We start from the raw sequence: 72,089 nt of genomic DNA, 5'->3' as shown, positions 1-72,089 counted from the left end.
TATTTATCAAAATATCACATACCCTATGTCATGCTTCAATTTTTCCTCTCTAACCTGCCAATACAATGCGTCTATATCTCCAAAAGTGGCAACATTATGTAATCAACGAATCGACCCGAAAGGGGCTATGGCATGAGAGCTTCAATTAAAAAAGGCTAGACAACCAAAAGGGGCAATGTGAAAACTAAAACGTCACAATGCAAAGCCTTAACAACGTCAAAATAGAGATTCAAAATAAAGCGTTTCAAGAAGAGTCCAATTATGTTATAAGTAGTAAATTATTTACCATGTAGAGGGCTAATAACATATTTTTGCTCTATATTAATTTATGAATTATATGACTACATATTTTAAAATATTAAAAAGCATATCATATACATAATTTATGATAAAAGAAAAGGCAAAAAAGAAAGATAGTGGAAGGACAGAAGCTCACCCTTGCCCCCTCTTTGGACAAGAAGATGAAGAATTATAGTAAAATTTATTACGGTTATAATCAATATTTTTAAAATTGTACTAGTTATTCAATCAGTAAATATACTAATATTACTTATTGGTTAAATTATAGTAAAATTGATAATATTAAACAATTTTATTTCATGTAATATATTAACTAAATTATAAATTAACCTTAAAATGTATTTTTAAGTCTTACATTTTTTAGATTTAAATTTTAGTCTCTCAAAATGTTTCTTTTGCTTATTTGGCAAAATAAAATATTGACACATACCACAAAAATGTAACATTGCAACATATCTTAGTTAGCCACTTCATCACTTAGGACAATGTGATATTTAAAAAGATAAAGGACTAAAACAATAAAAATTAAGAGATTAAAATAAAAAATAAATAAAAACCAAAAAACATATTTAAACCTTATAAAGTAATAGAGTTAATATTTATATTTATATTAATATAATTTGATGTCATATTATAATAATATGATATTCATAACTTTACCAATATATTTATTATATGAATTTCTTTAAATATTTGATATGTACATAAATAGTTTTGTTATGATAAACTATTTTTTCTTCTGAAAAGTTACTTTTAATTATTTTCAATATATACTCAAGTGTATTAAGCAACATGGAGGCATGGTCCCCGATTCTCGCCACATGCTATTTTCGTTCTGTGTTCCTGTTTCCCACCTCGCTGCAGTAACCTGCAAGAATTCCCAAACATTAATAAAAAATCTGAAAATTTAAAAGAAAAATAGAAACAATATAAAAAAATAAAATAAAAATATACCCTATATTAAAAACTATAAGTAATAAGTCTATTACATCAAATTCACGTAAATACATAAAAATAGTTCAAACTAAAATATAATAACAAACTAAACACATCAAATCAAATTATAGGTATTTTTGTATTTTTAATATATGTATAATTGAGCAAAGATCCCACAGAGCAAGGTGTGATCCCCACACCTCAATCCCCGATCCTACAGGAAATTTTTGCCCAAGAAATTGGCCTCAAATGGGGCAATCCCAACAAGGATCCCATTTTCAAAGTGAAAATTGCTATCACTGTTGTATGCTTATAGTGGGAGTTGTAAGTTTGATTCTTGAGATGACTAAATTGGTATTTTAAGCAACAATACAGGACCAATAATGAGTCACCAATTCAGTGCTAATTCAGTGGGTTTAGAAACAAATTATTGAACCACCAATTATATAAACTCAACCCAACCTGCCATGGGCTTAATTCATGATTGGGAGCATCAGTTTGCTATCACTTACAACAATGATTATTATAATTCCAATCATATTATCTGTTTGGTTGAAATAGTAAATAGTTAGTTTAGTCTAAGGAGTTTTGAACACCATTAGAAATAAACAATCAAGAAAATGAATTTCAATTGAGATGTGAGCACCCACACACACAAGGAAATATAACCTTTTCACAATTTTTCCTGCTACCAAAAAACCCTATCTGCACAGTTATTTTCACAACTTTTCATTGTTGCCTTTCCTGTACCTTAGCCGCAGCCGATTACAGGATCATCTACAAAAGCAGTAGTAGAGGATGAACAAATATTCCAGGGGATTAAAAGTGAATTTTGTTTAATATACATCTGAAAACCATACCAATTTTTCATTTTTAATCATTATACCTTTCAAGACAATTTCTTTATAAGCAAAGAATATACACATTAATTCAAAAAATGTGCACAATCAAGCATTTCATGTTAAGAGGAGTAAAAGCATCAAAAAGCTTATTTCAACTATGTTAAATTTACAAAATAAACAAACTACCTTTTTTACCACACACCTAACAATTTCCATTTAGGAAGGTCCAGTAGAAAAACTTTGCCCCTGAGATCACCAAGGTTAAATTGAAAATATAAATAACTTAGTCTCCCTCGGGAAAAAAATTTTAAAAAAATGACCAAATTTGCATTTTATGTAAGAGAACTGAGTGAAAGATAGCTTTCAATTCTAAGATATATTCATCCTAACAGAATAACATTTAATTGTGGATTCTCCGTGTAAGGTTAGTAGAATCAGGACATAATAGGCAAATGCAAATTGCTTATAAGTAAATAAGAGCTTCCATAAATTTTACATTAATCCAAAATAGAGTTTTGTTCTTGACCAACTCTTAAAAAGCCATTCCCTATCTTCATTTGTTGAGGCATTGAAAATATCAAGTTCTTCATGCCATCCCCAGTAAAACATGGTGCCTATCAGCGTGCATCATCACAGTATGTAGCACACTGACAACAACTGGTTAAATAGTCATTCATACCTATATATATGTTAACAAACAATGCATTTCTTACCCTTAACTATCTTCTGCATCTACAAGAGTACATGCTACAGCTTAACTACAAAGTTTGAACACTTGAAAATCTAACTACATATAGGCAAGTTCAGTCACGATGTGGGGCTGTAGCGAAGGTGCTGCTCATAGAAATTGATCAGCTGCAACATGTAAAAAAACATTAGCTTCAGATAAAAGAGAAAATAGAAAAATTTTAACAACGAAATGCTCAACATTAATATTTCTATTGAGAGGGGGCAAACCAGTATCGGATTGTAAGCCTTGAGATACTTGTTGTCAACCATCACTTCTGTTCCATCAGACCTACGAAGTTAACAAGATAAACTTTATGTGAAGAAGCATGTTGATTTAGATTGAAATCATTTAAATATGTAAATATATTCTCACATAACCATTGATTTTCCTCCTCTCCAATTTACTTTCAGGATATAAAAAATAGATGGCAGGATCAAACTTGATAAATATTGCGGACTTAATATATGGAAACATACGAATCTTGCTTTCTGTCATATAACTTCTTTTCTGGACATTCTACCTCCATTTTGAGTCAATTCAAGAATCATGGGTCCAAAGCAAAAAATATTAGACCAACAAGTTTTGTTACTTTAAATATAAATGATATGTAAATATACCCATATTAAAATGAAAATACTTTTCTTGATCAACATATTTTCTTCCTGTAATCTAGATTCTCTCAGTCTGTCACTCTCTAAATTGAGAGATAACAATATACGCAAAGAAAAATGCAAGACTAGCTCAAAAGCAGGCCATCATCATAGAGCCGCAAATTTGACATTATCATTAAAAGGCATATATAACCTGCACACATTGCAAAATAAGAGTACAATAAGATTAACCAATAACATTAGATTCAAGGTTGTCAAAATCAAGTTTCAAGGTTGGAACAGATAGGGGATGTTAGATCATAACACAACTGTAAGAGTCAACTAAAATTCAGGATTATTTTGGAACACACATGTATACAACAACCACCAAGCCTTATCCTACTAAGTAGGGTCAGCTACATGGATCACACAATGCCATTGAATTCAGTCAAAAATCAAATTTTCAGAAATTTGGAAATTTTCAAAAATCTGACATAAATATATACATGGAAAATGGCATAAATAAGAAAAACAGCCCTTAAATCACAACAAACATTTAATAAATGAGAAGAAAGGAGATAAGTCATGTAAGTTTTGACAAAAAAAAAAGGAGAAATGCATAAAACTAAAGCATAGAAGAAAATAACAGCAACCCAACCACCCAAAGCAACAGAGAACTGGAGAAGAAAGGATAAGAAAAAACAGATGCAGTCACAGCAACCCAGACACAAACAAGCAATGGAATTGTGCACACCAGAGGCCTAGAGTGTCAACTTGAGGGGAATAGAGGCAGAGAGTTGAATGTTGATATCAGGGTGGGTCTAGCAGGTTAGGGTTCACAAAACATTAAAAATGGGCTTTTCTAAATGAAACAGGCTGGGCGACCCGACCCGACCCGTGGAAAATAGTCTTAATACATTTTTGGTCCTAAGATGTGCCACTCTGGAGCGGCAATTCCCTTGACTCCGATCAGATTTGCGAGTCATAGTGGAGGGCAACTCACTGGAGAGGCCACAACACATTGAATTGTACACTCAAAGTTGAAGCGCAAATTTGACAACAATTATTAGATTAATAACAAAACCAATGAACTTCACATAATTTAGTAAAAGGACCAATTTTCAATAAATTTCATAAATTGTTTTAGGAATTAGGATACTTCAAAGATTTTACATTTACCAAGCAAATGATTTTAATTCATCAATTAAAAAGGAAACATTTTAACAGCAAAAAGATTGATGGACATGGATATTACACACGAGAAAGTTGCGGCACATGAGGAGACATAGAAGACAAAATCAGTAATAAATGTATGAGAGGAAATTACAGTAACACCTATTAGGAAAAAAATATGACAGAATCTTGCCTAAAATGACTGTCATTTATAGATAAGATCACATGTACACAGGAAGAAAAGTGATCAAATCAAATGGAGCATAGCCAACAGACAAAGGTAGAGAAAGAAAGATCCAAAAAAATCTAATGAAAAACTGTTCAAAGAAGAGACCTTATTCTAAATGGCCTTTCCAAAAAGCTTGGATTTTGACAAAAAGGAAAGGCATAATTTGATCCATCAATGTGGCCAACCCATGTGACAAAAGGCCATTGTCTATGAAGCCCATATACGTAAACACAAGGATACAGGACATTTCTAAAAATCAAGATAAGACATGGCCTACATATATTAATAGAAATTTAATATATTTATACACATACAAACACATGAATTCACAATATTTGCAATGAGACATTACTAATTTCTCATTAATATATAAACATATCAATAGTCAATAGTTGATTATCACAATTTACAAAAAAGCACTTACGATCATAACAATGAAACATACATCTTTCCCTCAACCATTCTACTGTGAACATATCACAAAAGATGTGTCAAAATATCACAAAAGAATCATCATCTTATTCAAAAGAAGTTTTGGCTCTATAATTTCCAATTCCTACAATTCACTTCTTAACACTAACAATGTCAGCCTCATCCCATCCATCCACAACATTGGATGTGGTCTATTGGTTTAGAACAGAATGATGGGGATCTACAATTGAAGTCTTACGTTTGAAAAGAATATTATGTAAGTGTACCCCACAAAAAGGAGTTATATAATATAATAATATATTTGAAAGTTTTAAATATATAAGGACTTGACCATATCGTATCCTACTGTATCTCATGGTTTATTTAAAAAAAAAAACATTTGGATACCTTCTAGATACCTATTCGACTGTACCGCACGTGTCTCAATATGAGAAACGTGTCTAATATTGATACTTTGCCATTTTTGAAGGGCTTTATAGGCTATTGTTGTTATTAGAAAACTAGGCCTAATTCACTGAGGTTTTCCTAAGTTTTATAAGAAGTATTATGATCATATTCTTAACTGGGACATCTTAACATCTGTCATTATAGGCTAATTTTAATAAGACAAAGCTGTAAATATTAACATGAATTTCTTGCAATCCAAAGTATTTCCTTTTATTATTGCTAATTAATAGCAAATATACAACTTCAAATTACATTTAAATATATAATCAAGTTTCAATAAAGTGATGAATACCAAAGAACAAAATTGAGTCTTTACTGATAACACCTTATCATCCTCCTCATTTTAAAACTCATTACTTTTTTGTCTATTAAAATTTCTTTGCCAACAAGCTATTGGCTAAGTTGATGCTATTTGATGTTTATGTGCTAGATGGGGGAGTTTGAATCAATGTTACATGGTTCATGGTACGTGGTACATAGTAAAGGTACATGGTAAGCGACTTTTCTATGTATGTGGAACGGGAGAATATACTAAATTGGTTTGCTTTTTCAAAACAAATTTCGCTTGACATTTGATCATCAAGCATTAACATTAAAAAGCCTTTGGCTAAGTTGTTGCTATCTGATGTTTGTGCACTAGTTGGGGGAGTTAGAATCAATGTTAAACCCTAAACAAATTTCGCTTGACATTTGATCATCAAGCATTAACATTAAAAAGCCTTTGGCTAAGTTGTTGCTATCTGATGTTTGTGCGCTAGTTGGGGGAGTTAGAATCAATGTTAAACCCTAAACAAATTTCGCTTGACATTTGATCATCAAGCATTAACATTAAAAAGCCTTTGGCTAAGTTGTTGCTATCTGATGTTTGTGCGCTAGTTGGGGGAGTTAGAATCAATGTTATACAGTTCATGGTACAACTTGGTACATAGTACATGTACGCGGTATGGGACTTTCCTAAACTTGTGGAATGGGAGAATATACTAATTTGGTTTGCTTTTTTGAAACAAAATTCGCTTAACATTGGATCATCAAGCATTACCATTAAAAAGCCTTGGCTAAGTTGTTGCTATCTGATGTTTGTGCGCTAGTTGGGGAAGTTAGAATCAATTTTAGACGGTTCATGGTACAACTTGGTACATAGTACATGTACGCGATATGGGACTTTCCTAAACATGTGGAATGGGAGAATATACTAATTTGGTTTGCTTTTATGGAACAAAATTCACTTTACATTGGATCATCAAGCATTAACATCAAAAAGCCTTTGGCTAAGTTGTTGCTATCTGATGTTTGTGCGCTAGCTGGGGGAGTTTGAATCAATGTTATATGGTCCGTGGTACAACTTGGTACATAGTACATGTAAGCGGTATGGGACTTTCCTAAACGTGGAATGGGAGAATATACTAGTTTGGTTTGCTTTTATGGAACAAAATTCACTTTACATTGGATCATCAAGCATTAACATCAACAAGCCTTTGGCTATGTTGTTGCTATCTAATGTTTGTGCTAGTCAAGGGAGTATGAATCAATGTTACATGGTTGGTGGTACAACATGGTACATAGTACAGATACAGATACATGGTATGCGACTTTTCTATGTACGTGGAACAGAAGAATATACTAAATTGGCTTGCTTTTTCGAAACAAAATTCACTAAACATTGGATCATCAAGCATTAACATCGACAAGCCTTTGGCTAAGTTGTTGCTATCTGATGTTTGTGCACTAGTTGGGGGGGTTTGAATCAATGGTACATGGTTCGTGGTTCAACTTGGTACTTAGTATAGGTGCGCGGTATCAGACTTCTGTAAGTATGTGGAACTGGATAATATACTAATTTGGTTTGCTTTTTTGGAACAAAATCCACTTAACATTGAATCGTCAAGCAATAACATCATGGGGGAGTTTGAATCAATGTTACATGAGTCATGGTATAACTTGGTACATAGCACAGGCAGAGGTATGCCGTAAGGGGCTTTTCTAAGTATGTGGAACGGGAGAATATACTAATTTGGTTTGCTTCTATGGAACAAAATTTGCTCAACATTGGATAGTCAAGCATTAACATCATCGATGGACCCATGAATGTTTATGTTGTGGTGGAAACACACATACAAATTGTGGAATACATATGTAGACATAAAACATGTAATATAATATAAAGGAAACAATTAATTGTGGAGGGAAATCCCCCCAACAACCTTATGAATAGGCCTGTCCCCGCTGCTGAACATCTACGGTAACCTAATTATGGAATGCTCTACAAACATTTTGGGTTGCAAGCAACTTATATTTAGGAACGTTCCAAAATGTTGTATGCAGGGGGCATTACAAATCCATGTAACACCGGCTTGAATCTCCCTAACGGCACTTCTCTCTCCCAATGGAAACCTAGTAGGACGCAAGTAGGTCATGGAGGGAAGTTGAGCCTCCTCTGCAGCAATAAGGGTCAAGTACCAGAAAACAACAGGCTCATTTGATTGCATTTCATTTTTTTAGTTTCCAAAATCTGTTTCGTAAGACAATTTTAGAAATCACTTTTTCTAAAACAAACAACCAAACCTTATCCCACTAAGTCAGATTGGCTACACGGATCACACAATATCGTTTGACACTTAGTCAAGCCATTCAATGTGTTACTTCCATCGTTGTTAATCTCGGATAACAGTAAATAGCGAATGACCCCTAAAACGCTATAATAGAATAGCGTATTGCGGGATAATTGCTATTTAAAAATTTATAATATGCATGTATAATATGTTATATACACATAATTTTAGTATAGATGCTCAAAAAATTCTCAAAATTTATTACATAATCATCATTCTAAGTAAAAGTGTAAAACAATACAGTATGGGTGTTATATTAAACAAAATAATGTTTTCACATGATAAAGTTGAAGCAAGAGTGACAGAGGAGACGCCGAAAAATTTGATTTATCGGCTGAACAGACAAACAGAGGAGACGCCAGGCAGAAGACGCCAGAAAAACCAATTCCTCCAATGAATAGAAAAATAGAGGTTGTTGGAGAGAAGGCACCGAAAAAGCTGATTCCTCGGGCAAAATGGAGTAGATGAGCCTCCAAAGGAGCTGATTTCTCTAGCAAAATGGAATGGGTGCACCAATGAGAAGGGAAGAAACAGCTAAGCAGAGGCTCAGAATTTTTGGGGACAGAGGAGAGAGTGGGGAAGATGAAATCAACATATATTTTTTATAAAGGGTAAATGACCTTTCTAGCCTTAAAAATAATCCAAACAGTTTTATAAAAAATAGAATAGGGTTTCTTTCTTTCCCCCAAATTGCGCAATCGCAATGAGAACATCTCCCTATTCTGGCCATGGACACCCACAACTGCCACAACATGGTGGCAGTGGCGGCCGACGGCCATGCCAGCACGATAGCACTGCTGTAGCGTACTATTAACAATTATGGATACTTCTGAGTAACAACATAACCTTTGTACAACATCGTCATGAGTACTCCCCATGTAAGCTTCAACAAGTTTTACACTGGTTGCCAAAGGCCTAACACAACCCTCCTTTACCCAGACTTGGGACATGCTATCTAAATAATTTGTAGAAAAAAAACTTCCCTTTCAACTACCACACACCATTACCCCACTACATTCCTAAAAATACTGTTGTATTTTGAAAACATCCCAAACTAGTTTTTCTTTTCAATTTTTAAAAAAAGAAATTTGAAATTGGTTTTACTTTTTAAATCACCAAACAAAAACAAACTTTATCAAACAAACATTTTCCTTTTTTTTTAAATTAAAAACATTTTAAAAACAGATGTCAAACAAGCCCAAAATTTCTTCTTTCATCCAGCTCCCAAACAAAAACAGAGTGAAAACATCACAGTAGCCAGTACTAGCAGCAGTTTAGTGCTGATGGTTGGAAACAAGCCACAGCATTACTAAAAAGAAAACAATAATCCCATATTCAAATGAATTCCCTTTCGTAAATCAGCTAGAATTTTAATTTTTTTTTTGTCAAGCCACAAAATTTGAAGGTAATAGTGTTTTAATTTAGTATAGAAAAGGTAGTTTTCATCATTTTCTATAGAACTTTAAAAACAAGAAACAAAATGAAAGTAAGGTAAACACTTTTGAAATTAAAAGTGAAAATAGAAAATATTTTCTCCAACCAAACCACTCCTTATTGTCACAATCATAGTTATCAATAATTTAAGCCTCTAACTCAATTCCTTAAAGTAACAAAACATTAAGGACTATATAAAACTAGAACTGAATAAGTAGAGATTTAGACAAAATAAAAGAACAAAATGGCCAGAATTAAAACCAATAAAACACAGAAAAAGATAAGGAAAAAAAAAAAGAGGTGGACAGACTGAACAGGTAGAGGAGAACAACTTGTGGTGGGACAGTAGTAAAACAAAGGGAAAAACAGATAACTTGACAGAAAATGAAGAACAAGGATCAAAGAACAGAGATTTGCCAGAAACTGGCCGGAAAACACCAGCAGCTCACAGGAAAGCCACCAGAGAGCAGAGGCTTGGTGGATCGCACAATACTAAAGGGTCAGAGAAAAGAGGGTCGGCAAAAATGAGAAGAGGAATGATTGGGTTCTTAAAAACCATTTAAAGCCTTTTTCTATTTCAACCCATAAACTCCAAAATACCACACCATACATTATTCTGCAAAGTTAAAAATTTAGGAAATCTTTGGGTTTCCGAAAAATCTCACGGTAGCAGCCAAGATGCATGCAAAAAGCCGCAATTTCCACCATGATGGCAACATGACAAGCTTGAAATAGCAGCCAACCAATGCAATATGACACCACTATAGCAGCACTATTGCATGCTATTCACAATCTAGATTACAATTACATTAATTTTCCCCTTTACTTTTACCAAGAATTCAGCCCTGCTTACTTTATTAACCCACAAAAAAAAAAAAAAAAACTTCAATCACTTAATGAATTTCAAGTTACATTAACACCTTTTCTATATTAGTCATTTAAAGTGCATTTTATCAATCAAAATATAAAATAGAAGTAAAGGATGTTGCAAATATCTATGACTGTCCTCATTTGTGAACGAGGAGCTGGATATTTGTCTCTTCAACTTATAATAAAAGGGGCAGGTACAAGTATAAAAATTGATCTCATGAACCAGAAGCTCAGTATTAATGAGTGTATATATGAAACCAAAGCAACCACTATGTCTCAGATAAAAATAATACCTTAAAAATAGAGTCAAGAATCAATTCATCTTAGCAAGCATATTATGAAACTAATGCAGTTGTAAAAGTTTGATAAAAGACAACAACGAAACTTATTGTCATAAATTGCGGAGTAACTACCTCATAGCCACAAAGGTCACCAAAACATCCTGCGTACCACTGGATACTGAAGCTGAATAGCCTACTGGCCTTATAATCTTCACAATGTTGCTGGCAGGCCTAGCATGATCTGTCTTGTAACGACTATTATTACCTCCATTGTCAGCAATCCCTGTTCCTGCTGGCTCAGCTGTTCCAACAGGCATGCCAATTGGTCTTTGTGCATTAACAGGCTCCTCACCAGTATATGAATCTTTTTTAAACCTCTTCACAGAACCAGATTTTCTCCTTTTGGCTCCCCTGCAACGGCCACTTTGAGGTGGTTCCTCAGAAACCCCCTTCGATTGACCATCCACTTGACGAATATTGCCTGATGAAATCCTAGCTTCTTGAAACTGTATGGCAAGCTTGTCCGTATCATACCCATTGGTAGTTGTAGCCCGAAGTTCACTAAGCTTAGGATCATAATCATTTTCCTCATTCCTTTCAACATTTTGCTCTGAAGCATTTGCAGACCTATTATCATTAGCATGCTTGGCTTGTCCAAGATTGCCGGCATCACCATTAGTTTCCACCTCATCAGCAAAAATCACAGTCTGAGGAAAGGCAGGAATATCAGAAATACTAAGATCATTAAGAGGAGCAGGCTGAGTATGATTCTCAGCTGTACTAGTCGAAAAACGTCTTAGGCTGTAGGGAGTAGTAGAACGCTCCAGCCGCTTCTTGGGTTGAGTATGATGCACCACATGCTTGCGTCTGCGCCTACGATGCTTTCCCGATCTCAAGCTTCAAAACCACAAAAAAATAAAAAACAATACCCATAAACAAAAGTTACACAATTGTGACATCCAAATCCACCTATGCTTCTGATAATAGCAGTCTTCTACCTATGCTTATAAGCAACCTATTAGCAATCACAGCAAAACAGAACATCCATACAAAAAAAATCATCGGAAAGTTGTGCCTTTGACATCCTTATTCATTTCATTGAAGAAAAAGGGAATACCTCTCCTCGAAGGCTTCAACAACATCAGGAACAGACTCTAGATTTTCAGGGGGCTCCCAAGTGTTGGCTGTCTCAGGCCACCCACGCCTTCATCAACAAACAAATAATCATACAAATAAGCAAAAATATATCAAAAATTTCACATTATCACCTTATCCCCTTCAGTTCCATCACAATCCTGTTGAAAAAAAAAAGAACAGAACACAAAGGAGGAAAAGGGGCACTCACCATTTGATAAAGTACTGCAGCTGACCCTATACATGCAACATTTGAAATCCACATTGTCATAAACCAAAACCATAAGAAAACAAAAACAAAAAGAAATATATATAGTCAGGCCAAAAAACAAATTAGACAAAAAAGAAAATCAAATGAAAAAAAAAACCCCATTACAGATTTTAAAAATACAAAAAAAAAGGAGAGAAAAACCAGAACCCCGTGTTAAAAGAAGAAGAAAAAAAGGAAACTTTTTCACCTTTCGGACTCTCTTACGACGAATAGCTTCAACTTCATAGAATCCATCACCAAGAATAAGACCTTGTCCACCCTCTTGAGGCACAGCAGCAGGAGCATCACCATCGCCGCCACCATTTTCCTCTTCTCCATCCTCTTCCTCTTCTTCCTCTTCATCTTCCTCTTCTTCACCTTCTTCTCCCTCATCCGCACCCTCTCCTTCAGAATCCTCTGCATGGGGTTCCTCAGCTCCCTCTTTCGGCAACTGGGTACCCTCGTTTTCCTCAAAGTTCACAACTTGGGAACCCCCACCTTCACCACCCAAACCCACAGCATCAGAAGAAACAGAAGCATCGTTCGGAGTCTCCGAGGTTGCCTTTCTCTTCCCTCCACCCTTCATTGCCTTGCCAAAAAAACAAAATCGAAAGGAACAATCTTAGACTGTGTTCCTTTTTTCTATGTAAAAAGGAACAACCTTGGACTCTTTTTTTTTTTTTTTGTTCTGACACAGAAGAAGAGGGAGAGGAAGAAAAAACCAAAAGTTGTGTCCACTGAAGAGTGAGTTGTGAATCTATGCAGAAGAAGAAGCTAAATCCATCACTTTGGTTTTTTTATTTAACTCTAATTTCCTCTTTCGCCCCTTTCCTTTTTCATATCCTTCTTTTATTTCCAATATTTTCCCTTTTTATTCTTTTTTATTATTTTGCTTTTTTGGGATTTTAAGGGTTTTGCTTTCCCTCCTATCCCCGCCATTTCTCGCTGCCCGATGTTTCGCTGGGTTTTGCCTTTTTTTTATTATTATTTATTATTATTTTTCAATTCACCACTAATCAATGTCCTCAAGGTTACCACAGTTTCAAAAATTAATAAATAATAAAATATTAAAAATATTGAAATGAATTAAATGTTGTAAAATTATACATATTATAAAATGTTTCAATAAATTTTTTTTAATAAATACATAAATTAATTTTTGAAAGGGACAATGTCTATCATTAATTTTTAAATTTTTTGTTTTGAAAAGTTTGACTTTCAAATTTATTACTTCATTCACATTTTGGTTATTTTTTGAAATTAATTAATCATAAAAAGTGTTGATGAGTATAATTAGTTTTTAAATATGCTATTTTTTGTCATATTTTGTTCTCACTTTATTTATTTAAAAAATATTTAACATGTTTTGTGATTAAATTATATAAAATAAAATTTCATGTGTTATTTTTAAATAAAGACAACACATTTTTTAACATATTTTTAACACATTCTATTAATTAAAATTTATTAAAAATTATAAATATTGTATAAGTCTCATTTTTTTCATTTTTATTGTAGTAATTTTATTTTTCATATTTACATAACTTTTAATAAAATTCAAGTAATAATTATTAATAAGTTAAAGGATGTGTATTAGTTCCCCAGGAAATTTAAATGAGGTGAGTTTTTCATAAATTATTTGAATTAAATGTTTAGTTAATTTTATTTATTGAATTAAACAAATAAACTCAAATTCAAAGTTACAATTAATTACTCAGTTCAAATTTTACAACTTAATACTAACCACTTGTAAATAGTTCATATATACATGCATATTTACATAACTGTAATGTTATTTATTATATTTACTTAAATTTTTACTTTTTATTGTTACCGTTGTGTGTGTTGTTTATCTAATTTTAGTTTTTAGCAGTTGTATTTTAAATAAATAATGATAAACTTTTTAAAAGAAATATATTATTTTATAGAAATATCTTTTCTTAAAACCTTTAGTTATTTTTATGTAAACAAAATTATATTTTAATTCACTTTTTAACATAAAAATACTCATTGAATATTAAATTATTTAAAAGTTATTCAAAATTTGTAAAAATAATAACTTATAAATGAGCTAATGACTCAAATTTAAATTACAAAAATTTTAATCAAATTAAATATAAGCTTTACATTTATTGTGTTTAAATAAATAAGTCAAATTTAATTTTTTTTCATAAATACAACTTACTCTTTAAGTATTTGACTTGGACTCTGTTTATTTATATCCCTTCTTTTAAAATTTAAATTATATATTTATTCAAATTTTATATTTTTGATGCCCCAACATTTACCCATTTTCCTTTTTTATATTATCCATGTACTAACTTACATAGTCATATTAAATATAATAATTTTTAACACAAAATTTTCATAGTTATTTATCATTTTAAATATTAATTATTTTTTTAATAATACATTTATTTATTAAGAATAGCTTTTTTAAATAACTATTATAACAGCTTCATATTAATCTGGGAGCAGTTATTATCAACTTTTTCCTGTAACAAGTTTAACATTTTTAATAAGTATATTTTAATAAAATTATTTTATTCTATCATAATAATTAAAAATAACAATAATTTTTAATATACATATATATATATATAGAGAGAGAGAGAGAATATGAGAAAATATAATGTTATACACTCTTTTAATATTGTCTTAGTAATTTTTGCATTGTTCTGTAAATACAGTATTAAATAAGTAAAGTAAATATAATTAATGCTAAAAGTAAAAGAAAATGAGTTGGTGAGTTGGATTGAGACACTTAACCGCTTGCATTGTTCTTTAAAATGTGGGTTTATTTTAAAAAGATTCAAAAAGTTTTTAAAATAAATATCACATAACTTTTCAACCATTCTAGAAATTTTATATTTTATGTTTTTATATTTTAAAATTTTTGAGAAATAAAATAATTTATAAAAGGCAATGAAAAGGATTTAGTTTTTACCTTTTTATAATTATTTAATTAGATAACAATAATTATAATGGTAAAAGTATGACCAAATGCGGGCCCCATACTAATAATAGTATACAAAAGACAATAAAAATAGATGGTTGTGCGAATACTTTTTCTTTCTGTAAAAAATATGTTTAATTGTATTTGTATTTTAATTTGTGTTTAATTTTAATATTAACAATTTTAATTATTTATACTTAGTTTATTTATTTTTTAATTGTTTAAATTAATTTTTTTTATTCTTAAATTTCATTCAATAATTAAAAAAAGTATAATAAAGACGTGACATATTATTAATTTATATAATTTATTAAATAATAGATATATAAAATATTTAAATAAACATATTAAAAATGAGTTTTTTTTGTATTTTTATATACATAAATGATATATTACATATTATTTCTATTTTTATTAATTATTAAATGAATTATTGTATTAAATATTTATTTTAAATAATTAAATATAAATAATTAAAACTAGAGAACTAAAATTGCATAAGTTAAAGCATGTGAATTAAATGCATATTTAAGCCATAAAACTAACTCACATTGATGTGTTAAATATACAATTTATTGTTGTTTTGATATTATAATAAATTTTGTAAAAACAATATTTAAATAAATTAATAAAAATATTATTTGGAAGAAAAACTATATAAAATATTTCGTAATTATTATATGGATAGAAATAAGAAAAATATTAAGTAATTTTTCAATCTTTGCCCTTGTCTTTGTTATTTCTATTAAATTTAATAATTTATCGATATTGGAAAAAAAAGACTAATACAAATAGAAAATAATAATTTAATTGAATTTTTTGAATTATAAATAAATAATATCTTAATTGATTATAATATATATACATGAATTTTAAAAAAAAGGTAGCAGAAATTATATTTTCTTTTAAGAGTATATATGTACTTAAGAATGTAACATTTTATGTAACGATTAAATTATGTTAAATTAAGAAATTAATTTCTTAACTTTTTTTTTAATTTCTGTGTTTTAACTTACAAAAGTATTTTAAATAAATTATTTTTATAAAAATATTAATTTTATTACAAAAATATTTAATTATCTTCTTTCTTCTCATGAACTTTAACAAAAATACAAATTTTTTGGTTGCTTCCTCTTTCTCCTCTTACTCATAAGTTTTCTTATTTCTTTTCCCTTTTTTTTTTTCAGTTTTTACCCTTTATCCATGCTTCTTTCTTTCTTCAAACTAAGAAAAGACTCTTTTTTTCTCTTCCACTTTTTTTTTTCTTCCTCTTACCCCTTAGTCTCACTTTCACAATTCATTCTCCACCCTTTTGAACTTCAACAAATATTTTTTTTTTTTCTCAATAACAATGCCTATTTTGATTTATAAGCTTTACTATGTAAAGGTGTATACATATAGAAAAAGGAAAATAGAATAGACCGTTTATTCATGTAATTATATGGTAAATAGTTAAATTTAATAAAATTAAACCTATGTCATTGTCTAAGCACTAACATTTATTAAATAAGGTTTTTAAATGATAAATCTAAAGGGACTTCATCCACACCTTTTAAGCTAAAAAAATGTTTCATTAGATTTTTGTTGGAAAATAAAAAAGAGAAAGGTAAAAGTGATAAGTATTTTTGTGGTTTAAATAAGAGGAGGAATATGGATATGAGATAAAAAGAGAAAGAAAAATAATAAAAAAGAAGAAGAAAAAAATTGAGAAAGTCTATATGAGAAGAGAGAAATAGGGTGTGGAGACATAGAGAGTAAGACGAGAGAAAAACAAAAGAGACAATAAAAATAATTGTCAAAATATATTATATTTTTGTTAAGTTAAAAAAAAAAATGAACAATTTTTTTTAATAGAATGAAACTTTTTTTAGTAATTTATCTGAACTATTTTTGTGTACTAAACAAAGAAGAAGAAGAACAAATCAAAATAAAATCAAGAAAATAAAGAAAAAATATACTATTTTAGCTGCTAAATTAATCTGAATTTGCTTTTGTATTTATTTGTAAATTGCTAATTATGCAAACTTTTAAACTTCAGCTACTATATTATTTTTTTCTATATCACTTTTAGTTTGTATATTTTAATTTATATATAATTTTAGTAATTTTAATTTTAACTATGTATATTTAGTCTCCTTAATTTTTAATTATTCTAATTAAGTCATTCACTAAAATTTCATATAATGTATATATATATATATATATATATATATAAATTTTCTATTAAAAATATATTAAATAAAAATAAAAAACATTTTTATTACATTTTATTTAAATATTTTATATATGTTTATTTATTAACTTATACAAATCAATGCTATATTACGCTTTTACCATAATTTTATTAATTATTGAATAAAATTTTAAAATGAAGAACTTAATTTGAATAATTGAAAAAACTCAAAAGACTAAACATAATTAAGTAAAAATAGTGAGATTAAAATTACACATAAATCAAAATATAAAGGCAAAAGAATAAATACAATTAAGATTTTTTTGTTATCTAATTGTAAGAATGAGAGACCTTCATCCATCAAGTAGATTTTTGACATGGTAAAATTTACAACTCAATACTCTGTGATTCATGGTCAAGCTGTCATTTATGACACCATTGAATTGTTAAGAGTCAATTAATTTGTTTTTTTTCCTGATAATTTAATTTGGAAAAATTACAATTTTAATTCTTTAAGTTTTTGGTTCCAGGTTATTTATTTAATTAATTTTTTTAATTTAATTAGATATTTTAAATTAATTTATCATGTTTGACGTGTTTTCATTTTTTAAAAATTTAAATAAGGTCTTAACATTTTTTCAACTTTATTGCCTTATATATTAAAATATAAAACAGAAGTAAATAATGTTACAAATATTTGTCATTGGTCTCATTTATTAACAAGAAGCCTGGTGAACTTTGTTTTTTCAAAATATCCCTTTTCTTTTTTTCTTTTTTTCAACAATCGTATTCTATAAATTTCATCATTCTCGTAATTGTTATATAAATAATCAAGAAACCAATAATCCTAGTTTTTTTTGGAATAAGAGCTTATTTATATTTTTTAAAATTAAAAAACAGAAAAACTTACTTGTTAATATAATTTTTAAAAACTATTTTTAAAAATTAATTTTTATTTTCAGTTTTTAAAACTTAAAAGCAAAAATACTATTTAAATATTTTTGTTTTAATTTTTTTCTTTCTAAAATTAACAAAAATTTAAATAAAAATAATTTTAAAAACTAAACTATCAATTTATTTTATTTTATTTTCTTAAAAACAGTTTTATAAAATTATTTTAAAATTTATTTTTTAAAAATTAAAAATCAAAACTAAATCAACCAATTCCTAATATTTTGGTTTCAAATACTCATTTTTATTGCCCGTTGACAGGTATACTTACCATTACACCAACGTTGCAATTAAACGAGGAAACCTTCAGATTGGTTTTCCAAGAAATATTATTTCATAAACGACGTCGTATTTCGTTTGCACTGTACCACTCTCCATGTCCAAACATGGGGCGGAAACACGGCGTCGTTTTGCTCAGCGAACCAGTCGCCGAAGAAGCCCCCCAACAGCCCCGAACTCGAATCGGAGAAGAAGAAGAAGAAAGACAAGCATCAAAACGAAACTAGCCCCAAACGAAAGCTCGACCAACTCGACCTTCAAAACGGCACCGAATCGAAGAAGAAGCACCACGAGTCGAAGGAGAGCGCCGATAAAACCAACGGCAAAAACAACACTAACGGCACTAGCCGTGACGGAACGCTGACGGATGGTTCCGTGGTGGTCACTGGTAAGAATGTCGGCAACGCGAAATACGCGGCGGTGAAAACATTTGCGGATTCGGGCCTAACGGAGAACGTGCTGGAGTGCTGCAAGGGTTTCGAGAAGCCTTCGCCGATTCAGTCCCGAGCATGGCCTTTCTTGTTGGACGGTCGTGATTTGATTGGAATCGCAGCCACTGGTTCAGGGAAGACGTTGGCTTTCGGCATACCGGCAATTATGCATGTTCTAAGAAAGCGTAAGAGTAAAGGTTCCAAGGCTCGGAATCCTCTTTGCCTCGTGTTCTCTCCCACCAGAGAGCTTGCACAACAAATATCAGATGTCATGTGTGATGCTGGTAGTTCTTGTGGCGTGGAATCGATCTGTTTGTATGGTGGAACCTCCAAAGGGCCACAAATCTCCTAACTAGAATCTGGTATTGATATTGTCATTGGAACCCCTGGTCGTATCCAGGATCTGATTGAAATGGGTGTCTGCTGCCTTAATTATGTATCTTTTGTGGTACTTGATGAAGCAGATCGGATGCTTGACATGGGTTTTGAACAAGTAGTTCGCTCTATACTGGGTCAGACATGTTCTTTACGTCAAATGGTTATGTTTAGTGCTACATGGCCTTTACCAGTTCATCACTTGGCACAGGAGTTTATGGACCCTAATTCTGTAAAAGTTGTTCTGGGTTCAGAAGATTTGATGTCATGCAGATAGTTGAGGTCTTGGATGACCGTTCACGTGATAAACGCCTGGTTGCTTTACTGGAAAAGTACCACAAATCTCAAAGGAATCGAGTATTGGTTTTTGTTTTATACAAATGGGAAACCACACGAGTTGAAAATATGCTTCAAGAAGGGGGTTGGAATGTTGTGTCAATACATGGGGCCAAAGCCCAGCATGATCGAACAAAAGCACTGTCATTATTCAAAAAGGGGAGCTGTCCTTTGATGATTGCTACTTATGTTGCTGCCCGGGGATTGGACATTCCAGGTGTTGAAGTAGTGATCAACTACAGTTTTCCTCTGACTACAGAAGATTATGTTCATAGAATTGGGCGCGCTGGACGAGCTGGTAAGAAAGGTGTTGCCCATACATTCTTCACGCAGCAGAATAAGGGGCTTGCTGGGGAGCTGGTGAATGTTTTAAGAGAAGCAGGGCAAATTGTGCCAGATGCCCTCTTGAAGTTTGGCACGCATGTAAAGAAAAAGGAGTCCAAGCTTTATGGGGCTCATTTCAAGGAAATTCCTGTTGATGCTCCGAAGTCTCAAAAAATTACATTTGACAACTCTGATGATGAAGACTAAATGCTGGTGACTAATGTTTATTTTTGGTCGGAGGAATATGTGAATTCGATCATTTTTTACTCCTTAGTTTAGTTATTTATTTCTTTAAAAGATAGTAAGGAATTATTATAAGTAGATTAGTGAGTCTGTTCTTGTTGTAGCACTTACTGATATGTGCTTGCATGCATTTGTTCTTTTCTTCACTTTATGAGATGATAATTTTGAATTCACACATGTATTTTTGCCATCTGGGATTGTCTTTTAATTTTCAAAGTTTGACATTTTATATTTTTAATTAAAACTAAATCTATCGTATTTTAACAACAAATAATAGCAAAATGACTATTTTCTTACATGCTAAAATTTTGACGGGTTGAAAGACACAAAATTTAGGAACTAAGTTACACTTGACCCAAATTTTAGGGTGTTAATTTGCATTTTTTTTCTTATTGTTATTAAATTTTTTTGTTATAACATTTTTTCTTATTTAAATTGAACTATGTTATTCTTTGTCATAATAAAGTAGTTTTACCTTAATAGATTTTTAAAATCATGTTTGTTGTGAGTCAATTTTATATTATATTAAGTCTTTATCTCAGCGAACATGATTTAATTGATTCTTTTAACCTATTAAATCAAATTGGAATACGTAATATCATAATAATAGTATAAATAGATTTTTCTTTTACTTTGTTTTGATATGGCTTAAAATTCCCATAAATTAAAGTGGAATTATTCAATTTGTTTCCATTTTTATATTTAAAATTCAATTCTATCCGTTTGTTTTATTGCAGATAAAACAACTATGTTGCTTTTGAGATTACTAAAATTTACAAAAAATTCAAAATAATGTATCGTCATTAAAAGAGAGATGGTAAGAACCAAAATCACTTTGAATTAATGTTGTTTTCATGATTGGCAAACGCTAATGAAGAGATTAGTGTATAATCTTAATAAGATAAAAAGTATGTTTAACCTCATATGCATTAGTTGGATGCAATTCCAGGTGATCCTAGTCTGTGTCCTTTCACTGAAAATGATGCGCAGAGAACAGTACAATCACGAAAATGAGAAATGTTGAAGTAACACTAATAACATGGTACCAATGACTAATCACAAGTTACACAGTCGTGGTGTAAATACCAAAACGCGACTTAATAATTTAAGAAATTCATTAAAAGTACAAATCTTTATTTCTATACTTACAGATAAATCAAATGACAAACAGAGGAGTTAAGCTTAGCTGAGTGTAGAGCTTTTAACTCATGCAGCTTTCCCCCACATTCACAGGCATACAATATTACATTGTAATTTCAGTGGAAAAAAAATGTTACGCACTGTTTTTGCTTTCTTCTCATTTTACACTTTCTTAGCTTCTATATACTACTGTTGTTTTTACAGCAGGTCGCTAGACAAGTGGAACAAACCAATAATCAAATGAGACCATAACTTTTTTCTTCAACTGATTTTGTATTTTATTTTCTTCCATACAAAAGCTGAAGCTTGGACATGGTAGTCTGAGGTCAAGCTCTCCCTTTCCTTTTGTCATCCAATGCCTGTGTCCCCAAAAACAATGTCCAAAATGTTTAGGTAGATAAACTGATAGTATGGACCACAAAAAGAAAAAAAAGAAAAAACAGAGAGAAACTGATATCAAACCATTTTACAGAATTTATTTAAAATGCTTTCATATGACAAATGAAAAGGGAAACAAAAACAAAGGGAAAAAAAAGAAGACAACTGGACTTGTAACTCATTATTGTTGCTTAAAAAGTAGTATAAGAATACTTCCATTACAGAAAATTGATAAAGGCAGGCAGAGAGAATGCTTCAATCCAGTCATAAAATTGATATTTAAATGATTAGATAAAGGTTGCGCAGTTATACATGAAATAGCACAGGAAGTTATTTTTGCTCCTATCATGAGCACCAAATATTACTATTTTTTTGCATGATCTTATAGCATCTTACCCTATCTCCAACTCTGAAGAATATAATAATACTAAAAAAACAACCAAGCCTTATCTCATTAAGTGGAATTAGCTAAATGGATTGGTTGACCCCATTGAAGGGACAACGACACCAACACAGGTTCCAGAAAGCTACGATGAGAAAAGTATATTAAGAAGTAACCTGACTAAGAGATGTAGAGGAAGATGAAAGAAAACACTTGGGGAAAACATTAGAAAAGACCATGCTCTAAATTATTCAACTCAAATATGATTTTTGAGAATTAGTCAATTGAATAATAGAAGGCTTGGTTGTTGTATTTATTGAAATTCAAAGTTTCTTGTAGTGCCAATATTTTGGGTAAAATATTTATATATGGAATGACTAGTTTCTGCAATTGACCGAAATTTGGATTCACATTTTGGATGTCAATTTTGTTAAATCTTTACAACTACAATCTACGATTCTAGGATTACAATTACTTGTCATTGTCACCGATGCCTAAGAAATTGCTAGAAATAGAAAGAATACTGTTGATATGTAAATATAATAATTAGACCAGTAAAATAGAATAATTACAGCATGATATCATGATTACTTTTATTAAGGTAATAATCTGTAATTAATGTAGATTTCCTTGTACACATATAAATTCAGACCCTTGGGTCATATGCAATACACAGAAAATAAAAACACATTCAAGTATTAGATTCTATATGCACCAAGCTAGGGCATACAAGTCATATGCATCAAGCTTGTTACAAATATATTCTACTCAGGACCCCCTTAAGGATTTTGTAAACAAATCTGCCAATTGATCATCCAGCGCCTCAAATAGCACTTGTCCCTACATTTTCAGACCAAGGATCTCGGTCCTCTCAAATATTTCCTTGGCATTGAAGTTGCCCAATCCAGCCATGAGATTTCTCTTAATCAGCGCAAATACGCCCTTGATATTTTTATTGAAATTGGCATGCTTGACTGTCGTCTGACTGATTCCCCTATGGAGCCCAATATCAAGCTCCTTCCAGGTCAGGGGGAGCCTTTGAAAGACCCAGAAAGGTATCGATGCTTGGTTGGTAAACTCAACTATCTCACCATCACTAGACCAGACATCACTTTTGCCGTAAGTGTAGTCAGCCAGTTCTTAAATGCTCCCTGTACCAACCATTGGGATGCTGTTGTTCGCATTCTCAGATACATCAAACTTGCACTAGGCAAAGGGCTACTTTATCAGAATAAGGGAAACTCTACTATTGTTGGCTACTTTGATGCGGATTGGGCTGGATCACTATCAGATAGATGGTCTACTTCGAGATACTGTATCTTTACTGGGGGGGGGGGAACTTAATCTCATGGAAAAGCAAGAAGCAACACATTGTTGCTAGATCCAGTGCTATGGCTGTGACCACATTTGAACTTACTTGGCTAAAACAATCCTCCTACAACTTAAAGTAGGAGAGGTCGATAAAATGAAGTTAATTTGTGACAATCAGGCTACACTACACATAGCCTCTAATCTGGTTTTTCATGAACGAATCAAGCACATAGAAATTGATTGCCATTTTATTAAAGAAAAGATTCTCATAGGGGAAATCGAGACAAGCTTTGTTTGGTCCAATGATTAGCTGACAGATTTGTTTACAAAATCCTTAAAGGGGCCTCGAGTGGAATATATTTGTAACAAGTTTTGTGCATATGATTTGTATGCCCCAATTTGAGGAGGAGTGTTGATATGTAAATCTAGTAATTAGGCCAGTAAAATAGCGTAATTATAGCATGATATCAGGATTACCTTTATTAAGCTAATAATCTATAATTAATGTATATTCCCTTGTACATGTATAAATTCAGACCCTTGGGTCAAATGCAATACAAAGAAAATAAAAACACATTCAAGTATAAGATTCTATAAATACCTTGCTCTGGAAGATTCGCATAGTTAATACAAGTGTGTCTCGCATTCTACAGAAAGGGTAATGAACATAGTTAATCATTGTAAAATAGAGTGAAATTCAGATTTATAATTGTTGTCTAAAATTGAAATCAAATTGTATGAGCAAGAAATTCAATGTTGCAATCATTGAAGGATGAAAGTAAATTAAATTTGGAACAAATGATATTCAATGTAAAGGAACTATCAACTTAAATGAGAAGCAAGAAAGAAGGAAAGAGAACCATGAGTTTATTTGCACTACAAAATAACCGTAATTTTTAAACAACATTTCAATAGTAATAACTAACGGTTTAGCTAATGACTTGGTCCACTTGGTGCTAAATGCAATTGAGGCATCAAAAAAGGCATTTTTGGTGCAATGGATATTTTCCGAATATCATATGCTCACAATAAAAATCTTTGTTTGGTACTCAGTAAAAAGTATACAATAATTAGGATGCATTCAACATGAAAGTGAAACACAGCCAATGTTATTACCTGACACTGTATGTGCTTAGAGGATGAGAAGATCCATTCGAGCATGTTAACACAAATTGTGTTGAGAGACCACATGGAACCTTAATCTTAATCTGTCAAAAATACATAAAAGGAAACTTTTTAAACAAGAAAAACAACTTGCTGAATGTTATTACATGTCAATTCACAAACAGATTTAATGACATATTTATGCAAATATTTTTGCGAGTGTTTTACACTCAAGCTACTTTGATCCATCCAATAACCTTATGACCAGAAAGCTTTTGTTTTACAGAAATAAAAAGAATCCTTCTGTCCAATTACAACAGAGAACGATAACTTCTAGTCCCTAAGCAAAGGTGAGGAGGTTAGTGTTCAATTGTGCACCTCTACATAATGAAGAGTTTGAGGGGAAGGAAATGGTTCAAGAGAGAGAATCCTTCAATGGGTAAGATTATAAATATGCACATGTAGATAAAAAAATCTTAAAATCTACTCCATTGACTTTTCAATCAATGGTTTCACACTTTATCTTCTACACTTCCAATTTTAGATGAGCCAAATCATGAAAACACTAAATCCCATACTTTGCAATTGGGTCCTAATATTCCACCATACTTTGTAGCCACAACCATGTAGGTTAGCTATGCATTAGCCCTTTGGCTAGTTCCAATCAAGGCCAACACTACAATGTCAGAGACACCACCATGCTGCTTGTTTGCAATCGAGAGACATGGTTAAAGGTTTTGATACCAATTAATAAGAACTGTTGAGAATAATTGTAAATAAATAGAGAATATCTATTTATTACTATTTAATTTAATGTTATTTGTGATCAATATATGACAATATTTTGTAATTATTACTTAGTCAACATAAATAAAATTCTTTGCTGTGTATCATAGACACAGATTTCATCCAATGTCTCTCAATTTCTTCTCCTTGAACACAGTATCCATAGCCTGGCGAGAGACAAACCTCAATCTGTGTTTTACTTGATGGACCTAATGCATACTGGTGAATTTTTTTTTCTGAAACCATGTCTCATCCTTGGTTTTTGAAGTTTCCTCCTCTCTTTTCTTCACCCCCCCCCCTTTTTTTCTATGGTCAGTACAGCTACTGTTCCAGATTTGCCTTCATCATCGGGCCTCCGTCATTACCAGTGACCATATCATTGGCTTCATCTCACTTCAATTGGTCAATCCCCGTTGTCATCAGAGCCACCATGTACACTCACGTGCCACTTCCCTTAGACACACTTCTCTCATGTGCTGATGCTTTTGGCAGCGTGGTGGCATGTTTGATGACTGTTTGCACCAGCATTTGGTTCGTCATACTTGTCTCTCCCCTCCTCCTTTTGGATTTGTCCTCCTTTCTTCATTCTAGTGCTTCATCCCTCCCAGCCTCCCAGTTTGGAGTGTTTGCCATTGTTTGGCACTGTTGCTACACATTTTTTCGCTCACTTCTTTGTCGCCCATGGTGTCTTCTGATCCTTTGAAGGCTGAGTCCAATATTTTCACTAATCACGTCACTGCTCTACTTTCTGCAGAGATGTTGGAGAGTATGAATTATATCTCTTGGATTTCTAACATTTGTTTTTGGCTTGTAGGACAAGATTGTGAGAACACCTCACTGAAAAAGTAGATACATTAGAGGTAAACCATCTTCAATGGAAGAAGATTGATACTTCACTCTTCATCCATCATTGTGTCCTGTTTTTCATGCTCATGAAACTTGTTTGTGAAGCTATTGGACACAAGTAGAGTCTTGTACACCAATATTACTTATCATCTTTATGGAGTTTGCTATGACCTCATGATTATTATTGGTACTCATCATATTAATGTTCTATGGCTAATTATTTAGTTAAGGTGTCTTGTCTCCTATGTGACTTTAATGAGCTACTCCCTCCAGCATTTACATTGGCTTTAGAACTTGAGCAGTGTCAGCAGTTTTTGTGGATACTTGCCTCATATGGTTTTCCTAAGGAATATTTGTTAGGACCATGGAAGAATAACATATGATTGATACTAATAAGAGACCTAAAGTGTGGAAGGTTTATGTTAGGAGGAAGGGAAGGAAAGAGTCAACTGCTAGTTAGTTGTTAATATGGTTAATAGATCCTATAAATAGAGTTAGATTCTGGATTAAAGGGGCTTTTGGTTTTTCTGAAAATACTGTTAGGGGGAATTATTCTCTGTACAGGAGCTGACAGCTCCGGGGGTTCTTGTAGTCCTGATTCTTTCTAAAGAGATCAATAAAAATTGACAATATTCTTCAGCCTTTTTCTTGATTTTACTTCTGAGAGCTAACAGTATTCTCACATTTGTGATAGGATTTTGGGTTCCACCATAGTTTCCTCCATGGATAGTACTTGGTCTACTCTTCTAAAACACACACTGAGATTTATCAGCCTTACTCTCTCAAGAGGATATCCATGCTTGGATCTGTAAATTTAAGAAATTTCACCTTAAATATGATCACTGTCATAAGCTTGGACACACCATTGATATGTGCTGTGTTCTACATGGACACTCTCCTTACACTACTCACGTTGTTCAATATACTTTGCAGGCTTCCTCTGATATTCTCTTGCCAACACCTTCTCCACAGGCACTACCTCCCAGGCCCCAGCTATAATAATTTTTTGAGGTGGTATGAGGAAAGGCAAACTTTTTCATTGTTTTTGTTGCACGCACTGATAATTCCTTTGTTAGCATCTCTCACTCCTCTTCTCTTGGTCTCTGGATACTTGATTTGGGAGTCACTGATTGTATAACTATTAATTAATCAATCCCTTTCCTCTATCCTTTCTACTTCTGGATATTACCTTTAGTCATTATGGCTAATGGTTCTCAAACACAATCTAAAGACAATGGTATTTTTTGTCCTTTCTCTTCTTTTTTTGTTGACAATGTCCTTTATGTTCTTAGATCTCCTTTTAATTTGTTTTCCATTAGTTGTCTCACTTGGTCTCATTGTTACCTTTACTAAGGATTCTGTTTTCTTGCAGGATTGGAGTTCAGGGTAAATGATTGGAATCAGATGAGTCACATGGTCTCTAAAGGGGAACGGATCAAGTCTTTTCATAGGGATCTGAACATGTGAACTTGTTACTTGCCACAATATCACTTCATGGTCTAGAGCTTGAGTACTTAGAAGTGAAGACAACATTCTTATTGAGCTAAAGGAGAAGAGTTACAGAGTTAGGCAGAGTGGTTTCCACTCTAGGTATTCCAATCACATTTTTTGCATAATAAACTTTTGCATGATTTGATCAAGTTTCCTATAATTGGCAATTGATCCAGATCACCAGAAGTTTGAATAACATACCGATAAGTCCTTTGAGAATTTTTCAGCAACTACTGCAGCTTCAGTACCATTAATCTTAATTTGATACCCTGATCGTCTTAAGAAAAGAGTTGCTTGTTCCCAATTTTCGGAAGACTCCATCTGTTGTCAGAAAGTAGGAAAATGTGAGAATGCATATAAAGAGGTATGAACTCAACATATTCTGTATACTTTAGAAATGATATTGAACTGAATTAGAATTAGAAAAGTGAAGAGTGTTAAATATATGTAAATATGTTATTTAGAGAAACAGTATCCATATAATTATAGTAATTAAGTAATCATATATTTGTCTTTAATTTTGTAGCTATGATTACTATTACCATTATTAATATAAATATATATTCTGTGATGTAGTTGAAACACACGGATTTTTCTCATGCCTTGTTTTAGAAATCCTAATTCGTTCTTTTCCTATGGGCCCACTGCTCACAGGTGTAATTATTTTAGAAACCGTGTGTCTCTCTAGTTTCTGTTTTTTTTTTCCTGGCCGCACTGTTCACTTGCCGGCAACTTTTCCAACTGTACTGTTCACTTACAGGATACTTTTCTGGCTGCCACTGTTCATTAGCCAGCAACTTTCTGGCAGCACTGTTCACACCGCTGGCAACTTTTCGGCGTGCTTTTTTGATCGGCTTCTCACCACCTTCGTTGCTGTTTACCTTGTTTTACCACTGTTTGATTGTGTTTTTCTCTCTTCTAGGCTAACCCATGGCGATTCCTGCTCCTCTCGAACCTGCACTCTTCAACAATTTCCTTAGTTAGTATGAGGGCTTAGGGTTTTCCTTTGAATCTTGCTTCTACCGAGTCTACTTCCACTCCTAATATCCCACCAGCACTCTTCCAATTTCCTTTGTTAGTATAAGGATCGCTAGGCCTTTGATTCCAATGCTTCTATTATGTACATGGGTAATTCTTTTGTTGGTATTTTTCATCCCCATCTCTTGATCCATGGGTGCTTGATTAAGGTGCCATTGATCATATTACTGGTAACAAATCCCTCTTTTCCTCTCTCTCTATATCTGGATACTTACCATCTGTTACTATGGCCAATGAGTCTCAAACACAATCTTAGGGAGTTGGCATTGTCTCTCTTCTTTCATCATTATCTATCGACATTGTCTTATATGTTCCTGAGTCTCTTTTTAATTTTTTATCTGTAAGTCAACTCACTCGTACACTTAATTGTGTTGTCTTTTTTATTAAAGATTTTGTTTTTCTCTAGAACTAGACAACGGGGCAGATGATTGGCACCACCTGTGAGTCACATGGACTTTATCAACTGCAACCCCTCACACATGCTGGTTCGGCAGTGGATTCCCCTCTTCTTTTGCATGCTAGGTTGGGACATCCGAGTCTTTAAAAACTACAATTACTGGTGCCAAGTCTCTCTCAATTATCTACACTTTCTTGTGAGTTGTGTCAAATAGAAAAACAAGTCCGTAGTTCCTCTCTGAGCCGTGAAAATAAGCAAGCCACATCTCCTTTTAGTTTGGTTCATTCTAATGTTTGGGGTCCTAATCATACTATTTCTACTTTAACTTTTAGATATTTTGTTACTTTTATTGATGATTATTCTCGTTGCACATGATTATTTTTAATGAAAGATCGTTCTAAATTATTTTCTATTTTTTAAAGTTTTTTTTTTTTAATGAAACTAAAGTTTAATTTGGTCTTCCAATTCACACTTTGCGTCGTAATAATGCTAAGGACTAAGGAGTACTTGTCACATTTTTTCAAAATTTCATAGCATCTAATGACATACTTCATCAAACTTCTTGTGCTCATACTCCTCAACAAAATAAGGTTGAAAGAAAAAACAAACACCTTGTTGAAACTAATCACACTCTACTCTTACATAGTTGTCCCACTTCATTTTTGGAGAGATGCCGTCTTGATAGCTTGTTACCTTATCAATTGGTTGCCTTCTTTTGTTCTCCATAACTAAGTACCACACTCTATCTTGTTTTCTAAATAGCCTTTGCATCCTATACCTCCCCGTGTGTTTGGGTCCATATGCTTTGTCCAAGTAATGACAAACTCTCTCCTCATGCCCACTAATATTTTTTCTTGGTTATAGTCGTTCTCAAAAGGATTATAAGTGTTACTCTCTGTTAAGAAACTTGAGCCTAACTCACTCTCAAAAGCTAGCTCATAGGAAGAGATGACTGCCCTAACTCTTATAAGAAGTATTCTGACTCTATTCCTATTCCTAACCAATGTGGGACATTTTAACACACCCGCCTCACGCCCAGGACTGGATATCTGGTGTGTGAAACTTGTAGAACTGGATATCTGCATAGATAGACGCAACATGACTGGACATCTGTGGGCAGCCTAACTTTTAAATTGAATAGGCTCTGATAACATGTTAAGAAACTTGGACTTAACTCCCAAAAGCTAGCTCATAGGAGGAGGACTACCCTAATCCTTATAAGAAGTATTCTGCCTCTATTCCTAACCAATGTGGGACATCTTAACACTCTCCAACTCTTAAATGTTATTTTGTACCTGCTGATGTTACTTTTTTCGAGTCTATTCCCTTTTTTAGTTCTTCTGCAATGTTTGAGTCAGGACTAGAATCTATCATACCTTCACCACCAGTTCTGGTTGTTTTTCACCCACCAGAGGTCATACCTCCTTTAGATGACCCTCCTCTACATTCATTACAGGTGTACCATTGTTGGCCACCAACTCCTCCTTTGCCTACTGTTGACATACCATGTGACCCTCTGCCAGCTCCAACACATGTGCTCCTTCGGCCCTCTTACCTAACGTTAATCTCTCTATTGCACTTCAAAAAAGTATACATTCCACTCATAACCCCTCTTCTCATTATGCTGCTTTATCATATCATCGTCTATCTTCTTCCCAATATATGTATCTTCTTTGTCTTCTGTTTTTATTCCTAAGAATACAGCAGAAGCTCTCTCACATCCCGCTTATTGTCAAGCAATGCTTGACGAAATGTGTGCACTTCACAGTAGTAGAACTTGGCACCTCGTTCCTCTTCCTTTAGGTAAATTTGTTATTGGTTGCAGGTGGATATACATTGTCAAAGTGGCTCCTAATGGTCAAGTGGATCGCCTTAAAGCGAAGTTAATCACTCAATCTTTTATCACCATTCAGCCACAAAATGCATTTACTTGGTTGTGTATATGGACGATATTGTTATCATTGGCTTGACCATCATAGCATTACACAATTGATAAACCACTTATATCATCATTTTTAAACCAAAGACCTTAGAAAACTTCGATATTTTTGGAATAGAGGTAGCACAATCCAAGCATTGTATTGTAATTTTCCAAAAGAAATATGTATTGGATATATTAGAAGAAACAGGTTTGAGGAGGCCAAACCTGTGGATAATCCTATGGATCCTAATTCTAAACTTCAACCAAGTTAGGGAAAGCCTCTTGTTGACCCAGATTGAGATTAATTGTCACTTCCTTCGTGAAAAGATCTTATCCAAAGTTATTACTACAAATTTTGTCAATTCAAATGATCAACTTACAGATGTATTCACAAAGTCTTTAAGGGGTTCTCGGATTAAGTACATACGTGATAAGTTCGATGCATATAATTTATATGCTCCAGCTCGAGAGGGAATGTTAAATATATGTATAAATATATTATTTAGGAAAATAGTATTGATGTAATTATAGTAACTAGGTGACTGTATATTTGTCTTTAATTTTGTAACTATAATTACTATTACCATTATTAATATAAATATATATCCTGAGGTATAGTTGAAATACATAAAATTCCTCTCATGCCTTCTTGTTTTCTCTCATCTTAACAAAGAGAAAGAGGTTAAAATTTTGCTAACAATTTAATTTAAACACACTATTGGTATAAAAGAAGTTTTAATAGATTAATAAACATGAGATGTCAAACTTATTAAATAATATGGCAAAACATCATCGGATGACAGTGTACAACTTTTTTAATTGATGTTATATTCAAATTAAACTTTGAAACTCTGTTTTATTCACTATTCTGTGGTGCATCTAGTCTTGGTTGGAGAGGACTGCTTGAGTTTTCAAGGTTTTTCAATTTCTTTGCAAATGTTGTGGCAGTAGGAAATAATAAGAGCTTTGGCTTCTATTTTGTGGTCAGGTCATGAATTTTTCAAGGCATTTGCTGTTCCTGATTCACAACGAGATTGGGCTACTACTGTGCACTATTATTCACAAGTTTTGTTTAGCTGCCTCTTGGTGATTTTCTTTTAATAGCTTTCAGGTAGGATATCTTAACCTCCCAACTTTGTATCTCTTCTTTCTCAATGAATTTTTATTTTTCTTTTTTAACAAAATACAAAAGAATTTAAAAGTGAAATGCTATGTAATCTGAATTATAGAAAAATCAAACAATTTAAGTCATTAAATTGAAAATAAGGACTAAAAATAATTTGTAATCTCTAACATGGTCCATAGCAACAATTTTATTGGCTCAAAATACTGAATTAATAAGATGGTTGCAGTCATATTGTTCAAAACATCATTTGACATTAAAGCATTCTAGGTTAAGAAGGTGAAAACTGATTAAAATATTAACTGATCTGTGTTATTTTAAGTGACTTTTTATAAGAAATAAATCAAACATAAACACTAAAAATATAGATTCACATCACAAAACTCAAACAAAAGCAATCTCATTAAATCAAACATAAAAGTTGTAACAGAAAAGAGATCTAAGTTATCACTAGTGGTATTTGTCTCAAAAGGAATAGTTACCACGAGAAGTGTTAGTTGTTTTAACATCATATAGTCCTGCTACCAGCATCTCCACCCTAATGAATAGTTATTTATGTCTTTTATTTAACAAGAAATTATAGTTTTCCAATTGGATGATTGTCATAAAAAACTAAAGCAACTATTCGCATATTAATTCTAAGACCTCATTAAAATTATAGTTTCAGCTAAATTTCAAGGGAATTTTTCTTTGTGCTAAGTGTACAATTAAGATTTTGCAAGTAATAGTCTATCAATTCAATATGTAAGATTTTGCATTGTGTCACAAATAACTTCAGCAGGTTCATGAGATATATTTTATTGGTCCAATAACTCTTTTTGTTGATGTACATCATGACCAGATAGATTATGCATAAATATGGTGGATAAGATCTGATGATAAAAGGATTTTCCAAATAAAACCAGACCTACCAGAAGTAGAACACTGAACATTGCTTCTCCTTTAGACAGATTTGTGTCAATCTCATGTTGCATTTCTGAGTCTACAAAGTCAGCCCAACAGAAGACCATGATTAGAAATACTAAAATAATATAATGGACAAATATTCTATCAGACATACGTGAACATAAACCAAATTCATTAATGGTTGATGGTGGCTGGCTCATGGCCCATGAGCCACCAGAAGGCACAGTAAGTAAAAAAATCTCCATATAAATACGGCAGATAGCATTATCAAATGAGAGCGCTGTTTTTATGTGGCAGTAAGGGGAACGAATTCTGATAATTAGATCTTACCATGAACAATCAAATTAAAACATAAAAAGTCATGCGGTTATAATCAACTTTTAATGTTTTCTCATTAAATACATCCCACACACACACACACACACACAAAATAGTAGTCAGATATCATAAACAGAAAAAATAATTTCATCAATCAGAAATATATACTGGTTAGTAAAATTCACAAAAATTAATTGCCTAGTGTAAGTCTTTCTTTGTCTACAGATATTTACAATCGCTTGGTTGCATTAATTCAAGAAGAAAAAGGAAAATTTTAAAATTTTAAAGAATAGTTTTTATCTCTGTTTTCTAGCAAAGTTTTGCATTTGACTTTTATAGATGTTGGGCCTATGCAATTTATAGGGTTACTCTTGCAGGCATCCACACTGATTGAGTTAATTTGTTGTATTCAATTTTATGTTCCGATTCTTCTTGGGTTTTTGTGCTCTTGAATAATGTTAATAACGTCTCTCCACCATCAAAATTTCAATTCCTACTTTTATATAGCTTTGTTTTTCTGTAAAAAACTAACAAAGAAAAGGAAACTGAACACACTAAAGGTTAGGTCTTCCAACATATACTATCAATTTTTCAGAAGAAGACCATTTATTTTGTATATGTTGAAAATAGTCAACGCCCCAGATTAAACCATGCCCTGCCTACAGTGTGCACAAGTCTCTTTTATTTAAGTTTTCACATATATTAGAAAGAGAAAAATTATTACATAAAGTGCATATTAACAGTTTTAGTTGTAAGCAAAAACCGTATACCTGAGTGAACTATTTTGTATATTTTATTTTTTCAACACATTTTTTGGGCACAATAAGTTAATTTCCACCATAAAATTATACGATTAAAGTGTCCAATCAGACTTGAGTTTTCCAGATTAGGCAGCAAATAAACTTACCACATTTTATTTTGTTCTGATCATTAGCAAAAAGCCTCACCAGTTCTCCCTGACAAAGAACAAATTTGATGAAAATTCAGGAATAATATTCCTATGAACAAGAGATATATCTGTCATTTTCTATAATATATAGTTCTGTAAGAATGCGAGTGAGTTCAAATATATAGAAACTTGAATGATAAATAATTAAATTTCAAGAGTAGACTAGTAGATTTATGCTAAAGGCAAGGAAGGAAGAAGTCAAGGTCCCCTCTGTAAAAGTAAACAATTTAGACCTTCAGAAAAATTTCATTTTACTCCTTTTATTTTCTTATTCAATTCAGGTCATTGACATTTGCAGAAATTTCTAAAACCTGCATTGTATTTGAATTGTCTTCATAATACTGAGATTTTATTTTATGGCATCAAATATGCTGTTAGAAAGCAACAAAGATTTTGTAAAGCAGTAACATTAATTGCATCAGACAAACTTTTAAGGATAAACATGCACAACTATTTACAAAGTGTTATGAATTGACCAAATTATCCCCATGGCCCAACATTAGTAAAGTATAGCATTCATATATATGGCCATACGGTGTAAAACTGTAAATACATCAAATAATGTACACATATATGATAAAATGTGCATTTATAATTAATTTATTCCAAACCTGACGGCCTTTATCATCCATTGGAATACACTCTACTGCTATCAATTTATCAACATCATCAGCTGTAACAACATACTCTGGATTTGTGGCTCCTGAACCAAGAAAAGTAAATATTATGTTGAACTTTCATCAGACCCCTCCAGTCAGCAAACAAGCATAAGATTACAAAGAAAAAAGAAATCAGAAGTACAATTCCAATCCACCTTCAATGTACTGCCTAGTGCCATCCTCAAGATGCCGAACCCACTGATGCAAAGCCAAGAGTTATTGTGATATCAGTAATAAAAGAGGTGGCAAAATTACCGATGATATGCTAAGTTAAATATTAATGGGAAGCATATTCACCTGAAACATACAAAGAGAAGTTCCACGTACTGGATATCCACATCCAAGAAGCTTTTCTCCAGGAACACAATCACCACAAACTTGAAAATTCTCAATTCCAGGGCCATCTAGAAAAAATTTAACGTCAATACAAAAGGATATGCTTTCTAATCTATTACAGTAGAAAACATTGATTACCTTCAGAAACAGAGGAAGCAGTCTCATCTTGCTCAGGTGGAGTTTGATACAAGTTGCCATTATTTCTTTCTCTGGTTTTGTCCTGCACTCCAATTTTATCAATTGAGCCATGTGGGAAAGAAGATACCACCCTGCACAAATTGTTTCATGGATAATTAGATGCATCCAAGCAAAATATGCCTTCCTTATGGATACATTTACATTTTTAATGAACATTTTAGAAATTCTTATAGATATCTATGAGGAGCATATCAAGTGAGAGGAGTACTTATTGTGAGAATAAGAACAAATCCAAACCATTGGATCATACATGTATGGTCAAGATTCAAACATAAACCATGTAATTTCTATAAATAGTTGTTGAATTTGAGTTGTAAGCCTAACTCAACCCCAAAAGATAGCTCGTGAGGTGAAAATTGCTTTAACATTTATAAATTCTTATTTAACTATATCTATAGTCGATGAGAGACTTCAACACATTCCCTCATGTTTAAGATTGGACATTTAGAGCACAGAAATTGTAAGACTATTTTTTTTTAATATAACATTGGATAAACAACGAGATTAGGTAGGTAGCAGTGTAGCACTAGGAAAGTCGCGGGACCAAGTAAGTTGCATAGGAAAATCCATGGAGCCAAGTTAATTGCATTAGAAAAATTTGTGGGGCTAATTTTTTTTTAGTCAAGGGTGGCACAAAATCAAATCTACAATAGACTTTGATACCAAGGTTGTTAAACTCAAGAGTTTAAGTAAACTTGTGGAGTGTCTATAAACTTGACTCATAAACTTATAATTTACAAGTTAAACTCCTGCAAAAAAATATTTAAAAAATCAAAATAACGAAGCAAGACATAATAACAAAGTTAAAACACACAAATAGGACCAAATCTTAAGTAAAGATAAGGAGGTCTGTTCACAAGACTATATTTGTACAAATTTGCCATAGTTTGGAGGTCAAACGTGATTGTTTTTGTTTACAAAAATTTGTTGCTGCAGGAAGCTCTGTTGTCGTTCTTACTAGTGGAAGCTTGGAGGTTCTGCTCACAGTTGGTTGCTGGCGCTGCTGCTCGCAGTTTGCACACTGTAGTCGGTGCTGAAGGGGATGCAATCTGTTTGTCCATTTCAGATGGAGAGTTGAACGTTAGGGAGACAATGGAGGTTCTGTTCATAAGCTCTGTGTTTACACAACCAGTTGATGCATGGAGATTCTGAACGTTGCTGGCGCTGCTGCTCAAGGTTCTGCTCACAGTTCAATCTGTGGGTTGGACACGAGGGAGTTTCGATCTGCATGCGAAAAGGGTAATCCTAACAAGAGGGTTCAAACGCTGTCGTTCAACAAAACTTGGGAGGCATTGTAGACTCATAAACTCAGTGGTAGACTTGTGATTTCAACTGAGTTCGTTCGAGTCTGGCCAAAAAAGATTTTCCTGTCCATCCAACTCATTTCTGCTTTTTGAGATTGCAAACTCAGATTTTTTAAGTTAACGCACAATTTTAACAATTTTGTTTGATACCATTTTAAACTTGGGCTTCAAGCATATCTCCACCTCAAAAGCTAGTTCATAAGGTGAAGATTATTTTAGCCTTTATAAGCTCTTATTTAGCCATATCTGCAGTCAATGTGGGACATTCATATGAGATTGAATGGTAAAGTTGGTTACTCTAACCTTTTGTGTGTGAATGAGTTTGAGAGTTGAAAGTGAAGATGTGATAAATTGTTAGTATAAGAGTAGAAGCGAATATTTCCCATCATATTAGGTTAAACCACCAGCAGAAATTTCTTGAACATTTTTTCATTTTTTTTCAAACGGGGCAAGGAATTTACCACACCATGAGAGGGCCATGTGTGTTTGCAAATAGCATAATTGTAGCTCAAGAAGCCATGCGACACATTGTTCCCAACTAATGATAGATAAGGTATATTCACATTGTGTGAAGTGGTTAAACAATACCAACCTATCTGCTTTGGAAATCTCCTGATAGTTGACCCTTTTGAATCCCCAGTTTACATCACCATTGAGAGCTGGGTGCATATATCCTGCCATATTGCTCATTGACTGAGGATTTTGATCATTCCCGATAAGATTTTGCTGGGGAAAGTTATGCTGAAACTGAAATATAAATTCAAATTGTAATTAGTGAGGAAAGACCATCTACTATGATAAACCCAAAAATATGAAGACATCCCATGCAAGAAGATCACATGTAAATGGTACCATGAATTCATTTTGAACGTGACTTCTCAAATTTCCTGAACCTGGACTTTCAACAACATGATTACCATTATCGGTGCGGCTTTCAAGTACTGACGTTAACTCTCCAATTCTATCCTGTCCCAAAAAGGTGAAACTAATCACTGATCTTTAGAAATAGTCAATCAACCATTGGTTGCAAGAATAAACAGCCAAAAGGAGACTTCAACTCGAAGAATAAGCCAACAAGAGCTATAATAATAGATTAATAATGCAAATAAACTTAAGAAAATTGAAAATCATTACTCCACCCATATAATGGCAACAAATATAAAAATGAAGAATTTAATAGAAGACTAAATGAGAACACAGTAACAACAACCTAAACAACATGCAGGTATTTATTTAAAGGAAACTCCCGAGATGAAGTAAGACTGCCAAAATTCATGAAGCAAGGAACATGTAAAAAATGTGAGCAATATTTTAAATGTAACATCAGTGTGTTAACTACAAATATGTGATATTATAATTTTTTCAGTTAGATGTTTAAACCCACAGGTTTCACACAGATTTGGCAAAGATAGCAATACAAATTATAATGCTTAAGGGCATAAATGACTCCTAAATGTGCATCAGAAGTGTAAAAACTTACATGTGAACTCCGTATCCTCCATTGTAATTGATCATGTAAATGCTGGACAAGGACCAATACAAAATTTTAGAATATCTACAAAATATTTAGGGGAAGAGAATGATGCATAATATATGAGGATAATTATGTTTTCTTATTTTTCAGTGATTGTGTGTAGTTAGGAACCTTATCTTTTGCTTAGGAAATTTATCTTACCTTTATGAAACTATTTGTTCTCTAATTTAGGTAGCTTTTGGCCCAACATTTTTATGTTTCATTACACCTTAAAAGTTGGGTCAAACACAACTATAGAGAAGTGAGTAAATCACCACTTTAGTCCATAACTTTGTAATATCATTTCAGTTTCGTTCCTAACTTAATAGACTTCATTTTAGTTCTCAACTTGTTCAAAAATATTCCAAGTTAGTTCTTAAACCAACGAAATTATTTATCTAGCAAGTTAAATTTCAACTTGATACATTAAGTGCATGTGACACCCGGAAAAGGTATTGTGTAACTCTTACTGAGTAATTATTAAAATTTACATTCAAATTCATCCCCTCTCACACAAAAACCTAAAGTTGTCTTCTCTCCCCCATTTGCTCTAAATCTGCATTAATGTACCTCTAATACTAGTCCAATTGGCAGTTAACATGTTAAGTTGACATTTAACATGCGAACACTTGTTAAGTGTTATTAATGTTTAATAATGACAGACTAACATGACAAATTTTTCAGCAACTCAGGAACTAAAATGAAATATTCATTACATTAGGGGCGAGACTGTAAAGGAATTACAAAGTTAAATACTAAAGTCATGATTTACTCATAGAGAGATCTAAAAACTAGAAGTTATTTTTCTGAAAAATATTAACATCAACCTTGAGGGCTGATTTTAAGCATCCAAAAATAGTAAAATTTATCAAGAAAACAAGGATTCATTACATAGGCAATATTAAAGAAAAACTGATTTATTAGATTCCTGTCCTTGGGTGCTGTATTTTGCATTAGGGGGTGTCTATTATATAACAAAATTTCAAAATGTAATGGTTCACACACACACACACACACACATATATATATAAGTTTGTGAAAAGAAATATTACGAGACATAATTTTACAGTGTAAGCACTTTGTCAAAATCTCCAAACAAGGTAAAATTATATCTTCCAAAACAAGGCATGTTCATCTTTTCAAACTAATATTGTAAGTTTTATATTTTTTTTCTATGATAAGGAGACTTATAAGAAAATTAGGAGACATTAATTTTTAATATTTTACATTATATTTTATGCTAACTTTCCTAAAATTTTAAAAAATAAAATAGTTTAATAATACTAGTGTGTTACTGTGTATCCATCTATATTAGAATATCAGCTTATGTGCCCGAGCCATATGGAGGTGTCCAAAAAATAATATTTTTTTTGGTCACCTGTTAAAGAGTGTTCAACATGTGTCAAACAATTGTTTGGGGAAGTGTTATGATGAAAATGTGCCCAACACTGCAACACTTCAAATACGAGAAGTATTTATGCTTCATAGGCCATTGTTAAACTAGAAGATTAATTTATTTTCTGAAACATATATGGATTGCAAACTTCATAATTGATAAGTAAGTTACCTGATTTAGCTTGTATTATCACATTTTGTTATTATAGTGTCCTTTAAATTGGAAGAAAGATGATAAAAATATATTTCTGATTGATATCTCACTGTACATAATGGCTTATAATATATATACAATGCGAGATACTATTCTTCCTAAAAAACAGCAATTACATCTAATCATATCTATCACTATAAATGGAATAAATCTGTAAATAGAATAAATCTACACTAAATCTGTACAATATCTTAAAAATATCTACACTAAATCTGTACAATATCTTAACAATATCTCAACACTCCCCCTCAAGCTGGTGAATAGATATCTATCATTCCCAGCTTGCATGTAAGTTCTTGAAACCGTTCCATGGGAAGTCCTTTAGTTAACATGTCTGCCAGTTGGAGCCCTGAAGGAACATGTGTTGTGGCTATTAATCCGCTGTCCAACTTCTCTTTGATGAAGTGTCGGTCAATCTCAACATGCTTAGTTCTGTCATGTTGGACCGGATTATGAGCAATACTGATTGCTGATTTGTTATCACAAAACATCTTCATAGGAGCTTCATATTTTATTCTCAAGTCATCTAGTATGATCTTCATCCATAGCAATTCACAAACACCTTGTGCCATAGCCCGAAATTCTGCCTCAGCACTTGATCTAGCAACAACATTTTGCTTTTTACTTCTCCAAGTCACCAAATTCCCTCCAAGAAACATGCAATAACCTGATGTTGATCTTCTATCAATAAGGGATCCTGCGTAGTCAGCATCGGTGTATATTTGCATGGATAGGCTTCCACCCCTTTTAAACAACAATCCCCTTCCAGGTGTGGCCTTAAGATACTGTAGGATCCTATCAACTGCCTGCATATGTCTAACCCTTGGATCATGCATAAATTGACTGACTATACTAACAGCATATGCCAAATCTGGTCTAGTATGTGCTAGGTATATCAATCTTCCTACTAGTCTCTGGTATAGTCTTTTATCAACTTTAGGACTCTCCTCATCACTTCCTATTCGATGGTTTTGCTCAATGGGAACACCAGTAGCCTTGCAACCAAGCTTTCCAGTTTCTTTGAGAAGATCTAAGATGTATTTCCTTTGTGAAATGAAGATACCTTGTTTAGAGTAGGCAACTTCAATTCTGAGGAAATACTTCAGTTTCCCAAGATCTTTCATTTCAAACTCAGCTGCTAATTTTTTCCTCAGAAGCTGCTGCTCAACCAAATCATCACCCGTTATGACAATGTCATCAACATACACTAATAAAATAGTGAGTTTTCCATCTAGTGTATGTTTAAAGAAGAGGGTATGATCTCCTTGACTCTGTTTGTATCGCAATGAAGTCATCGTCTTCGTGAACCTTCCAAACCAAGCGCGAGGGGATTGTTTCAATCCATACAATGCCTTTTTCAGCCTACACACTTTGTTTGTCTCGCCAGTGATGTTATAACCAGGTGGAGTCTCCATGTAAACCTCCTCCTCTAGGTCTCCATGTAAAAAAGCATTTTTTACATCAAATTGATGTAACTCCCATCCAAAATGAGCAGCAAGGGAGAGCAAGATTCTGACTGTGTTCATCTTGGCTACTGGGGCAAACGTCTCCTCATAGTCAATCCCATATGTCTGTGTATATCCCTTTGCGACTAATCTTGCTTTATATCGATCTAATGAACCATCAGATTGATATTTCACTGTATATATCCATCTGCATCCAACTGATCTTTTGCCATCAGGTCTCTCAACAATCTCCCAAGTTCCATTCTTCTCTAATGCTCTCATCTCCTCATTCATAGCTTGAACCCAATTCTCATCCTTCAATGCTTCTTGTACGGAGGTTGGGATTTGGATAGAGTCTATGGCTGCAATGAAACTCTGGTGCTGCAAAGAAAGGTGTTTAGAGGAGACAAATTGAGAAATAGGATACTTGGCACAAGTCCTTTTTCCTTTTCTCACTGCAATTGGTAGAGTATCTAGGTTAGGCTCACAAGTATTCAAAGGATCATTTTCCAAGTCAGGAATGAAAGAGTTAGTACCTTCAATACTTACCATAGGTTCAGACTCTTGAAGTTGCTGTTGGTTTGATTCAGGTTTCCTTCTCCTTTGATACACCAAAGTTGGTGTAGCTGCTTTAGGTGGTGGAGTAGAGGGTATCAATTCTTGGGTAGAGTCAGATGAGTTTCTAGTAGGAAGTAATGGCTCTTGCGTATTAGTGAAAGGTAAAGGCTCTTGTGTTGGAGGAAAAAATAGGAATGACTCAGGGATAAATGACTCAGCTTCTGAAAGACTCTCCCCCTGAAGCTGAGGACGGAAGAAAGACTCAGTCTCATGAAAGGTGACATCCATGGAAGTGAAGAACCGACGACTGGATGGGTGAAAACATTTGTATCCCTTTTTATTAGGAGCATAACCTATGAAAATGCACTTAACAGCTCGGGGATCAAGTTTATGACGATGTTGACGATGCACATGAACAAAAACCACACACCCAAAGATTCGATGTTGTAAAGTTTGCATAATAGGAACAGAGGGGAAATGGGATAACATAAGTTGCACAGGGCTCATATTTCCAAGAACACGAGAAGGCATGCGATTAATTAAATAGGTAGCAGTTAAAACTGCTTCACCCCAATATGAATTAGGGACAGACATCTGAAAAAGTAAGGCCCTAGTGACTTCTAATAAATGCCGATTTTTTCTCTCAGCCACACCATTTTGTTGTGGAGTATCCACACATGTAAATTCATGAATAATGCCATGCTTTTTAACAAAATCAGAAAATTGTTGATTCACATACTCCCTACCATTATCAGAATGCAAACGTTTGATAGTTTTGCTAAATTGTGTTTGAATCAAATTATAAAATTGGACAAACAATTGAAAAACTTCTGATTTATCTTTCATTAAAAACAACCAGGTTACTCTTGTGCAATCATCAATAAAGGAAACAAACCATTTAGTGCCAGAGATATTAGGAATAGAAGCAGGACCCCAAACATCAGAGTGAATAAGTGTGAAAGGCTCGTCACATTTATTAGAACTAGATGGAAATGACACACGATGGTGTTTTGCAAATTGACAAACATCACAATGAAAAGACTCAACTGACTGGTTGACAAACAATGATGGAAACATAGACCTAAGTAGGGAAAAAGGCGGGTGACCAAGACGCTTGTGCTGTAACCAAATTTGAGAGACTGTAGACTCTGAACTTGTTTGGTGACATGAAGAAAGTACCCTCTGACTGGAACCACCTATAGCTTGTAACTTGAGGAGATAGTATAACCCTCCCGCTTCCTTAGCAACTCCAATCGTCCTCCCCGTGGCAAGATCCTGAAAGACACAATGGGAACGGAAAAAAATGACTGCACAATTATTGTCTTTGAGAAGTTTATGAACAGAAATAAGGTTATGGGAGAGCTGAGGGACATGAAGCACATCATGTAAGTGTAGGAAAGGGTGAAGGGAAACAATACCGGAGCCTGCAACTGAGGTACGGGAACCATCAGCTACAGTTATATGGCGTGTGCCTAAGGTGGAATAGTAAGAAATAAAATGTGGGGTGTGAAAGGTCATGTGGTCAGTTGCACCAGAATCAATTATCCATAAATCCTCAGGTACAATACTAGAAGCATTAAAAGATTGAGAATAGAAATTCTTACCAGACAAGGTTAGAGAGCAAGAGCCAGAGGGCTTACTAAGAGAGGTGAGGAGAGTTCTCAAGTGGGCAAGCTCATCTTTACTAAGGGCTGGAACTTCATTCTCCACTGCTGTATGTTCTGATGTGATGATATTTTCTGAGGTAGTCAGATTGGCCTGACTAGGGGACAAGCCTCGAAATCCTCCCATGCGACTAAGAACATTGTCCTTGCCATGAAGTCTAAAACAATTCTCCTTAGTGTGTCCAGGCTTCTTGCAATATGAACACCAACGATTATCTCGGGAAGGCTTCAAAGAGGTTGAAGAAGGTCCTGATTTTGTTGTCTTACCTGCAACCAAGGCGGATCCGGCCGTGGGTTTGTCGTCAAGCATAACAGCTCTACGACTTTCCTCGCCTCGAACAGTGTAAAACACCTCAGACAATGAGGGTAGTTTCTCTTTACCCAGAATCTGAACCCGAATAGGGTCATATTCTGGATTCAAGCCAGAGAGAAATTCAAAGACCCTATCCCTGTTAACAAAATCTGTCAGGATGGAAGCATCTTTGCTACATTCCATCTGCAGATTCTGGTATTGATCCAATTCAGCCCATAGACCAGTAAGAATCCCATAGTAATCTGTCATAGTCATTGCTCCTTGCTTGATTGAGAAAATCTTCGTCTTCAACTCATAACAAGTAGCAATATCTTGCTTCTTAGAGAAAGTCTGGTGAAGGACATCCCAAATCTCACGAGAAGAGGATAGGAACATACAATTACGACTTACATCGGGTATCATAGAGTTCCACAGCCATGTCATAATAAGAGAATCTTCATCATCCCAAGCCTCAAAGTGAGGGTCTTCCTTGGTAGGAGGATTTCCCTCAATGTGGGATAATTTTCGACGACCTTTGAGAGTACGCCGGATAACTTGAGCCCATTGCAAATAATTTTTCCCATTCAAGTGATAGGTAGGGTGTAGGACAGGAAGGTCATTAGGATTTAAAGGTGTAGGTGGATTGGGAGAGGAAGTTGAAGTGGAATGGGTAGCATTAGTGGTGGTTTGAGGGGTGATTTTAGGTGTTTCGGATTCTGCCATAGGTAAAGGGTGGCCGGAGGTAGGTCAGAGTGATGCTGCGGTGGTCGGATATGAAAGAGAGGTTGGAGAAAAAATGGCCAGAAAGTTGGCCGGCAGCGGTAACAGTGGTGGGTGTGGGAGAATACGACGGAAGAAATATTGGGAAAACAAAAAAAAAAGAGGCGTTAGGGAAGAGACAACAATTAAGGTTGTAGAAATTGTCCAGCAATGAAGGCTGGAATGCAGCGGAAGGTGTTCAGGCTCCCAGGTCGGGAGCTCTGATACCAAATTGGAAGAAAGATGATAAAAATATATTTCTGATTGATATCTCACTGTACATAATGGCTTATAATATATATACAATGCGAGATACTATTCTTCCTAAAAAACAGCAATTACATCTAATCATATCTATCACTATAAATGGAATAAATCTGTAAATAGAATAAATCTACACTAAATCTGTACAATATCTTAACAATATCTACATTAAATCTGTACAATATCTTAACAATATCTCAACACTTTATTATAAAGTTGGAAAGCTAGATTTTATTATATTTTTGTATTATATATTATTTAGATACTAGGATTCAATTTTTGTAAAAATTATTTAAGCATTTAGTAAACTTTGATGAGTTTAGGAGTTGGGTTTACAGACTATCAATGAGTTTATGTAAACTCTCAAGTTTGACAACTCCAACACCTTTGTTATCTCCATCAACAGTATGTATCAGATCACAGATTAAAGCCTTTTAGAAGAGGGAAGTTGCTGTAAATGCCCGAAAATGATTACAGAGGTGGCTGCGCAAGGTTCAAGGTATCTCAATACTCGATAGTTGAGCTAAAATTGTCATTTTATTCATTATCAAACACTGTCTGAGAGGGTATCAACTAACACGATGCAGTATGCAGTATCTTTCCGGCTCATAACAGGAGAGGTGTTTGGTGCAACATCCACAAATCTCATGGGAGATGAATGTAATATCATCACACAAACATGAAGCAAGGCTCTCATCAAATCTTCTTATTGGTCAATTTTCTATTCATCATCAACAAACAAATACTGGAATCCACTAATTAGAAGCAGATATTTCGGTACCATATTCAATTCTGAAGCAAACGGCTCTGCATTAGACCAAATACATATGAACAATCTATAGATCAATGTTTTGGCCTTTCAGCATCATTCAACCTTTCTTAATCCATGTCCTTGAATTCCTTGTCAACTCAAACCAAAATTGACATTCAAGGGCCACTTCACAATTATGTAGGTGTAACTAGTAGCATGAGTACAGCACATGGCAAAAATTAGTCCATATCATATCATGTTTAACCTATCATATCCAGAACCATATATTTCATACCTTTACAGAGTTGGATATTGAAGAGGCATTCATAACACGAGGCCAAAGACCATATTCAGCCAGCAACCCCAGCATAGATGACATGAAGATATATCTCTCATCATCTACATTCTAGATTAAGGATGTACATCAGTAATAGCAACCAGAAATACATGAATAAAGTAAAGGGTGATTTCAACCAAAAATTCGCATAGAGTATTGATAGTTTGCAGAATAAGGATATAACTAGTGCTTGATTTGGTAGATTTAAGGAGATATTTATAATCTCTATTAATGTATGCCTTTAATTAAATTGATGAATTTCTTTATCATTTAGATCTTTAATAGCAGATTAGAGTCAATTAAATGAAGGCTCAATGGAAGATTTGAAGAAAGTTTAGTTCTAGAACAAGTTTGTGTTGTTTCTGACCTTGTTATAATAAAAGAGCACTTGAGCTATAAAAGTGCAAAGAAAGTGATTCCAGTACTGTAAGAATTAGTAATACCTATAGTGAGAGGTTCAAGTATGGTGAAAAGATGTCCCATGTTAATGTATATTAGTGAGTATTAGGCCCATAAGCCCATAGTGTACATGCAAATACATATATGAGTCTTTGGAATCTTCTTTTCAAATTGTTGAGAGAAAAAATATTGAATCCGTGTGTATTAAGGCACAGCGGAGTTATTCCAATTTATAAAGAAGAGTACATAATTACAAAATATACAGTTACTATATTTACAAGATTCTAATAGATTCTAACACTCCTCCTCAAGATGGAGCATATAGGTCATATGCATCAAGCTTGTTACATATGTAGTTAATCCAAAGACTCCTTAGTGACTCAGTAAATATGTCTGCTAGTTGGTCATGGAAAATGACAAAACTAGTAGATATTTCCCCGAACATGACTTTCTTTCTGACAAAGTGACAATCGATTTCAATGTGTTTTGTCCTCTCATGGAATACTGGATTTGAAGCAATATGCATAGTGGCTTGATTATCACATATAAGTGATATATATGTAACCTCTCCGAACTTTAGTTCTTGAAGCAACTGTTTGAGCCATATAAGCTCTTGACTCGCTATAGCCGTAGCTCGATACTCCACTTCTGCACTGGACCGGGCTACAACATTCTGCTTCTTACTTTTCCAAGAGACAGGGTTATCTCCGACAAATATATAGAATCCAGAGGTGGACCTTCTATCTACGGGAGATCCTGTCCAATCTGCATCAGAATACCCTACAATCAAGTGTGTCCTTTGTCTTCATACAGAAGACCTTTTTCTGGAGCTCCTTTGATGTATATAACAATGCGAGTCACTGCATCCTAATGTTCCTTACATGGAGAGTTGAGAAATTGACTTATTACACTCATTGCGAATGAGATATCTGGACGGGTAGCAGTGAGGTAGTTAGCTTCCCTACTAATTGTCTGTACCTTTCAGGATCTAGAAGAGGCTCCCCCTGATTTGGCAGGAGCTTAACATTGGGATTCATGGGAGTGTCGACTAGCTTGGAAGTTAACATTCTTGTTTCTTCCAAAATATCCATTGCATACTTCCTTTAGAAAATGATGATCCCATTTTTGAACTGTGCTACTTCTATTCCCAAAAAGTATTTGAGTTTGCCAAGATCCTTTGTCTGAAAATGTTTGAAGAGATGTTTCATCTGTGCGATGCCACGATAGTCACTACCTGTGATAATAATGTCATCAACATAAACAACCAGGTAGATGCAACTGGTAGGTGAGTGACGATAGAAGACAGAATGGTCAGCCTCACTCCAAGCCATGCCAAACTGTTGAATCACAGTATTAAATCTGATGAACCATGCTTTGAGTGACTGCTTGAAGCTATATAAAGATTTTCGCAGTCTATATACAAGATCAGAGGACTCCCCCTGAGCAACAAAGCAAGGAGGTTGCTCCATGTAGACTTCCTCGAGCAAATCACCATATAAGAAAGCATTCTTGATATCCAACTGATAGAAAAGTCAATGACGTAGGGCAGTAATGGACACGAATAGTCGCACAAAGGGTAATTTGGCCATGGGAGAGAAAGTGTCGCCATAATCCAACCCAAAGATTTGAGTATAGCCTTTGGCGACGAGATGGGTCTTATGCAGGTCAACCTTGCCATCTGGACCAACCTTGACTGTATACACCCACCGACAACCAACAACTGACTTCTCTGGTAGTAGAGGAACGAGATCCCAAGTCCCACTGTTCTTTAATGCACACATCTTGTCTAGCATAGCTTGTTGCTATCCTGGATGGGCAAATGCATCTCCTACACTCTTAGGAATAGAAACAGAGGACAAGGAAGAAAGGCAGGAATAATAGGAAGGAGAAAGACGATGATAACTTAAAGAAATATAATGATGAGAAGGATTACGAATAGAACGTATACCTTTTCGAAGGGCAATGGGAATGTCAGGTTCAAAGGGCAGGACCAAAAGATAAGGCAAAAGAGGTGGCTCCAAAGGTGAGTCCATGGTGTTGTTAGTGCTTAGTACCTCCAATACAGGACGAGTATGACGCTGATATACCTGCAAAGGTAGAGGAGATGGGTGTGGAGGGGATGAAGACTCCTCTGGAGGACAGAAAAGGATTGAACTAGGGGCAGTCGTGGACGGGGAAGACTCGAATATAGATGTTCTAAGCTCAAAGAATGAAATGGACTCGAAAAAAGTAACATCAGCAGAGATGAAATACCTGCGAAGAGTAGGGAAATAACTCTTGTATCCTTTTTGAGATCGTGGGTACCCGAAGAAAACACACTTATGAGACCAAGAAGTGAGCTTGTCAATGCCAAGACCAAGAGCATGAGCAAAACATGTAGAACCAAAGACCCGAGATGGTAAAGGATGAAAAGAGTGGTTGGGGTATAAAACTTGATGAGGGATTTTACCTTATAAAACAGATGAAGGTATGCTATTAATGAAATAACATGCAATAAGTACTGCATCACTCCAAAACTGATGAGAAACATGAGAGTGGAGAAGAAGAGTTCGGGTGATCTCAAGTAAATGCCTATTTTTGAGTTCTGCAATTCCATTCTGTTGGGAGGTATGAGGACAAGATGTTTGATGTAACACACCGTATGATGCCATAAAGGTCTGAAACTGAGTAGATAGACATTCACGTGCATTATCACTTTTTAAAGTGCGAATAGGAATACCAAATTGATTTTTTATTTCATAAAAAAAATACTGAAAATTTGAAAAAATTTCTGAACGTTCTTTCATTAAATATAACCAAGTACAATGGGAAAAATCGTCTATAAAAGTAACAAAATATCTAGACCTAATGTAGAGGAAATATGACTTGGACCCCAAACATCTGAATGAACTAAAACAAAAGGAAACAAAGCCCGACTCATAATACAACTAGAAAAATAATTACGAACATGTTTGCCAAGATGACTCACAGGACAAAAACTCTAACTTAAAAAGACTAGGGTATTGCTGTTTCAACTTATCAAGACTTGGATGTCCTAATCGAGCATAAATCAGAAGCGGAGATGTTGCTGCCGAACCAACAAGAAAGGGCTTGTTAAGCTAATAGAGGCCATGGGACTCACATCTAGAGCCAATCGTCCTCCACGTAGTCTGGTCCTGCAAGGAAACAGAATTTTTGGTAAAAGAGATGATACAATCAAGAGACCGGGTAAGTTGACTAATGGACAATAAATTAAAGAGAGCCCCGAGAACATAAAGGACATTGTTAATAGAAAGAGAAGGAACAACACCAACAACATGGGACTGAGTTTGAGAGCCATTTGCCATGGTAATAGAAAGTAAATAACCAGAAGTAAAAAGAGAAGAAAAAAAGGGATTTATTACCAGTGATATGATCGGTGGCCCTAGAGTCAAGTACCCAAGGGCTTGAAGAGTGAGAGACACCAACAAAGCAATTACCAGTGTGTACAACAACAGCAGTGGAACTGGAAGCCTGACGATCTTCATACCTGATAAGCGTAGGCCATCTTTAATGAAAGTTTATCAGAGGAAGCGTAAGAATAAGATAGATGTAGAGGATTTGAATTGTCAATCATAACTGTATTAGTTATAACCGTATTTTGTTTCATACTCTATAAATAGTTAGTTAGAAAGGGGGGAAGAGATCTTTTGAAGAAATCGGAGATTGGAGGGAGAGGCTGGAACTCTCGAAATTCCAGTAGGAAGGTGTTGTACAGTTTCCTATTTTCTTCTTTTGTTCAGAGAAGATCCAATAAAGAAATCTATTCTTTGTTCAGTACCTATCAATACCATTTCAGGAAATCATCATAGGAAGGTGATGGATTTAAATCCAAAGCCAATGGCGGAGCAGAAGTAGACGAAGGAGACAGAATTTTGGGCTACCTGGGCAGTGCGAGGAGGTCAACCATGTAGGGTCCAGCACTTATCAATTGTGTGTTCTGGTCGGTGGCAATGATCACACCAAGGACGTCCTTTGCCACCTGTTCGCTATGGAGGTCAGTTGGCGTTGCGAGAAACCGAAGCAGAAGAGTCAACAAGAGTAGGGAGCAAAGGCTCAGAGGAGGTTTTGGGGAGAACAAAAAGGAGGGTTGCCCAGGTACTGTCCATTGTAGCTTCTGTGAGGCTCCCCAAGATCTGATCACGAACAGGAGAATATTCTGGGGGCAAACCGGACATGAAAAACTTCTTGCGATTGTCAAATTTCGCATCTGGAGTGGCAGCGGAAGGAAGTAATTCATTGAACTCACAGAGAAGGCTATATACCGAGTCAAGGTAGGTCGACATAGAATCCTTAATCTAATGGGCACTAAGGATAGTCATAAGGTCTTCACAAACTTGGTAGAGTCGCTGAGAATTGTTTATAAAGAGTTGTTGGGCTTGTGTTCAAACAGCTTTGCAAGTTTTGTGAGTGCGAAAGACATCACGAAGAGATGGGTGAATCGTGGCTCGGATGATACAGCACAACTGAGCGTCAACTTTTCTCCACAGAGGACGGTCGTCTTCTAGGACATCGTCTGCTATTTAGGTGAGATGGGTCTCATAATCCTTTCCAACAAGCCAAAGTTCAATGTGAGAAGCCCAAGAGGAGTAGTGCTTACCATCCAACAGCTCATAAGCGAGAGGTGTAGTGACATGGTTCGTAAAAATCTGAGTGTCAGCTTTTGGAGTGCTAGAGGCCATTGGTCAGTGAGAAGAGAGAGAATAAATGCAGCAAAAAAAGGCAAAACAAGGTTGAATAGATGTCCAAACAACCAACCGAGACCGGATACAAGTAGAGGAGAGAGGGGCGAGCAAGCCCTAGTCGACAGCGTGAGAAAATGCGACAGAGAAGAGGTGGCACGTGGGGGCGCGTGAGGACTCCAATGAAGGCGCGGTCAGTGGGGTTTGGCCGATCTGACAAAGGTGACCACAACGGCGGGGTTGCCGTAGTGATCGGAGGCTAGATGATGGTGGTGGAAGCAGAACAGTGGCGAACGGTGGTGGTGGTGCAGAACAGGAGGGTTAAATTTCAGAAACCGCAATTGAGACAGTTTTCGAAAAAAAATGGCACCGGTGAACAGTGGGTCCACCAGGAAAAAAACGGATTAGGGTTGCCTCTCCTTAGGCTCTAGATACCATGTTGAAAGAAAAAATATTGAATCCGTATGTATTAGGGCACAACAGAGTTATTCCAATGAAGGCGCGGTCAGTGGGGTTTGGCCGATCTGACAAAGGTGACCACAACGGCGGGATTGCCGTAGTGATCGGAGGTTAGATGACGGTGGTGGAAGCAGAACAGTGGCGAACGGTGGTGGTGGTGCAGAACAGGAGGGTTAAATTTCGAAAACCGCAATTGAGACAGTTTTCGAAAAAAAATGGCACCGGTGAACAGTGGGTCCACCAGGAAAAAAACGGATTAGGGTTGCCTCTCCTTAAGTTCTAGATACCATGTTGAGAGAAAAAATATTGAATCCGTGTGTATTAGGACACAACAGAGTTATTCCAATTTATAGCGAAGAGTACATAATTACAAAATATACAGTTACTATATTTATAAGATTCTAATAGATTCTAACACAAATTATGATAAAATAGTTCAACTTTCACCTTCTAACATCTAAATTATCAAAAGAAGACCCATCAAACATCTATTTGAGCTTAGGTACAGAAACTAAAGACCCAATGCCTAAAGCACACAACAATGGGTCACCTTAATTATAATGATAAGACAAATGGCATAGTGAAGGCATCATTTTGGAGGATGACATTTGGAGTTGTTGATAAAAACCATTAGAGGAAAGCTAGATCAAAGGGAGAAAGCCATCAATGAGCCATCTTGGAGATGCAAGAGAGCAAGTTTCTCCACTGATATTAAAGCTTCAAAAATAAAGAAGATTCAACACATGAAAAAAAAAAAGAAATTATCTTTAAATCCCTTTACTCTATAATTACACTTGACCTTTTTGCATCCATTGATTCCATGGCCATGTTAAGCTAGATCTTCCATCTAGGCTAAGGGTGATTTTGAAGCCCAAGACATGGTTTATTTTTGACAAATATAACAGTCTGAGTTTTAATAAAGCTTGCACAAATATATCAGTCTTGAGTTTTAATAAAGCTTGCTAGTGTTCTTCCTTTAAATTTTCTTATGATTCTCATGATATCTTTAATTGCTTAGGGTTCACACAAGCAAGATCTTCAAGGATTTCTAAAAATAATTGAGAGGTGTATGATCCATGTAATTGTCTCATTTTCCAAACACCTAGTAGAACTTTGTGATTAATGATTAGGAGTCCTTATGATTGTTGAGATCCTACATCGACCATAGATATGGCCAAAGTAGAGTTTATAAAGGCTTGGTAATCCTCACTTTACAAGCTAGCTTTTGGGGTTAAGTGAGGTCAAATCCCAAATTCAAGAGCAATAATTATGATAAATATAATTTAAGATTTGATCACATGCAAAAAAGCGACTGTTTCTTATATCAACCAATATTTTTCTCATCTTCATGCATTTGTTGGGTTGCATCACATGTGCAAAGCAAGATGGCTTGATGGATAGGAATCGGGCAGTGAAGGGCTTTGCTGCTTAAAGACATACTAAGGAATGACTGGTATAGCCTGTAGGCCCTTTAAGTTATCTATGTGATTGGCAGAAGGAGAATGTAATTTTAATAAAATAAATTCATTAACATAAAGGAAAAAGATTAAAGAGAAATTGGAGGATAAGAGATCCTCCTTTGCAAAAGAAAATTAAAACAAAATAGCTTAAGATAAATATCACTGAAGCAAAGCTACCCAACCCCTTAACATGTAGGAAACCCCTCTAAAAGACACACAGTTTTACACCATGCAGAAGTTAAATGCCTTATCCCATCCCAAAGAAGTTTCACCTTCAGATAACTCTTCTTAAAGATACAAGAATTATGCAGTAAGCCTGGACACTGATGTCCAAGGTAGTATCATGGTGTTGGACACGTTTCCGACACCTCACCGACATGCACTGAACACGTCTCGGTATCTGTGTCCATGTGAAGCCGATGCTTCATAGTTATGGACCGACCATATGGAACAAGAATAGCATACTGACACAACTTTCTCTTCTTTACTGCTGCAAAATCAGCAAAACTGATCATCGAACTTAAGACACATCCAACTCTCTCCAAAGATGCCAAACAACAAATTTCATAAAGAAACAGCCCCAGAACAGTGGGGTAAAATGATTGTTTAATTAGTCTCTCGTCATTGTATCTTGTCTCCACAATAATATAATTAGCATTTTTTATTTTTTTTCTTGGCATCATGGAAGGTTGTTGCATTGTAACTTGTGAGGTCACAAATTCAAATTCTAGAAACAGTCTCTCCATTTGTAGAGGAAAGGCTACATACATCTATCCTCCCCAAACCCCACTAGGTAGGAGTCTCATGCATTGGGTTGCCCTATTTTATTATATTTTTTCTCGCTTTACTCCCTTTTCTATACCCACCTGTTAATCTTGGCTTTATAATTTGTTTAGTTTAACATCAATTTTCTCCAGGAACGAACTTTACCCACTACACTGCATTATACTACAATTTCTGGTAAGATTTAAACTTTGATTAGAAACTACATTATGAAATATTCAAGTTTTTGGCTTGTGACAAGGATGGATAGTACCGAGTACCCATCAATGTGGCTGTGAGTGCCATCTGTGGACACTGGTGACCAATCATTGCTCTAGGAGTGGGATTCTGGCGGTTATATGTTAGTGTAATCCTGCCTCTTAGTAGGATGACGATGACCATAATACTATATGCCCAAAGAGGTTCCACACCACTGGCCAAGAGAGTATTTGCAGAAAAAAGGATGTTTTTCAGTTGAGAAAATATTTTGGAAACTTTGGGGAAATACACATAGTGGATAAGAAGATTTATCTGAAAAATCATTGGGCCTTATGAGTTCATCTTTATTAATCCTAAGCTGATAAATGAAAAGATGTTTTTATTCTTGACACTCCCACTCTACATAATTAAACTTGAACACAAGGTTGATGGGCTTGTTCTTTCGTACATCCTTCAGGCCCCCTTTGGCTTTCATTTATGTGGGTATGTGGTGTGTGTGTGACACACACACATAATCATTTCTAAGTCAATACCAAAGGGTGTAAGCTTTCGGGGATACTTAGAAGCTAAAAATAATTAAATTTACTTTCAACCCAACTTCAGTTCGGGCCTTTTAATAAACATTTGCAATTTATGCTAGTAGAAACAAAATCAACAAATAAATTGTAAACTTTGAAGTCAAGCAACCATTATTTTGGGTTCTTTCTAAAATGAAACTTGCAATAATTCAAACAACACAAGAAAATCATTATTCCATTTAAAAAACCTAAGTCTAGAGAGTAGAGACCCCTACTAACTACTAGGTGATTATAAAATTCCATCAAATCAACCCAATCAAAAAATTGTCATAAAAGTAGCTAAACAAGAATAACAAAAACGGGTAAATAAAATGCAGATGTCCTCCTGAAACTAGACTTACTTTCAAATCATGAGCAAGTTTTAAATTTTCTTCAAGATATCCTTTCCTTCGAGCTAAATCATTAGATGCGGATGAGATGGCTTCATTTTGCTTGTCATCAACGGCCTAACCAACATATATGACAAGTGAAGTTTAAAAATGAAGCTGTCTAGAGTGCAAATATAACTATAACAAAGACATCAACTAACCATTCTTAGCTCAGAGAATTGCCTCTCCAGTTTGCATTTCTCATTCACCAGCTGTAGTTCCTGCCACCATTAAATTTAGTTAATTCCCTTCAATGCCAAAGATGTAGGTGTAACTTCCACACCAGTGTATATTTCATACCTTCATACAGGCAATAGCAATCTGTTCACGAAGGGAGAGGATCTCCTCTTCTTGAACCCTTGCTTGTGAATAAAGTTCCTGTAAATAAACTTAATATCTGATGGAATTGTATGAAATATCTTGTATATTTTAAAAACAAATAAATGTATCATGATCTCTTCTAGCAATTTTTTTCGTGTGCCTGAATGTCCAAAAAATTAGAATACTGTTATAACTTATTACCATGGCGTCTAGGTCCTTGATGTGATCGAGTGCATCATTGCTTTTGAAATTTCTTTGAGCCAGTTTAGTTTCAAAATTGTGCCTATGATGCAAACATCAAGAAATTTATCACATCATGACTTGAACAGAACAGATTGTAAGTTTTAATATAAATCAAGACTAAACACATAAAAAATAAGCAACATATAAGGGACTATAATCACTTCCCTTAAGGAGGATCCTGTATCCTCCAAATTATTTGTAAATATATTCTCTTGATCTTAATGAATGTCTACTTTTATCATTAAAAAATGACATTGAATATGCCAGAACAAGACGTTCGATGAATTCAGGTAGGTTGTAATCATACTCAGTAAACTGAAGGTATTATTCTTACTGATTCACTGTAGATTGGAATGTCAATGCATCTGACCTATAAAATGCAAAGCTAGAGTATAAGAAAGAACATTAAGGTAACAATTGCAGAATATAATGCTAATCTTAAAAGGGCAACTATGAAAAGGAGATGGAAATTTTATCAATATCATATCGTAATAATCAAGGAGTTAACAGTAGGAACTATATCAGCATCCAAAACAACACTCAACAGAAAAAAAAAAAAAAAAAGATTTCATGTCCTATGTTATATAATATGTATTACCTGCCAAGAATCTCAGAGCCTTTACTTGGAATTCCATTATTTTGAAGCCCATGCGAAGAACTTTTAACAGAAGACATAGAACGGTCTGCACAAGAATCTCTTCAAAATAACCTGTAATTGAATCATAGTTGATTCTTTCCATTATTACCAATAAATTCCTGCATTTTGTCTCATTTGATCCCCTTATTCAGGTCCAAATCAAGGTTTCTGTATGATCTGATTCTTACCCGGAAATGCTTCAACAGGAAACAGATACCAAGGAGTTAACAACTCATTCAACGCCCAAAGGATAATTTATTAATTCGCAATAAATTACTTCACAAACTAAACCTCTCTCAGAAACTGCCACCAAAAAAAAAAAAACAATTATTTTCCCAAAATAAGTTAATCTAAACACAAACTAAGTAACGGAACACATATACACACAACAATATCTTATTCTACCAGCAAACAATAAACCGGTATGCACAACTAAATAGCAACTTGCAAGACAAAGACCATTCAATAGCAAAAGTAGCATACATTCAAACAGCAACAATTACATTCACACCAGATAAGCATGACCACTAGAACCTGTATAACCATCCAATTAACACCACAAACCAAACTCTCAACTCCTCAAAATTAATCCATTTCACCAATCGATACATTCATGAGAACCCTGCTAATGCTTTTTTTTCCACACACAATAATCGTAACAGAATGCAAAAAACAAAAAAGTTAAAAAAAAAATCCAAATTGGAACACCAGAGCATCCAAATTAACGTATCAACGTGAGCAATGACAATTGTAAAAAAAAGGGGAAATAAAGACCGTGATCAGATGCAGGAGCTCACCGACAGCAAGTACAACGTTGGGAAGCACCGAAAAAAGGAGGTTGTAAGAGAAATGTGGAGAGAGAGAGAGGAAGCGAGAAATTATACGATGGTGGCAGAGAGAGAGGAAACGTGGGTTTGTGTGGGGCGAGTCAAAGGAGATAGAGAAATTGTAAAAATGAGACTTTTTCAAATTTCAAAGAGAAAATAAATAAATAATGGCTATTGAAAAGAGGACATGAAAAGGAATAGAAAGAGTGAAGAGTGTGAAATCGATTTTGCCAATCTGTGCCTCTTTTAACGGGGAAACTTGCAAGTGTTTTACACGTTTGGGGCGGCTTATTTTTTCCCTTTTTTTTTTAAAACGGATATACAATGTCAAGAGAGTAAACACCAATTTTAATTATTTTAATTTTAAAATTTTGACTTAATAACATTTTGATGCTATTTTAAATCTTTTACTTAGTTTCATTTTGCTAATAATATTTTTTTTTGCTAATAAGACTTAGTTACATTTTTATTTCACTAGTTTGGTTAAATGCAATTTTGGTTCTCAATTGTTTTAGCTAATTATATAAATTTAATCCTCAATCAATCTTTATTTACTTAAAATTCTCAATTCTTTATTTTTTTTATTCAATATTTTAGAGAATTTGTAATAAAATTAGACAATAAAGTAATTCTAAAAGTTCAAAAGCACTAAAATGAGGAAATAATGATAAACTTGAATTTTTTTTATAAGATATGAGATTAGGGTTTCAAGAGGAAAAGCTTTAAGAGTTATTTTAATTTTGGGTAGAAAATTATGTTTTAATTGGTTATTTTTTAATAGATAAAAATTTAATTTATAAAAACTTTGAGTAGAAAATTAGCATTTAAAATATTTAGGTAGAAAAAAAATCAACAACGACTAAATGTGCACAATTTTATAAATAAAGGAACTTAATTAACTCAGGAAATTTAGAAACAAAAATTGCACATAACTTAAACTAGAGGGACAAAAAATTGTAATTATGCCCAAAAGTTTAATTAAAATGCATGGTTGTAAAGAACTTTTATACTAGCAATTAATTATCAATTGTCATATTATTAATTTTTTTTATTATAATCACTTAAAAAGCCATGAATTAAATATTATCGCCATGAATTAATATTATCTAATTGATTGATAATTATTAAAAAAGGACAATGATTACTAATCAACCAAATATAAATTTTTAATTTTCATATATGGGTAACATATCTTACTTTAGTAGATTAATTGTATGTTACATTTAATTATTGAGCAGTTTTTATTACCGTGAACATGTAATATTAACAATTTTCGTAAATTTCTTTGAAAAATGCTTAAGAGTGTGTTTGAGAGAAAGGTTTTAGAGGATAAGGGAAGGAGAGAATTTTTTAAATTTTAAAATAAAAAATTATATATTATTTTATGATGATAAATGTATGATTAATATATTACGTTTATGATAATATATTAATTTATATATTTTATTTTAAAAAATATTAATTTTAAATGCATTTATTAAAATAAAAAATGTTCTCCCCTCTCCTTATCAAATCACATGACCCCAAAAAGACTGCCCTATGATTTATTATCATAGAGAAGGAAGTTGGCTTAGGTTTATTTGTGCAGAGGACATACTTGACTTTAATTAACTCTAAAAATTAAGTTGGTTTAAGATTAATAGGTCAAAATAGGTAAAGATTATGAAAATTCAGTGATTGAGTTTGATATTTATATTAAAAAATTGTACTTGTGAAAATGATTTGATTTAATTAAGGTTATATTTGGTAAAATTGTCTCAAAGTTTATATTTTGTAGCTTATGGTTGATAAGCTTGTTGAAAAATTTGCAGCTTATAATTAGTTGATTTGAACAATTTGATAAGACTTGTTATGAAACTAGCTGAAATATCTTAACGGATTAAAAGAGAAAAGTTAGAGTAATTTTGTGTTAACATAAATTATTTAGAAATTAAAGTGTAAAGATGAGAAAAAATTTTCATAGTTAGCTTTCAATAAGTTATAAACTACTTAAAATAACAGTATTTCATAAACTAACTTTCAAAAATTATAATTTTTATTTATTTATTTATTTCTCAAGCATCTCTATTAGTTTATTGCCAAATAAGTTATAAATTTATATTACCAAACACACTGTAAATTAAAGACGCTTCATTTGTTGTTCTTATTGCTTTATCACTCTCAACTTCCTCTTTAGTTTCTTCTATCATGCTCGCAAGTCCTTGAATTATTTTTTTTTTTGTTTCTTTGCTTTATATTGTTAAATGAGATTCTTGATTCAATCACACTCACAATTGGATACTTGATATCGATTGGCATTTGGCAACATTAATATATTTCAAGCTAAGGGGCTTGAGGCAAGGTTGCTCAACTGCATTGCCTACAAATGAGAGTTGAGAAAAGGTTGGGGAAACATGATGGCATAAGCACAAGTAATGGCTGCTCAATTGTTTACAAACAACATCATAGTATTGTGCATAATTGCTCTCACACTAACAAACGATGACCCAATTGCTAATGAATAACGACATGAATTTTAGGGGCATGTCTGTGCACAGTAACAATTATTGAATGATAACATACCATCCGGTGTGATACTCAAGACTAGATTGTACTTAATGGCAGTAAGTAGGATCTGAATTTCGGGTTAAAGGAGAAGAATGGCTGGGTTTGGAAATGATGTGATACTTAAGATTAAAACCTCAAGAGTAACATGAAAATTGGAAGCAAAAAATAAAACTGAACGTGCTGTTGACCAAAAGAAAAATGCGCTATTAACGAAGCTTTAAGGATTTTTTTTTCGACGGAGATCTCAATGGAGATCCAAACAAGCGATAAAATACGCAAAATTATTTTGTTATTGACCTAAAACCATAGCACAATGGTGTCATGCGTTTAAAAATCTGAACGTGCTGTTGACCGGAAGCAAAAAAAAAAACTGAAAGAAAACAAGTGTGTATAGTATTAAAAAAGGCAAATCTCATTATATATATAAAAAAAAAGGCAAAACAAGTTCGCTTTTCTAAAATGTGATTCTTGAAGTTAAACAACTGACCTCTAAAGACTTGTAGACCTCAATTCATGAACCCTGAAGTGCATTTTCTTCCTTTTTAAAAATGGAAAAATGGGTCAGACCCGCAAAACAAAAAGGAAACAATAAATTCTACCCTTATTTCTATTCATCTGTCCATATAAAAAATTAAGACATCATCAATTATTATTCTTCCACTAATATCCGTATGATCATATAAAATATATATATATTGTTTAAACAGTCTAAGAGTTAAAAAGAAACCGATTAATGAAGAGCCTAATTTCTTCTCACTCAAGACAGATAAATAGGAATGGAGGTAATACATACTTGAACCAAAGAATACCCAACTCCACAGCATGACTATGCTTAGCAGGGCCACTCTATAATCACTGAATAATTAAAAAGAAAACCTGGTGTTATATAGCTCCCGCTATTCGGGGGAGAGAGAAAGGGGGGAGGGGTTCCAGGACCACAAAAATGGGTTTACAGTAGGTAGGCAGCCTTGCATTTTGCAAAGGGTTGATTCCACAACTTCAACCTGTAATCTTTGGGTCATAAACGTACAAGTCCAGCCATACTTTCTCTAATATCAGTACCAATTCATAAATAATTTGACCAATGCTTTTGTAGTAAGAATTGACCACTATTCTACAGAATTGTTGTTAAAAACCTAGCAATTTCAACACATTTATGTCGTTTACCAAAAATTTGAAATAGATTTCTTTTTGTACCAAAAACTAGATGATAAATAGTTTTTTCATTTTTTTTGAGGGACAAAGGAGGACTGGAACGTTTTAAATACAGCTTGGTCAAACACATAAAGAAATCAACTCTCAGATTTCCTAATTTTCTTTCCTGCACAGGACGTGAACTTCGAAGTGGTAAAAACAACATATTGGCTTTGAAATATGTGGCTACCTCTTGCAAAACTCTCATTTTCCTGATTGTGACACAGCCATGAAGCTCAACTTAAGAAAGCCATGAAAATCCCCTGCGATCCAGTAAAAGGAAAAAGTCAAGTGTGTATTCTTACATTGACCATATTAAACTTCAAAATATCTACATTAAAATTTGGCAAAAGCAGAAGTTGTAGTTAAAAGATCACTTCTAAAATCAAATGTTGTAGAATGGTCAAATAGAGCAAAACTCTCAAACTAAACTTATATGAAAATTTTGCAGTCCTCCTCATAGGATAAAATTGACGCCTATATAGTTGAACAGCGATGAAGATAACAATTACAAAATCTAGCATAAGGAGATTATTACTTTAAGCTGATTTAATTAGCTCATCCTATTGATAAATGAGATGAGGCTGATGAACTATTTGACAAAAATAGAAAATTGAGCATATCTTAAAATGATGATTTCAAATACTAATTCAGATGAAAATTATAAAGCAAATGCATTTGATAAACAGAGGAAAATGACAAGCAAACACTCAAGATATGAAGGGACATATTGCAAATGTAATATTAAAAAATTAAAAGTTAATATAAATCCAATTACATTAATCGAATGCTGAAGATTTATAGAAATTGGACAAGAAAATTCAATAAATCATATCATTAAGACAGCTCTTAGAGCCATATTTGACAAATGTATCTAAATATGGACACATGATACAGATCAGTGTAGTTAGTATCGATTCACAATACGATACTAACAATTCGAATCGATTCTGTAACACAAGGATCCGAATTGTAAGGCAGAATCGATTTAACGTTTGAATCATTGCCATAATTGCTTGAATCTTACGTATCGGGCTGAATCGTGAATCTGGATCGCGGCACACAATTCCTTTGCAAACCGGGTAGCGCTCAAATCGGAGCGGTGCAGTGTGGCTGTCGGCCGCCACATCATGGGGCATTTGGCACCGTGGCAGGTGCAGGTGTTCGCAGTCAAAACAGGGAGACATTCACGATCTGGTGATTTGGGGGAAAGAAAGAAACCCTATTCTATTTTTTATAAAACACCTTTTGGATTATTTTTTAAGGGTAAAAAAGTCATTTACCCTTTATAAAACGTGTTAATTTCGTCTTCCCCACCCTCTCTTCTCTCCGCGAAAAGTCTGACCTTGCGTCGCAGTTTCTCCCATTCTCACAGGCACACCCATTCCATTTTGCCGGAGAAATCAGCTAGTCCGGAGGCTCACCTGCTCCATTTTGCTGGAGAAATCATCTTTTCTGGCATCTCCTTTGTTTTTCTGTTCACTGGAAAAATCAGATTTTCCGGCATTTGTTCATTGCTTCCCTTTTCAAGATTTCTGGTATTCAAGATTTTTGGTGATCGCCTCTGCCATTGCAACAGTTCCTATTTTTTATTTGTTTTCTCCTCTTTTTGTTAGGTACATATTATTTGACTTCAAAATGTTAATATATGAGATGTTTTGATGTTTCTTTGTTACAAAATGGCGGTCATGGCAGCGTCATGGTGGAATTCAGTGGCGGTTTTTAACCCCGCCGTTACAGCGTTACCATTTTATGGCGTTTTTCAATGGCGGCCGTTACGTCCATGGCGGTAACGGCGGCCATGGCGGAAAATGTAGAAAAATGGCATTTTTGTCGGAAAAATTGAGTTGGGCCACTGATTGGACCTGCTCCAAAAAGAAAATCTGTGAGCCCAAACCCTTTATCACATATTTTCTTCCTTTCTTCATGGCTGCTATGCCACTGTGGAGCGGCAGTCCAACATTTGATGCTTGCTGTAAAGTATTTCTTCGTAGAGGTTAAGCCCTAATTGTAGTGTCATGGTGTGGGTGTGCACTTTTGAAGTGTAATGGAGAAAGAGAGCAAAATTCCAATCTTGCCCTTGCTTTACGTATTTTAGGGTTTTTTAAGGGCAAAATAGACTTTTTCCACTTAAAATTTTTACATTCTCTTAAGCGGTAAATTTTCTGAAGGGTAAAATATTTAGGGTTCTCTCTGCACTGTTTTTCTTCCTTCTTCTCTAAAGCTAACTTCTCCATCTCCTTCATCATTTTCGCCAGAGAAGACATCCTTTCCGGCTGTTTTCCGGCAACTGAGTCGAAGGCCCTATTTTCCGACGTCCATTGTCCATTTTGCTTCTCTGAGCTCTGTCCCTCTTTCTTAGTTTTTCCCTCTCCTATTTTTTTTTTCAGTTCTGTTTTTCCCTCTCCCATTTGTTTTACTCCCCCATTTTTTTTTGTTTTTCTTATTATTTTGTTTTCTTGATTCTATTTTTCTGTTTTCACTTCCAAGTTTCCTTCTTCATATTTATTTTAATTCTCTACTTTTCTGTTGTTATAACTTCAGCTTTTTTTCACTATTGTACAACCATTTTATTCTTTTTTTCTCAAAACCTTCCTTCTTTTATATGTACTTAGTTTTCTAGTTTTATATCACATTTTGCAATATATATATGACCGCCATTATTCCGCCATAACCCGCCATGGCATCCGCCATAATTTTATGGCAGTTTTTTTGCTTTCCACCATTGATAACATTGACAATACTCTTATATTTATATTTTTTATGTTTTAAATTATTGATCTTGAATTGTAAGATTCAAGATACGATTCGATTCACGATTCAAAAATAGGTCTTACGATTCACAACTTGAAGCCCAATTTAACTATCTTGAGACAGATTACTCAAACTACTTTTGGGAGAGCACTTAATGGATATTAAGAAATTATGCCAGTTCCAGGTGTAAAGATGGTTCTTTCACTCAAGTCCCTTTTCCTATCTAATGTCCTTCCTACCAATTTTGATATCAGCAATTCAGCATTTCTTAACCAGAGACTCAAATCAAAGCAAAGATTTTTCTTAAGAATGTCAACATGGTTCTGAAATACTGAATTGAACTGCAAAAGACCCTGTTTTCCTAAGGGTGAATCAAAATGCAATGTGAATTGTAAGATTCATAATCAAGGAAGTGCACAGTTGCACAAGCCTGTTTCTGGTTGCCATCTTCACAAAAATCTACCTATGTGATTCCAGCCATAGCAACACCTGGTATTATTGCCCCATGATGGCTGTTCAGCACCCAATCCCTCCAATATCTGTTTACTTGGAATTGCAACAAAAATTGAGATTCCATGCAATTCTGCCAACTCAACATAGATTCCACAACAAAACAAAAACTTCAACCAATCTGCATTGACTGGACGAGGACTTGCTTCAAATCACATAAATCTAATTGCAGTTCATGTGATTCCAGTTCCAACTAATTACTACCACATTTGTCACATTAAACTAGCCATTTCCACTAAGAGAAAAGAACAGAGGTTTGTATTTGAAAGCGGAAATATGCAGCTCTTTTGAAAAATGTAATTATTGAAGTAAATATCTTCCATCAGCAAAAGGATGTTACAGCAATTTGGAAATTTTGTTCAAGAAAGTATCCACAATGCCAATTTCAAAAATAAATCAAGTTACTATTCTAAACCAGTAATTCATACTTTTCCTAGCATTAATATTTGCCACTCTTTTGAGTTTAACTAGCAGAAAAACACAACTATTTTTATTTAATCTCCTTCGATAAAATTTAGTCTTGACACGTGTTAGCAGCTAAACTTATTGGTCAAGAGCCTCTTGGATGATGGGCGTGATATAATGAGGCACGCAGGGTCCAATCAATGGCACCAAATTTTCCCCATTGCGCCCTCTCCCTTCCACTGAGGTGAGCAATACTTTTCACCAAATAATACATGGAAATATACCCATTGATCTAACTAGGTCATATGTCCATACACTGTTCTAAAATTCTAATAATTTTTGGGAAACTAATGTGTGCATGGAGATTAATTATTGGAAAATAGTAAAAAGGGAAAGCCAAGTAAGGTGAGGAAATTGCCATCTGATTAAGAAATTAAAAACAAGAATGTCCAAAAAATTTGGCACCAGAGTCTCCTTTTTTTGTCTATCATTTACACCTACCAATTCCACTTATTATCAAACATAAAGTTGCACAAAACAAGAATGCAGGAAAACTACAACATCCCAAGCCTGAAATTGTAATCAAATGAATACGACTCATACAAGAAACTATAAATAGAGTACCTGAGAAATGAGATGTTACTTCACATTGGCCAATGCAGAATTCAGCGTCTTTTAGTAAGGGATTTATTATGCAACTCTAGCAAGCCTTGAAGGGATTCCAAAGACCATGTTTCTTCATTTTGGGCATATACCTTTTGATGTTGAGAGTCTATTATTATGCTGACATTACCAAACCCATATATTTGATGACCATTGTGCATTCTACCAGGCTTAAGCTTGAATAGTAAACCATGTTGCTGAGCATGGGCTTCAATGACTTCTTTCAAGCTCAACTCATGCACACCATCAGCGTTGACTGCACCACCCACGCTTGCAGCAGCTTGCTGTTGAGCATAGGCAGCTGCTTTCTGCTGAGCCTCGAATTGCCTTTGCTCAAGTACCCTAAGATAGCTGATATTCTCCTTTAAACCAGGTTGGACCACCTCCATACCTTCAACAGCCTGGTTCATCATATCAAGACCACGATTAAGCTGGTATCGAATACTTTCATTTGCCAAAAGTTCTTTTGGAATAAGGTCTTTCCATCCCAAATACCATTTTGTAACTTCTTCAAAGTTAGGATTTGAGCACAACCAATGATACAAAACCTGAAGCCATTTGGCAAAGAAGACTTTCTCCATCATATCAACCATCAGATGAATAGGAATGACAGAAGCCCAGTTCATTACCCAGTAAAATTGATCAAGATTCTGACTTGCCGGGTTCACTTGGAACTCTTGCAAGACAAGCTGCAACTTTGGTACAATAAAACGAAGCATAAGTTGTTCCCAACTTGCAGAATCAAATACAGTCTTCCAAGGAGACAATATAGCATAAGCAGAACCATCACTTGGGTGCCAGGCACCAAGAACAGTACTCAACTTGAAACGAATCACCTGATAAATACCCTCCAACTTGTGTCCCAGCAGAGGCAGCCATGGATGCACCCAAGTGTGAATAGGAATGGTCTCACGATGTGGTTCCCAAGTATCTACAGCACTTGACAGTTTTGGCATGACTATATTGTCTAATACGGTAGCAAGGACTGAAGGAGGAAGTAACTTTTCCCATGATTCCAGAAACCGCAACATTGGTTCAGGATCCCGTGCTTGCCAGGTATTGATACCAGATATTCTGACAGCTGGCAATACAACCTCCGAAACCAATTGAGAATAAGGTGATGATATATCCCATATATCGACAGAATCTTCTCCTTCAAGCAACACCTTCCACTGTGATACCAACTCCAACCCATGAGATGGATTTCGAAGAGGATCCCATCCTTGGAACACTCTGATAAACAAAGGCAGAGCATATGAGCAAGCAATGCACGATAAATTACACAACTTGTAGTTATCAGCATATCTTGTGTGCAAGTCCCTAAAGCATTGAGCAAGTGAATCCAATGTCAATGTTCCTAAAGTGTTATCTTCTCCGACTCGCTCCAACACCCTCATTATTTCCTCCAAATAATCCAGCTGCTTCTTTTGAAACGCTGCCTCAGTTTCTAACTTCTCTTTTTCCTTTTTCAAGCTAAGCGCCGTCTCCCTCTCTCTTCTCAAATCTCTATCAATCTCTTGGATGTCAGCCTCAGCCAACCGAACTATTAACGCTACATTATGCTGAAGTTCCGGCATTGGGACATCATTTTCTTTTGCTTTCTCCTCTGCATTCAAATCAGACAAATTTGTCAACACCCGAACCTGCGGCCCCCTCATATCATAAACCTTCTGAACAACCTCCAGCTCTTGTTCTTGCTTGCTCGCCAACAACTCTTCTGCAGTTACATACTCTTCCTCCTCTTTCTTCTTCTTCAGCCTCGTCTGCTTCGACCACAACCTTTCCTTCGTTCTACTGACTGTAGTTTGTGTGACTCCCGGTACGCTCTTCTTCTCTTGCTGCAAAGCGGGCAACGGCACAGCCTCCTTAGAGTCATTAAACCCAATACCAGAATTCTTTGCTCTCAATTTTGCTTCAATGGGAGCCACAATACCTTGCTCATTCTTCCCAAGCCCACCCCCTTTATAACCCATCTTCTCCAACAGCTTCAGCCCAATCCCCTTCGTATGCTTCTCAAACTTCCCAACATCACCAAACCCATCTTGACCTAAATTCTGTCGCTGCCCCCTCTTCTTCTCCAACCTCTCTCTCTCCCTCCTCATTGCCCCCTCCTTAAGCTTCTTCCCAAATGCTGTAGGCAAAAAATTATCATCGCCACCATCGTCATTCTCCTCAGAATCATCATTTCTATCAGAACCATTAGCAACCTTACCAGAATTAAACCCTAAACCAGCGCCTGAAGTACTAGCAGACCCCGCACCAAGCCCTAACCCTAACCCTAACCCTGGCCTATCATCACTACCATAGCCATCCTTCTCATCATGCTCTTTGGCCTTATTATCAACAATTTCTTGATTGGGCATAAAAGTGCCCGTAGACACAAAATTCACAGGTTTAGTAAGGTCCTGCTTCTTCGAAAAATCGCGGTCCTTTCTCCGTTTTCTGCTAGAATAATCATTGTCTTCGTCGTCATCGGAATCCGCAAAAACACCGTACAAAACATCGTCCTTGGTCTGGGTGCGTTTTTCTTTGCGTTTCCGGTAGTAGAACTCACCACCGATCCATTGCCCACCTTCGTAATCATTCTCCATTCCGAATCGTTCCATTTCTTGATCCTCGTCCATGTTTAGAGCAAATACACGCTAAACCTGTAATCAAGACCAAGCAGAATAAAAAAAGAGAAAAGTCATGACAAAACAAAATGAAAAACTACACAGAGAATCAGTACACACTTTGCTTTACCCTTTCACTTCTTCTTCTTCTACCCTTGGGACGAGTCGAGTCTCACAAAATAAAGGCACGAAAGCGAAGCAGGGAAGAAAGGGCTTAGCACGGAAGGGTAACAGGGTTGAGGCAAAACGGTGTCGCTTTTGCACTGTATTTGATGATTGATAAGCCTTGAATAAAAGTTTTTGGTCAAGTAAAAGTTACAAAACATTGAAATTAGTCATTAAATTTTTCTTTATCAGGATTTAATTTTAATAAATTAAGTAAAAAAAATATTTACCATTAATTTTTGTCTAATAGAAGCATGGGTATGTTTGTACCTTTGTAACTAGGGTAATGGTCTTTGGTGTATTTGGTCGGAGTATTTTTGTTGTTTATTTATTGCATATTAAAAATCAATGTAAATAAAATACAAATAGATTTTTATCTATACACGTATCATAATTATGTATATTGTATTAAATATTATATTTTTATAATTAAAATAAAATAAATAATAAATATTAAAATTAAAATATTACTTTTAAGTAAAGAATAATTTTAGTTAAAATATATTACTTTTTTTTAGATTTTAGAATTAATTTTAATTAAAATATTCACTTTAAATTTCATTTCATCTTATAAAGATGCGTTTTAGTATCTTATTATTTCAACCCATAATATTATATTGCTTATTTATTAACGAAATTTTATCTCCAATTTTTTTTATTCACGGTAATTTTATATATAACATTTTATAAAAAAAATTTAGGTATACTAAATTTCATTAAATAACTTTTTATTTTCTTATAATTGTTTTATTAATATCTTATTCAAGAAAAGTTATGAAAAGTATTTTATTTGTAATCAAATATATAAATTACTAAAGAGTTTTATATGATCCATTTATTTTAATTTTTATTCGTATGTGAAAGATATTAAACATCCATAAACTTATGTAATTAATTATTCCATCCACGTTTAATTTATTTAAATAGCTTTGTACTTTTTTTAGTAATAACTTTTTATACTTTTGGTGATTGATCATGGTTCTCCACATTCATTGTATAAATATTTTATATCCAATAATAAAATAAATATTTTTTTATAACATGATAAATTGTAACAAATAACATACATAAACTACCTGCCAACTTAACAAATAAATAAAATAAAATAAATATTGATTCTCCTCCTTTTTATATAAAATATTAAAGAAAATATCCTTATTATTTTGAAATTCATTACTTTATAGTAATTTTGTAAACATGAATAAGTGACCAAAAATTGATAGCTAAGATCTGACACTTGAATCTTTTTGAATATTATACAGGTCCAAGTAGGATTGTATAATGGCTCAATTTCGGGTGTAGTTGATCTAAGAACAGTCCAAACTGACCTCTATATTTTTGAGCTTGTAACCATCTGCCTAGAAATTCAGGTTGAATGAGGTTGCAGGAATAGAGGTAATACTCTCTAGAGCTGAATAGAGGTAGTACTTCCCTTTGGATTGCTCCTCTGGTGGGTTAAGCTTAATGTGGATGTTGGCCGTGTGTCTTTGGAAAAGGCATTGCAAGAATTTTTTGTGATCCTCATTGCAGTTTTATGAGAGCTTTTGCTGATAAGATTGTTGCTCCGTCACCCGTGGCCATTGAACTTCTTGTTATCTTCACATGCATAAACATGACAATAGATATTGGTTATAGGAACTTGATCATTGAATCCGATTGTAGGCACTATATGGATTTAATTTTGTCAAATATTCTGGATCTGATGTTAGAACCGGAACAAGTAGATGACATTAAAGCCAAAATTAAATTAAACTTGAAAGTAGTTATTAGTTATATTAATCGTTCCTGCAACTCTTGTACTAGTACTTTAACTTGTTGTGCCTTAAAATTTCATAGTAACATTCGAATCTTTCATACTGTTCCGTATTGAATTTTATTGCAGTTTGCCATAGATTTTTCTCATTTTAATGTGAGTTAGTTTTCTTTGGGGCCTTGCTCCCTTATATTCACAAAAAAAAGAAAGAATGAGATTGTAGTTTAAGGGGGTTGCATGTTAAGCAGGTCAAAGAACTGAGTTAGACCAATTTATATTCAAAATGATTTTTTTAACAAAAACAATAAAAAAAATCTTATTTGTCTATTTTTTGAAGTCCAATTTCAAATTTTTTCTTTATTTGCATATTTTTTCCCTAACAAAATAGGGTTAAAACATGGGTGGAGGCACTTGCTACAATGTCAAAAGTAATATACTACAACATTTATTCCAGCAAACTGTTGGAACAAGAATAGTGCTGCTCCAACCCAAACAACTTCAATAATGCATATTTTTTTTCCAACAGCCAAAAATATGAAACAGTTAAGAGTATGCACCTTAGTTTTAGGATTCCATGACTAAGAGTCTAAGAGATAAAAATCCTAGCAAAAATTGCAGAGCACTTAGTTTGGGGATGAAATTGAAGAAAGAAGAAGAAGAAAGAACAAACCAAAAAAATGGCATGCAACCGGTGACAAAGAGAGACTTACTACGTAACTATGCGTCTTAGGATTTCTTTTTTTTTTTTTAAACATTAACTTAATAATCGATCGGGTCAGTTCAGATATCAATCCCTTTACTTGAGCCAGACTGTTCCGTCCGCACTTTGAGCTTTCGGCTAGCTCAATTTCGGACGGGTTTAACATTTTTGGACAGGCTTAAGTCTAACCTTAAAGCAAGTAAAACATTCCACTCTACCCTGTCAACTTATTTTTATTATTATTATGAATATTTTTAAAAAATTCGTAATTAAAATAAATAATATTATATTATTAAGAGTAATTAAATATTTTTCTTAAAAAAGTCTCTCATTTTATTATAGCAGTGTTTAATTCATTTTATTCAACTTTTTTTTACTTAGAATAATAAGTTGTGTTAAATATAATTATATAAATATTCTAAGAAAAAAGAACTTCTTTCCAGGAATTAAATATATACATAAAACTTTTTATAAGCTAATTTAGAAGCTTTTCTCCATTCTTCTCCTTTACTTTTTTGTTTTTTTTAGAAATTCTAATATCTAAGAATACATCACACTTAAAAAAATATATAAAATTATCTAACCATTTTAACTTTAAATTTAATTCTTTTATTTTTATTTTTATTTTAACTTTAAAGTATATTTTAAGATTTTAAAAAAATTAGTTAAATGCTACTGATAATAACTTTATATCTTTTAAGAAATTATACATCTTTAAAAATTCAAAAATATTTTAAATTAAATTATCATAATTTTAATAACTTAAATTGTGTTTATTAGTCAAAAGGTCTCGTGTGAAAATTGTTCTGTCCCTTTTGTTCCTCTTTAAGCATCTAAAGCAATTTTTTGATCCTTTCAATCCACTCATCTTTATTGTGATTCAATTCATTTGCAATAAATCTATTTTCAAATGTAAGTACTTCAAATTGTGAGTAAAATATAATAAACAATTGAAATCTTGGAGAGAACTCTCATTAAATTGGAGTAACATTTCTAATTTTGAGACAATTTTTTTTCAATATTTTATTGTTATCCGAATAAATTAGAAATACTTCTTACAAATAATAAGCCTTAGAACATTACAAGTCACCATCAATTTGTTTTACTGGAAATTAGAAAAAAAAAATAGTTTTAATGATTAATCGCTGCTTATTTCTAAAAACCAACTAGAATAGATCTCAAAAACATAGTAAGAAATAATAAGCGTTAGAAAATCACAATTTTTTACACTAAAAATTAGGAAAAAAAAATATTTAATTGTGTTGTTTAAAACATTGTTTATTCCTGTTAAAAATAAAGCAAAATAAATATTTATGTAGTAATAACAAGAAATTTGAATAAATATATAATAATCACATATCTATTGTTTATTAAATATTACAAAAAAATGCAGAACCAATAAAAAAATTCAATTTGTTGAACATACAAATATACTGTCATATAGAATGTGAAAAATCAATAAAAAAATTGAAATCAGTTAATTGATGAAAAGAAACACAGTACTAACCAACATAAAAGAAATTATATACGAATAAATATAAGCACATTCAAAGAAATCAGTATAAATCCCTTTTAACTCACGCTATAGCAGCAGTAGTTTCAATAATAATAATAATAATAATAATAATAATAATTGTTATTGAATCGTTCAGTATATCTAATGTTATGTAATATACTTATTTAAAAATTTATTTATTTATTTAATAAAC

The 72,089-nt window shown here is 33.8% G+C and overlaps 3 protein-coding genes and 1 pseudogene across 14 annotated transcripts; 1 reads left to right on the top strand and 3 right to left on the bottom strand.

Moving 5' to 3' along the window:
• Positions 1 to 950: 950 nt before the first annotated feature.
• Positions 951 to 13,081, bottom strand: LOC113849713 (chromo domain protein LHP1-like). 4 transcript variants are annotated; one of them, XR_003502135.1, is made up of 7 exons: positions 12,466 to 13,060; positions 12,219 to 12,244; positions 11,991 to 12,077; positions 11,006 to 11,770; positions 3,036 to 3,096; positions 2,792 to 2,933; positions 951 to 1,168 (listed from the first exon to the last, which is right to left on the bottom strand). XR_003502135.1 is itself a non-coding variant. In XM_027479812.1 (6 exons), the coding sequence occupies exons 1-6, from the start codon at positions 12,841 to 12,843 to the stop codon at positions 2,886 to 2,888; spliced, it is 1,365 nt and encodes a 454-aa protein (XP_027335613.1). In that variant the 5' UTR covers positions 12,844 to 13,081; the 3' UTR covers positions 2,443 to 2,885. The 4 variants fall into 4 exon arrangements, 1 of the variants encoding a protein (XP_027335613.1); XR_003502134.1 differs by lacking the exon at positions 951 to 1,168 and adding an exon at positions 1,927 to 2,013 and having other exon boundaries at positions 2,575 to 2,933; XR_003502136.1 differs by lacking the exon at positions 951 to 1,168 and adding an exon at positions 4,316 to 4,431 and having other exon boundaries at positions 2,905 to 2,933; positions 11,003 to 11,770.
• A 5,642-nt stretch (positions 13,082 to 18,723) lies between these two features.
• LOC113851384 lies at positions 18,724 to 20,515 on the top strand (annotated as a pseudogene).
• Positions 20,516 to 21,379: 864 nt separating this feature from the next.
• Positions 21,380 to 57,320, bottom strand: LOC113849124. Of its 5 annotated transcripts, XM_027478776.1 has the most exons (22): positions 57,048 to 57,294; positions 56,439 to 56,553; positions 56,212 to 56,322; positions 55,948 to 55,983; positions 55,572 to 55,653; positions 55,350 to 55,427; positions 55,211 to 55,270; positions 55,023 to 55,127; positions 46,063 to 46,173; positions 38,393 to 38,434; positions 37,765 to 37,878; positions 37,505 to 37,659; positions 35,549 to 35,679; positions 35,372 to 35,478; positions 35,230 to 35,272; positions 35,027 to 35,118; positions 34,374 to 34,422; positions 33,154 to 33,224; positions 27,965 to 28,084; positions 24,653 to 24,744; positions 24,138 to 24,183; positions 21,380 to 21,824 (listed from the first exon to the last, which is right to left on the bottom strand). In XM_027478776.1, the coding sequence occupies exons 3-22, from the start codon at positions 56,286 to 56,288 to the stop codon at positions 21,792 to 21,794; spliced, it is 1,644 nt and encodes a 547-aa protein (XP_027334577.1). In that variant the 5' UTR covers positions 56,289 to 56,322; positions 56,439 to 56,553; positions 57,048 to 57,294; the 3' UTR covers positions 21,380 to 21,791. The 5 variants fall into 5 exon arrangements, with proteins under 5 accessions (XP_027334577.1, XP_027334580.1, XP_027334579.1 ...); XM_027478779.1 differs by lacking the exon at positions 55,948 to 55,983 and having other exon boundaries at positions 21,408 to 21,824; positions 57,048 to 57,320; XM_027478778.1 differs by lacking the exon at positions 55,948 to 55,983 and having other exon boundaries at positions 21,468 to 21,867; positions 24,653 to 24,738; positions 57,048 to 57,272.
• A 1,985-nt stretch (positions 57,321 to 59,305) lies between these two features.
• LOC113849898 (septin and tuftelin-interacting protein 1 homolog 1) lies at positions 59,306 to 68,050 on the bottom strand. Of its 5 annotated transcripts, none has more exons than XM_027480133.1 (3): positions 67,883 to 68,050; positions 65,112 to 67,798; positions 59,306 to 61,081 (listed from the first exon to the last, which is right to left on the bottom strand). In XM_027480133.1, the coding sequence occupies exon 2, from the start codon at positions 67,772 to 67,774 to the stop codon at positions 65,153 to 65,155; it is 2,622 nt and encodes an 873-aa protein (XP_027335934.1). In that variant the 5' UTR covers positions 67,775 to 67,798; positions 67,883 to 68,050; the 3' UTR covers positions 59,306 to 61,081; positions 65,112 to 65,152. The 5 variants fall into 5 exon arrangements, with proteins under 5 accessions (XP_027335934.1, XP_027335932.1, XP_027335935.1 ...); XM_027480131.1 differs by having other exon boundaries at positions 67,888 to 68,042; XM_027480134.1 differs by having other exon boundaries at positions 67,893 to 68,042.
• Positions 68,051 to 72,089: the final 4,039 nt, after the last annotated feature.

This window comes from Abrus precatorius, unplaced genomic scaffold (assembly GCF_003935025.1).
Source record: "Abrus precatorius isolate BTA unplaced genomic scaffold, Abrus_2018 Scaffold9, whole genome shotgun sequence".
Taxonomy (NCBI): domain Eukaryota; kingdom Viridiplantae; phylum Streptophyta; class Magnoliopsida; order Fabales; family Fabaceae; genus Abrus; species Abrus precatorius.
The sequence above is the reverse complement of the archived record's forward strand: the minus strand, read 5'-3'. Positions and strand labels throughout refer to the sequence as shown.

Bases quoted from the DNA above. Each gene is read 5' to 3' on its own strand.
- LOC113849898 (XM_027480133.1), bottom strand. From the start codon at position 67,774: ATGGACGAGGATCAAGAAATGGAACGATTCGGAATGGAGAATGATTAC.
- LOC113849713 (XM_027479812.1), bottom strand. From the start codon at position 12,843: ATGAAGGGTGGAGGGAAGAGAAAGGCAACCTCGGAGACTCCGAACGAT. The intron at 12,245-12,465 runs GTGAAAAAGTTT...TTGCATGTATAG, and splicing joins GTCGTAAGAGAGTCCGAAAG to GGTCAGCTGCAGTACTTTAT. The intron at 12,078-12,218 runs GTGAGTGCCCCT...TTGTTGATGAAG, and splicing joins CTGCAGTACTTTATCAAATG to GCGTGGGTGGCCTGAGACAG.
- LOC113849124 (XM_027478776.1), bottom strand. From the start codon at position 56,288: ATGTCTTCTGTTAAAAGTTCTTCGCATGGGCTTCAAAATAATGGAATT. The intron at 55,271-55,349 runs GTATGAAATATA...TAATGGTGGCAG, and splicing joins TTGCTATTGCCTGTATGAAG to GAACTACAGCTGGTGAATGA. The intron at 38,435-46,062 runs GTATGAAATATA...GTCCTTGTCCAG, and splicing joins CAATATCCAACTCTGTAAAG to CATTTACATGATCAATTACA.